General features: G+C 38.4%; 2 protein-coding genes across 2 annotated transcripts; both read left to right on the top strand.

The window, feature by feature from the left end:
• The first annotated feature begins 33314 nt into the window (after positions 1–33314).
• LOC113283996 (tropinone reductase homolog At5g06060-like) lies at positions 33315–34794 on the top strand. The gene is made up of 5 exons (XM_026533384.1): positions 33315–33506; positions 33602–33809; positions 33923–34139; positions 34232–34338; positions 34516–34794. Exons 1-5 carry the CDS (start codon positions 33418–33420, stop codon positions 34702–34704), a joined length of 810 nt encoding a protein of 269 aa, XP_026389169.1. The 5' UTR covers positions 33315–33417; the 3' UTR covers positions 34705–34794.
• Positions 34795–43763: 8969 nt separating this feature from the next.
• Positions 43764–45276, top strand: LOC113284004 (tropinone reductase homolog At5g06060-like). Its single transcript, XM_026533395.1, has 5 exons — positions 43764–44056; positions 44155–44362; positions 44443–44659; positions 44758–44864; positions 44937–45276. The coding sequence occupies exons 1-5, from the start codon at positions 43968–43970 to the stop codon at positions 45123–45125; spliced, it is 810 nt and encodes a 269-aa protein (XP_026389180.1). The 5' UTR covers positions 43764–43967; the 3' UTR covers positions 45126–45276.
• The last annotated feature ends 26813 nt before the right edge of the window (positions 45277–72089 follow it).

Genomic DNA, 72089 nt, shown 5'->3' with positions numbered 1-72089 from the left:
ACTTGAACTTATCCGTCACTCAAAAGTATATCTATTTTATATCTTACTCTTTGAGACAAAAGTCGTATGCTATATATATAGACTAGATTATACACATTTGGTATTTCGAGACGAGTATACATAGCCTATCTATATCTCGAAATATGTGTTGGTAAGCTTTTCGCTTCGACTAAGTTTATCTTTACCTAGTGACGAAAGTCATGAATGTTTCAATCACTTTGAAAATTGCTTTGACGAGAAATGGTGTAACAACTGTATAACGTCCTCCAAGAATGTTTCAATGATTGGAATGAGAGTTTAGATTATATAACCAATGTATTCCTTGAACCGAAGTTCTCGAACTTTGTTGATCAAGAGAACCGGAAGTATGGCAAGTTCTAAGTCCGCGAACTCAGTCCGCGAATTGCCGAAGTTCTCAAACCCGAGAATTTCTGTTGGAGTTGACAAACTACTTGCGTGAGCCAAGTCCGCGAACCCAATCCGTGAACCCAGTCCGCGAACCAGCGAAGTTCTCAAACCCGAGAATTTCTGCTGGAGTTTGTAAACTATGTCCGGTGTCTTAAGTCCGCGAACCTAGTATGCGAAATTGAGAAGGTTATATATCTAAAAATGATCTCTGAACTTAATCTTAAAAGACTAAGGAATGCTTTTGCAAACCGTGGCAAGTTCATGAACCGATTCTTGTGAATCAAATCATCTTTGCTTCAATTGCGTCTTGTGTAGTTACATAAGATTTCCTTGCAATTGAACAACTCTCTTAACTAGTTCATTTGAGTCATTTGAACTAGTTATGGTGAAGAAGAACATGGTTGGTATGAATGCTCTTATGGTTAACCTTTTTGGTTAAACTATTGTTGAAGCGTACAGTCATTTGTGTATGACAAGCTAAGTTTTAGATCTAACGGTTGAGAAATATTAGCTTGAATCTAAATCAGGTTTTCATCTAACGGTGGATATTGATTGCTTTGTAACTAAGGCAAAACCCTGATTTGAAAGAATATATTAGGGGACATCTAGCAACTCTGCAATACTAATCCCCACACCTTACTGTGCTACTAGTTTGCGTGCTAGAGTCGATTCTCCTTTAACCTTTGGATTTCTTCTTCTAAAACCAGGTTAACGACTTGAAGACTTCATTAGGATTGTGAAGCCAGACCGATACTACTTTTATCGTAGTTGTGTGATCTGATCTTGCATCTTCTATCATAATAGTACAATCATATTGATTGGCTAGAGATTGTTTGATTTCTCCGATAGGAAAGATATAAAAAGTAATCACAAATATCTTCGTCTCATTGTTTGTGATTCCACAACATCTTGTTTTGCTACCATACGATTAAGATTGTTGTGAGGTGATTGATTAATCTAGGATGTTCTTCGGGAATATAAGACCGGATTATCAATTGGTTCCTGTTCGCCTTGATTATTATCAAAAGACGAAACAAAAACTTTAGGGTTTTTCTGTGCGAGACAGATTGATCCTTTGATAGACTTGTCTGTGTGAGGCAGATTTTTTTATTATTAAAGCCTGCAATTTTGGATCGTAGCAACTCTTAGTTGTGGGTGAGATCAACTAAGGGAATCAAGTGCGCAGTATCCTGCTGGGATTAGAGGCGTAGGAGTACAACTGTACCTTGGATCAGTGGGAGACTGATTGGGGTTCAACTATAGTCCAGTCCGAAGTTAGCTTGGAGTAGGATAGTGTCTGTAGCGGCTTAATACAGTGTGTATTCAATCTGGACTAGGTCCCGTGGTTTTTCTGCATTTGCGGTTTCCTCGTTAACAAAATTTCTGGTGTCTGTGTTATTTCAGTTTCCGCATTATATTGTTTATCTTTATAATTGAAATAATAAAAGTTGTGCGTGTAGATCATCAATTGGTATAATCCAACCTTTGGTTGTTTGATTTTCATTGATTTATCCTTGGACATTGGTCTTTGGTACCGTCCAAATTATTCCTTGTGTTTGATTAGGACTCGCTGATTTCTATTATCTTGAGTTAATCAAAACAAGAGAGAGATATTAACTCCTTGAGATACTTTTATCTAGATTGAGTCTGACTGTATAGTTGATTCTCTAGAAAGTATTTTTGGAGTTAGTCCATACAGATTGCTAAGCGAAATATTGGGTGGTGTTGTTAGACCCCCGCTTTTTCAATTCCGCTACCCAACTAAAAAACCACAAAAAAATTCTGAGACGGGTACAAGGAATCCCATAAAGAAAACACCATATCTTCTGTAAGCCCTAACACCCATGTGTTTGATTTCGCCCAAAAGAATGCTTATAATTTGATATCTCTAATGAGGTTTACCAAAGTATTCTTTTTGTTATCCAAGATTCTTGCGTTTCGGTCTTTCCATATGCACCACCATATAGAAACCGGGACGTTATTCCATATTCGACTAAACCTTTTATCTCCCCAGTTAAACTTCCAAGACTTCATAGATGTAGTGACACTAGGGTCATATTCCAATAGATGTTGGAACTGCAACCACTTTGCCAGTCTCAATTATAATTTTGAAACCCTTATCATCTATAACACCACAAGAAACAAGAATTTTGCAGATGCCCGAAACATGAATGACTTTATTCAATGTGAGTTCCTTGCAATAAGTGAGCTTCATTCCAACTTTTCCTTTTCCTACAACCTATTCTGCAAATGAGTTACCCAAATAGAGTTTCTCGCCTTCCCCTACCTTCAGATAAGATGTGAACATATCTTTACTTTTGCATACATGTTTGGTAGCTCCGGAGTCTACCCACCAGTCTCTCACATTGGTTACCAAATTAACTTTAGATGTCGTATCAGAAAACTTGTCCTTGTTGTTTTCAACCAAATTAGCATTATTTTTATTTTTTTTATTATTAAGGTCCTTACGGTTTTCATTAATTCTACAAACTAAACAGGGGACCCTTAATTTTATTAATGCTAGATTTAGTTTTCTGAAACGTACATTTCTTGTGAGAAGCATTCTTGGAGTTGTGTTTGTTCTTCTCACCTTTTTCAGCATTGTGGCTTTGTGTTCAATCACATGAGCTTTGTTAGACATGTCCCTTGAAGAAGACACATTCTTGTATTTTGAACACAACAATTCTTCTACTTGAACCGTCTTACCTAAACAACCATAGTGACTTCACCAGTTTCATGTCTCAGTTTTCGTTTATACTCAAATTAGGAAGAAGGCAATTTCTCAATCACAACAGATACTTGAAAAGTCTCATCAGTCACTATACCTTATGCAAGAACTTTATTGATAATTTGTTGAAGTTCAAGGAATTGGTCAACCATATATTTATCATTCAATATTTTATACTATAAGAATCTAGCCACCAAGAATTTCTTGCTTCCAGTGGTTTCAGCTTGGTATTTTGCCTCTAAAGCAGCCCATAAATCAAATGCAGAAAAGTTCTACTTAGCATTGTAAAAATCATACAGAGAATCCTCTAAACAATTCAGAATATGATTTTTTGGCATATAATTTTCCCTATCCCATTCTTTTACTTCAGAATCACGACCGTCTTCATTCAAAGACTCATATCAAAAGTTTTCAGAACATATGAATCCAGGAAACGCTAACTCAGGAAAAACAACATTTTTGACTGCCACCTCTTAAAATATTCCCCACTGAACTTTGCAGGCTTATCAACATCATTCTTTCTCATTGTTACAGAAAAAGAAGTATCGTGTTAAGATTGTTGGAACTGCATTAATAAAATACTAAAAGTAATGATGTTAAAAATAAATTTATGAAAACCGAAATAAACACTCAATTGAAACCAGCAAACAGAGGACAAAGTCACTTGATCATTCTGCAATTGAAATCAACAAACGGAATATCTCCAAATGAAAATTCATTCTATAACTGCTAGTCTCAATTACAATTTTGAAACTCTTATCATCTAAAAGACCACAAGAAACAATATTTTTGCAGATGTCCGGAACATGAAGAACTTCATTCAATGTGAGAGTCTTGCCAGAAGTGAGCTTCAACCAAATTTTTCTTTTCCGACATCCTCTGATGCAAATGAGTTACCCATATAGAGTTTAGCGCCTTCCCATACCTTATGATATGAGGTGAACGTATCTTTGCTTCCGAAAACATGTTTGGTAGCTCCAAAGTCTACCCACCAGTCTCTCACATTGGTTATGAAATTAACTTTAGACACCGTACCAGAAAACTCGTCATTGTTGTTTCAACCAAATTAACATTATTTTTCTTTTTATTATTAAGGTCCTTACGGTTTCCATTAATTCCACAAACATAACGGGGACCCTTAATTTTATTAATGCTAGATTTAGGTTTTTGAAACATATCTTTCTTGAGAGAAGCATTTTTGGAGTTGTGTTTGTTCTTGTCACCTTTTTCAACATTGGAGGCTTTGTGTTAAATCATATGAGCTTTGGTAGACATGTCCCTTGCAGAAGACATATTATTTTCTTAGGAACACAACAATTCTTATATTTAGATCTTCTTACCCAAACAACCATAGTGATTTCACCAGTTTCATGTCTCAGTTTTCGTTTGTACTCAGACCAAGAAGGAGGCAATTTCTCAATCACAACAGATACTTGAAAGTCTCATCAATCAACGTACCTTCCGCAAGAACTTCATTGATAATTTGATGAAGTTCAAGGAATTGATCAACCATAGATTTGTCATTCGACATTCTATATTCCAAGAACCTAGCCAATAAGAATTTCTTGCTTTCAGCGGTTTCAGCTTGGTATTTTGCCTCTAAAGAAGCCCATAAATCAACTGTAGAAAAGTTCTACTTAGCATTGTAAAAATCATACAAAGCATCCTCAAAATAATTTAGAGTACGATTTTTTTCCATATAATTTTGCCTCTTCTATTCTTCTAATTCAGACTCACAACCATCTTCACTCAAAGACTCATCAAAAGTTTCCAGAACATATGAATCCAGCAAATGGTAACTCAGGAAAAACAACATTTTTGACTGCCAACTCTTAAAATATTTTCCGCTGAACTTTGCAGGCTTATCAACATCATTTTTTCACATTGTTACAAAAAAAGAAGTATTGTGTTAAGATTGTTGGAACTTCATTAATAAAATACTAAAAGTAATGATGTTAAAAATAAATTTCTGAAAACCGAAATAAACACTCAATTGAAACCAGCAAACAGAGGACAAAGTCACTTGATCATCAAGCTAGCTGTCCTTAACATGATAGTTCACCGATACGCCTAAAAAAATGAGTGACAATACCATGTGGTGAAGTCGTATCCAAGATAAAACTTCCCGTTGCAAGTACTATAAGTACTACATCACTTGTCCGCTCTTACGAACTCAACAACAAAGCACAAAATGTAAAAACCACATAGAGGGAGAAAGACGAAAACAAGAAGGATAGTAGCTTCTTCTGAACACGAATTGGAATGAAGAATTTGCTTGGTTTATATAGGGAAGAGGAGAGAAGGTCGAAATAATGTGCAGTTAATGCGTATTAATGAGAGAATAAAATCCGAATTAATGACAAAAATAAATTCGAATTAATAAAAGATTTTCAAAGCAGCCAAAACATAACTGCACATTATGTCGTCATAAGGAGCCGGGTCAGACTACCCCCACACCCGCAACAGACACACATTAAAGACAAAATTTATTTGATTTTAAATTTGTAAAGGAAATAATTCAAAAGAATTTTTTCCAAAAATATAAGTCTTGGTTGACCCACACTCACACCTGAGGCCGACCGGCCCGTTCGTCTGGATGACAGCATGCTTCAGAGCTAAACACCGCGCCTGTGTAAAATTTTTGGTTGCACTAACTGGCCCATTTCTCCTAAAAAAACCCAACTGGACCATTACCTAAGTCCTCTCCCTCACACAAAAGTGTGCATGACCCAAAAAATTCTATACTTATGGAAATGTTCATTCACAAAATTGTGAAAATCAGTTATTGTCCTTAGTGACCAATTGGTCCTAAGTTCCATTCCCACCAAGACCATAAAACAAATTTTAATTAAACTCATTTTCTCTAATAATCCCCCACATGAATGAAATACCGATACAGAAATCAGGAAACAAAAAAATGAGAAATATCATTATCTGCAAGAGGTGTCTATGAGGTATTGAACCTCTGCTTAGTGAGAAATTGTCGGAACTACTTGATGGAAAGTGAACGCGATGTCTTGAAATTCCATCGTTTGGTGTGATTCGCAATAATAGCCACGCGTGATATCTCTCTAGATGCTGTCAAGTTTGTGCCGCTGTGTCCATTTTGGCCCTGAACATATCCCGTTTCTCAGAATGCTCTAGAAAACGGCCAACTTCCTCATTCGGATAGGTGAATTCCATCAAGAGTGTTTACTGCAATACCCCACTTCAATCTTAAATTGAAACTATAGAACTCATTAACACTTATTTAAAATTCATCCTCCATATGCAGTCACACTATCACATCTACACCATATGGAAGGTGAAAAAGCGGGGGTCTAACAACCACACCCTATATTTCGATTAACAATCTGTATGGACTAACTCGAATATACTTTTAAGATAATCAACTAGACAGTCAGACTCAATCTTAATAAAAAGTATACCAAGGAGTTAATAAATTTATCTCTCAATTTGATCTATACTCAAGCAAATAGAAATCTGCGGGTCTTTATCAAATACAAGAGAGATATAAACTTTAATAGATTTGATGGAAAGTGAACGCGATGTCTTGAAATTCCATTGTTTGGTGTGATTCGCAATAATATCCACGCGTGATATCTCTCTAGATGCTGTCAAGTTTGTGCCGCTGTGTCCATTTTGGCACTGAACATATCCCGTTTCTCAGAATGCTCTAGAAAACGGCCCACTTCCTCATTCGGATAGGTGAATTCCATCAAGAGTGTTTACTGCAATACCCTACTTCAATCTTAAATTGAAACTATAGAACTCATTAACACTTATTTAAAATTCATCCTCCATATGCAGTCACACTATCACATCTACACCATATGGAAGGTGAAAAAGCGGGGGTCTAACAACCACACCCTATATTTCGATTAGCAATCTGTATGGACTAACTCGAATATACTTTTAAGATAATCAACTAGACAGTCAGACTCAATCTTAATAAAAAGTATACCAAGGAGTTAATATCTCTATCCCTCGATTTGATCTATACTCAAGCAAATAGAAATCTGCGGGTCTTTATCAAATACAAGAGAGATATAAACTTTAATAGATTTGATGGAAAGTGAACGCGATGTCTTGAAATGCCATTGTTTGGTGTGATTCGCAATAATAGCCACGCGTGATATCTCTCTAGATGTTGTCAAGTTTGTGCCGCTGTGTCCATTTTGGCCCTGAACATATCCCGTTTCTCAGAATGCTCTAGAAAACGTCCCACTTCCTCATTCGGATAGGTGAATTCCATCAAGAGTGTTTACTGCAATACCCCACTTCAATCTTAAATTGAAACTATAGAACTCATTAACACTTATTTAAAATTCATCCTCCAAATGCAGTCACACTATCACATCTACACCATATGGAAGCTGAAAAAGCGGGGGTCTAACAACCACACCCTATATTTCGATTAGAAATCTGTATGGACTAACTCGAATATACTTTTAAGATAATCAACTAGACAGTCAGACTCAATCTTAATAAAAACTATACCAAGGAGTTAATATCTCTATCTCTCGATTTGATCTATACTCAAGCAAATAGAAATCTGCGGGTCTTTATCAAATACAAGAGAGATATAAACTTTAATCTGCGGGTCTGCAAATAGATTTGATGGTACCAAAGATCAATATCCAAGGATCAATCAATTTCCAATCAACAACCAAAGGTTGGATTTCACAATTGATCAATGCAACGCACAACCTGTGATATTTAAATTATATAACAAAATATAATATGGAATATAAATAACACAGACACCAGAAGTTTTGTTAACGAGGAAACCGAAAATGCAGAAAAACCCCGGGACCTCGTCCAGATTGAACACCATACTGTATTAAGCCGCTACAGACACTAGCCTACTACAAACTAACTTCGGTCTGGACTGTAGTTGAACCCTAATCAATATCACACTGATTCAAGGTACAGTTGCGCTCCTTATGTCTCTGATCCCAGCAGGATACTACACACTTGATTCCCTTAGCTGATCTTACCCACAACCAAAAGTTGCTACGACCCAAAGTCGAAGACTTTAATAAACAAATCTGTATCACACAGAAAAGTCTACGATAATAGATAAATCTGTCTCCCACAGATAAACCTACAAGTTTGTTCCGTCTTTTGATAGAAATCAAGGTGAACAGGAACCAATTGATAAACCAGACTTATATTCTCGAAGAACAGTCTAGTATTATCAATCACCTCACAATAATATAAATCGTATGGTAACGAAATTAAATATTGCGGAATCACAAACGATGAGATGAAGATGTTTGTGATTTCTTTTTATCTTGCCCTATCAGAGATATAATCTCAAGTCAATTATTCAATTGAACTTGTACAATAGAAAATGGCAAGATCAGATCGCTCAACTATAAGAGAAGTAGTTTCGTATGGCTTCACAATCCCAATGAAGTCTTTAAGTCGTTAACCGACAGGGTCTCGAGAAGAAACCTATGATTAAAGGAGAATCGACTCTAGAAAAACCAACTAGTATCACACAGGAGGTGTGGGGATTAGTTTTTCCAGTTGCTAGACGCCTCCCTTATATAGTTTTCAAATCAGGGTTTGCAATCTAAGTTACCTTGGTAACAAAGCATTCAATATTCACCGTTAAAAACCTGACTTATCCAAGCTAATATCTTACAACCGTTAGATCGAAACTTAGCTTGTCTCACACACAAATGAAATGTATTCATTTAGTTTTGAGTAACTGTAGCTAAACGTGTACATTGGTTTGGTTCACAAATAGTTAACCAATGGTTATCCATATGAGCACTTTCATATTAACCGTATTCATCTTTCTCATAACTAGTTCAAATGACTCATAAGAACTAGTTCAAGAGTTGTTCAACTACTTAGATCTTTATACATAGACACAATTGAAACAAAATCGGTGTGATTCACTTGAATCAATTCATGAACAATATAGCCACGGTTTGCAAAGATTGCATTCCTTATTGATTTATTGTTTAAGTTCATGAAACTACTGATTTGAGAAATATAACCAGCTTAGGTACGCGTATGGGTACGTGTTCCATAGCTACCGAATTGAGTTTGGAAACTCAGCAGAAATTTTTGGTTTCAAAACTTCCGTGGGTACGCATACCTAGGTGACTGGTTTTCAGTTTGCAAACTTCACAAACTACAACAGTATTTTTCGGTATGAAAACTTCCGCCAGTACGCGTACCTAACCTGTCTCCTTCACCAATACCTCATGCACACATATACACGCATTTGGTGTTAGATCATAGCTCGGTCGACCTCGCATGCGTTGCTATCTCAAGCATGTTTGTCAATGTTAGTGATCAAAACTATAAGTCATGATTTCTAGCCTACATAGCTAAGTCTCGGACTAGGATAGAAAAGTGTAGTTGAGCTCAAGGACTTCATGGAGATTCATCATACAACGACGAAGATCTACTAAAAGAACCATGGAACTTCATCATCAAAAAGGTATGTGGAGACTTGAACTTATCTATCACTCAAAAGTCTATCTCTTCTATCTCTTACTTCTTATGAGACAAAAGTCGTATGCTATATAGACTGGATCATACACATTTGATATTTCGAGTCGAGTATATCTCGCCTATCTATATCTCTAAATCATGTGTTGGTAAAGCGTTTCGCTTTGATCAAGTTTATCTTCACCTAGTGACGAAAGTCACAAAAAGTTTCAATTACTTTGAGAATTGATATGACGTGAAATGGTATGTGAATAAGGGCTATATAACGTCCTCTGAGAATGTCTCAATGATTGGAATGAGAGGTTATATTACATAACCATGTATTCATTAATCCGAAGTTTTCGAACTTTGTTGATTGAGAGAAACCGGAGGAATTGGCTTTTCCAAGTCCGAGAACCCGGTCCGCGAACCCAGTCCGCGAACCCAGTCCGCGAACCCAGTCCGCGAGCTCAGTCTGCGAACTGATGGAAGTTCTTGTACCGAGAATTTCTGTTGGATTTTCCAAAAAAAACTCGTTTGCGTGTAAATCGGTGAACTCAGTTCGGGAACCTAGTCCGCGAACTGGCGAAAGTCTCTTTGCCGAGATTTTCTGCTGAGTTTGGAAAACTCCACCAGTTGTCTTAAGTCCGCGAACTTGTTTGTGAGATTAAGTGGTTATGATCTAAAGATGTGCTCTGAACATGAAACTTAAATTATTAAGAAGTGCTTTATGCAAACCTTGGCTATAAATTTCATGAGCCGGTTCAATCGAATCGAATCATCTTTGTTTCAATTGTATCTTGTGTAGTTACGTAAGATCTCATAGCAATTGAACAACTCTTTAACTAGTTCATTTGAGTCAATTTAACTAGTTATGGTGAAGAAGAACAAGCTTAATATGAAATGCTCATATGGTTAACCTTTTGAGTTACTACGTTGAACCAACATACACGTACACGTTTGGGCATGATTTTTACAAACCCAGTAAACATCTACCCAAGTGTGTGTGACAAGCTAATTTTTCGATCTAACGGCTGATAAATATTAACTTGAATCTAAATTAGGATTTCATCTAACGGTGAATATGGATTGCTTTGTAACTAATGCAAAACCCTGATTTGAAGGCTATATAAAGGAGATATCTAGAATTGTGCAAAACTAATCCCCACACGTCTGTGTGATATTAGTGCGCTCGCTAGAGTCGATTCTACTTTAACCTTTGGTTTTCTTCTCTAACACCAGGTTAACGACTTAAAGACTTCACTGGGATTGTTAAGCCAGACCGATACTACTTTTATCGTAGTTGTGTGATCTGATCTTGCATCTTCTATCGTACGAGTACAATCTTTGATTGGCTTGAGATCGTGAGAGTTCTCTGATAGGCAAGATAAAGAAGTCACAAACATCTTCGTTTCACTGTTTGTGATTCCTCGACAAACCGCCTGTGTAGTCAGGAAGGATTGTAGAGAGGTGATTGATTAATCTAGGTTGTTCTTCGGGAATATAAGATCGCTTACCGTATTATCAATTGGTTCATGTTCACCTTGATTTCATATCTTAAGACGGAACAAAACCTAGGATTTATCTGTGGGAGACAGATTTATCCTTTGATAGACTTTTCTGTGTGAGATAGATTTGTTTATTATCAACTCTGCAATTTTTGGGTTGCAGCAACTCTTGGTTGTAGGTGAGATCAGCTAACGGAATCAAGTGCGCAGTATCCTGCTAGGATCAAAGGCGTAGGAGTATAACTGTACCTTGTATCGATGGGAGACTGATTGGGGTTCAACTATAGTCCAGTTTGAAGTTAGCTTGGAGTAGGCTAGTGTCTGTAGCGTCTTAATACATTGTGTATTCAATCTGGACTAGGTCCCGGGGGTTTTCTGCATTTGCGTTTTCCTCGTTAACAAAAATTCTGGTGTCTGTGTTATTTCTTTTCCGCATTATATTTTATATAATTGAAATAATACAGGTTGTGTGTCCGTGATCATCAATTGGAAATTCAACCTTTGGTTGTTGATTGATATTGATTGATCCTTGGACATTGGTGTTTGGTACCATCCAAGTTATTCCTGGTATTCGATAAAGACTCGCTACTGATTTTATCTTGAGTAAAAATCAAATCAAGAGAGAGATATTAACTCCTTGAGATACTTTTATCTAGATTGAGTCTGACTGTCTAGTTGATTCTCTATCATAGTATTTCGGAGTTAGTCCATACAAATTGCTAAGCGAAATATTGGGTGGTGTTGTTAGACCCCCGCTTTTTCACTTGGTTTCCGGCACATGGATTTATACACTAATGTGAGAACACACTATATATGCTTATATCCATAGTTGGTTACTAATCTCAACTCCACATTTCAATCATTGAAACATTCTTCTATAATGTTATAATAGTCGTTAGACAAAAAAAATCGACTATCGTCATCAAAGCTATTTTCAAGATTGAAACGCCATCATGAATTTCGTCACGGGTAAAGATGAAATGGTTAAAGCAAAATCTTACCAACACATATTTCGAGAAAAAGATAGGCGAGTAAACTCGGCTCGAAATAGCAAATGTGTATGTATGAAAACTATCATACTTATACGACTTTTGTCTCAAGAGTATGAGATAAAGTAGATAGACTTTTGAATGATAGATGAGTTCAAGTCTCCACATACCTTTTGGTCGGATGAAGTTTCACTGGTTCCTTGAGTAGTTCTTCGTCTTTGTAAGATAATCGTCATGGAGTCTAGAGCTCAACTATACCTAACAATCCTAGACCGAGACTTAGTCATAAGTAAACTATAAATCAAGACATATAGTGTTGATCACTAACATTGACAAACATGCTTGAGATAGCAACGCATGCGAGTTCGACCGAGCAACGCTCTAACAATCTCCCCCTTTGGCAATTTTAGTCACAAAACTATCAATATATATGGATTACAAAATAAATAAAACTTTGTAGATTCTCGTCCACATGCTTGATCTCCTTGGTGCTTCAACATTACTTGAAAACTTCGTCTTTTCCAAGTACTCCCATGATTCCATAGATGTTCAATTCAGCATCATAGTTGTTGAAGTTCCGTAGCGATAACAATGAGAAAACAAAATCTGTCGATCATTGTTATACAGTGTCATAGTATTATTACACAGCATTCTTATATCACAACTGCGACAACAATACTATGATGATACATATCACTTTCCCTTCGTCAATACTTTCATCTCAACATGAAAACCACTCCCCCTTACATAATGACCCGTAAAACACGTAAATCATATGTATGTGTAGTGTGAACTACATATTAATTCTCCCCCTTTTGTCAATAAAATATGCAAAGGTACAAAAGTAGGATCCTAATGAAATTTCCACGAAGACGCTTCAAGACCAAAGAAAAGTACATATCAACTTATTTAGGTGCAATCATAAAGCCGAAGCTAAATGCATTCATCAAGGAGTTTATAAAGATACAAGATAACCCCTAAATAATTCCACAGCCGCACTCCCCACAAAGATATGGAAATTAAGCGCAAGTTCAAAATAACTCTCCCCCATTTGATGTCATTCCCGAAAGAACAACAAGAGCGACCTTACTTTTACAAGAAAAGAAGGATTTTATTGGACACCAAAAACCATAATGAAATGATTTTTTATATCTAAAATTCTCAATTAAACTAACCACAAGTAAACCTATGATTAATTTAATCGGAATACACAATCAAATTAAACACAAAAGTGATCAATTTAATTGAACATGCTCAACATAAGAGAACTTACGGAGCTACGACTATGTTAACCATAAAGGAATGATAAACTCAATCGTTTTATGATCAACACAAGAAAACCTTATGGAGCATTGCAGTATACACATAAAATATGGGTTAGGGAAAGATCAATACTGTAACAAATACAAAGATTCATTCTATTTTCATCACTATTTATTAATAGACATAATCTTTGCTAACAAAAGATTTTAACCTATCTTCCATCAAAAATTGACATAATAGGCTTAAATTTTGTTTGTCAAAAGTTCATCGATGTTGTATCAATACTTGCATATCGACATATAAAAGAGATAACTTTTGACATCGTATGGGACGATAATAGTTCACCGAGGCAAACACACATATCCCATAATATATTGCAATATATAAAATCATAAAGATTAATACTGCAAAAATCATCTTCCAAACCAAACTTTAGAATTTAAATAAATAAATCTAAAAAACAAGAAGATGAAAATGTTGGACATAACTATGTGTAATCACAATAATGGCTATTCCAAACTCTAGTTATTCTTCTACACAAAACACGAAAATAGAAGATTTACTAGACATTAAGATCTTTGAAAAATTCCTTGTCATCCCCGAACTCCTTGTCGTCAACAGCCATTGGAACATATGGTTTATGGATGAAGGAGTCAATGGATGATGATGTCGAACCTGTGCCTTCTAAACTTCCAATGATCTTAAAATACAAGCCTTTATTTGCTGAATCTCTTTTCTTGCCAGCTTCAACTCTTCAAGAACATCAGAAAACTTTTGAGAGTTTGAAGGAACAACTCTTGGCTTCCTCACATTCCTTTTTTTTTTTTTTAAAGTTGGAGGCAATTGAGATTTCTCTTTTTCCTTAGTGATTGATGGCTTAACAATCATATTGACATCTTTTCCATCAGAAGACATGATGCTTGGAGTTTCCATGAAAGAACGGTTTTGTGAGAGGAATTCGCAATCAGAACTCAACAAGCAGTCTTAAGATATAAAGAGTATCAGAGAAGGAAAAAGGAATGTAGGGTTTCGAAACCTTTAAATAGGTTCGTACACGTTCAACTCACAACCCTATAAAGAGTAGAATTGTCGATAATAACCCTCTTCTTTTGGCAAACAGGTCCTTTCCAATATCAACAGTGATATGAAGGAATTCCCAAAACCAAGCAACACAAAGCTAGAAAACAAAATAAAAACTATCTAATAATAATTTTTTATTTTATTTTAAAGCCTGAGGTGTGCAAGATCTTGTCTCTTTTAAACATGCGCATGAGACAAGATGCACATTATAAAACAATCAAGTTGTGATGTGGTGAAAAACAATGTGTCAAACATGACCCTTTTGGTTGGAATTCATGGAACCCTGCCTTTCCGTATGTATAGACCATGTTTTCTTCTCTAATGTCCTAGTTCTATCTTTGGAAACTAATCTCTTCGAGGAAGATAAGATCTTACATACCTCAGATGTTTTCTCCGCGAGTTTAAGCTTGGTGGCTAGTCGATCTGCTCTTCGTTGAAGCTTGTTGACATATCTCATCTTGTGTTTGTACTTGAAACACTTTGAAAACTCATGTCCCTTGAGAGAACAATAGGATCATGTCAACGCAAAAGATGATTCAGGCGCATTTGAAACGCAAGCTTCTAGGCACAAGGTAGATCCTGAAACATTAAACGAAGGGTTTCCAACAGAGGGTTCAATTGATTCTTCCATCTTGATTGGGATCTCTTCTAAAAGATTATCAAGATTGATGTATGTATTGCTACAATTATCAAAATCAATATTTTCATATAGAAGAGCAACACTTGATTTTTTTGTCTTCATCAGAATCATAAATTTCAGACATCTCATCAAGTGTTGCAGCAAGACCTTTGTTACTAGTGTATTTTCTGCGATGTGGGCACTCGTTTGCAAAATGACCAAATCCTTTACACTTAAAGCACTGAGGCATATCCTCGTCATCTGTTTCATCTGCGTCCCTGCTTTTAGGAGGAATACGGTTATGAGGTTTGACTGATGCTTTAGGATTATCTCTGGAGAACTGTTTACTTCTCTTCAACAGAAGACCTCTAAACTGTCTTGTGATCATCGAGACTGATTTGTCAAGATCTTCATCTGATGAATCCATCTCAGAGTGATTATCTTCAGAGATATACACATTTTTACTTTTATCAAGTAATTTTGTGTCTTTCAGTGCTTTGAACGCAATATCCTTTGATTTGGAGGAATGTTCGTGATCAAAGATCTTAAGCTTCCCAACCAGCGTATTTCTGGAGAAGTTATCAAGGTTATTTCCCTCAACGATGGCATGCTTCTTAGAATCGTATCTAGATGGCACCGATCTGATAATTTTCATCATAATGTCCTTTTCAGGAATAGTCTTACCCAATGCAAAAGAAGCATTAACAATTTCAGACACTTTCTGATTAAACTCATCAAATGAATCTTCATCTGCCATACGAAGGTTTTCCCAATCGGAATTAAGGTTTTGAATCCTAGCTTCCTTTTCACTGATATTTCCTTCGAATACAGTTTCTAAGATATCCCACGCGTCTTTACACCTAGTGCAATTTGACACATGGTGTTGAAGATTTGGGGTAATGGCATGTATGATGGCATTCAAACCGTCGGAGTTTTGCTTTGCAACAAGTATCTCAGCAACATCGTATTCGCCAATATTTTTTGGAACATTAACATTACCTACAACAACAACAAGAGTATCATAGCCATTAACAACATATACCCATCATTGAAAATCACTCGCTCGAAGAAAAGCTCGCATATCAATTTTCCACCATAAGTAATTAGAGCCATCGAAGACTGGTGGTACGTTAATAGAGATAACACCTCTGTCTATAGAGTCAGATCGCTAAAAACACAGACTTTTGAGGTCTTAAACGTGTTTGCCTGCTCTGATACCAATTGAAAAAGCGGGGGTCTAATGACCACACCCAATATTCCGATTAGCAATTTGTATGGACTAACTCGAATATACTTTTAAGAGAATCAACTAGACAGTCAGACTCAATCTTAATAAAAAGTATATCAAGGAGTTAATATCTCTATCTCTCGATTGGATCTATACTCAAGCAAATAGAAATCTACGAGTCTTTATCAAATACAAGAGAGATATAAACTTGGATGGTACCAAAGACCAATATCCAAGGATCAATCAATTTCCAATCAACAACCAAAGGTTTGGATTTCACAATTGATCGATACAACGCATAACTTGTGATATTTCAATTATATAACAAAATATAATGCGGAATAGAAATAACACAAATACTAAAAGTTTTGTTAACGAGGAAACCGCAAATGCAGAAAAACCCAGGGACCTAGTCAAGATTGAACACCATACTGTATTAAGCCGCTACAGATGTTTGTGATTTCTTTTTATCTTGCCCTATCGGAGATATAATCTCAAGTCAATTATTCAGTTGAACTCGTACGATAGAAAATGGAAAGATCAAATCGCTCAACTACAAGATAAGTAGTTTCGTCTGGCTTCACAATCCCAATGAAGTCTTTAAGTCGTTAACCGACAGGGTCTCGAGAAGAAACCTACGGTTAAAGGAGAATCAACTCTAGAAAAACCAACTAGTATCACACAAGAGGTGTGGGGATTAGTTTTTCCAGTTGCTAGACGTCTCCCTTATATAGTTTTCAAATCAGGGTTTGCAATCTAAGTTACCTTGGTAACAAAGCATCCAATACTCACCGTTAGATGAAAAACCTGACTTATCCAAGCTAATATCTTTCAACCGTTAGATCGAAACTTAGCTTGTCTCACACACAAATGAAATGTTTTCAGTTAGGTTTGAGTAACCGTACCTAAACGTGTACATTGGGTTGGTTCAAAAATAGTTAACCAATGGTTAGACATATGAGCACTTTCATATTAACCGTATTCATCTTTCTCATAACTAGTTCAAATGACTCATAGGAACTAGTTCAAGAGTTGTTCAATTGCTTAGATCTTTACACATATACACAATTGAAACAAAATCGATTTAATTCACTTGAATCAAACCGTGAACAATATAGCCACGGTTTGTAAAGATTACATTCCTTATTGATTTATTGTTTAAGTTCATGAAACTACCGATTTGAGAAATATAACCAGCTTAGATACGCGCATGGGTACGTGTACCATAGCTACCGGACTTGAGTTTGGAAACTCAGCATAATTTTTCGGTTTGAAAGCTTCTGTGGTACGTGTACGGGTACGCATACCTAGGTGACTGGTTTTCAGTTTGCAAACTTCATAAACTACAGCAGAAAATTTCGGTATGAAAACTTCCGCCTGTACGCGTACCTAACCTGTCTCCTTCACCAATACCGCATGCACACATATGCACGCACTTGGTTTCCGGCACATGGATTCATACGCTAATGTGCGAACACACCATATATGCTTATATCCGTAGTTGGTTACGTAATCTCAACTCCACATTTCAATCATTTAAACATTCTTCTATAATGTTATAGTAGTCGTTAGACAAAAAGAATCGACTATCGTCATCAAAGCTCTTTTCAAGATTGAAACGTCTTCATGACTTTCGTCACGAGTAAAGATGAAAATGGTTAAATCAAAATCTTACCAACACATATTTCGAGAAAAAGATAGGCGAGTAAACTCGGATCGAAATAGCAAATGTGTATGTATGAAAACTATCATACTTATACGAATTTTGGTTCAAGAGTAGGAGATAAAGTAGATAGACTTTTGAGTGACAGGTGAGTTCAAGTGTCCACATACCTTTTGGTCAAATGAAGTTACACTGGTTCCTTGAGTAGTTCACCGTCTTTGCAAGATAATCGCCAGGGAGTCTGGAGCTCAACTATACCTAATTATCCTAGACCGAGACTTAGTCATAAGTAAACTAGAAATCAAGACATATAGTTTTGATCATTAACATTGACAAACATGCTTGAGATATTAACACATGCGAGTTCGACCGAGAAATGCTCTAACAGAAGGGACAAAGACTAATTTGTGGTGGCTACCTTAAGTTAAACCAACACAAATTAGTTGTCTCATTCAAAACCTTGATCTTGGGATCTCCAGTCAGCAAGGTTGAGTATCCTTCATGGCAAGTTTATTTAATGAGCTTATGAACCATCCCCTTTGATGCACTTTTAACTATCTCCTTGGACAAACCTTTCTTCAAATGGTCCGCGATACTCTCCTTATACCTCACAAGTTCAAGGAAAATAACGCCAATTGAGATTAGTTTTTTAAGGGTATTATGTCTTTTACGAAAGTGTATAAACTTCCCATCATAGTTTTTATTTTTCGCATTAGCTATTGCATCTTGACTATCACAATGTATAAATATAGCTGGCACATGCTTATGACAGACATGAATGTCCTCTAAAAAACATCTTAGTCATGCGGCTTTCTCTCCTGTTTTATCTAACGCAATAAACTTTGATTCCATAGTGGGTCGAGCTATACACGTCTGTTTGGAAATTTTTCAAGAAAAAGACTAATCTGCTAGAGTGAAAACATATACACTCATAGACTTGGACTCCTCTGAGTATGATATACAGTCTCTCAAGGACGACATGATACCTTTCATAATTCAAACAAAAAGTCAAAGTGTACTTCAAGCACCTTAACTGTAACGCCCTGTGTTTTTAGCATGTCGCATGCTCAAAGATGATCCATGGCCTGAGATGAAGCTTCATCTAAATCTTCTGTTGTGTGGTAAGAGGAATATTGGCCAAAAGATAATATCGCACAAAAGTGTCATATTATGTTCGGCTTATTGGCCTTTGGCCAATATCATGATGTAATACCCCGTGTTTTTAGCATGGAGCATGCTCAAAGATGCGCCATGGCCTAATATGAAGCTTCATCCAAAGCTTATGTTGTGTGGTAAGAGGCATATTGGCCCAATGCCACTATCGCACAAAAATGACGCATTATATTTGGCTTATTGACCAAGGGCCAATATCATGTTGCTAGATATATTGGCCAAAGTCCAATCTCGCATCAAATGATGCATTAGACCAGTTGGGAGGATGACCTTGAGAAAAGTAACAATAACATAACACATTTCGCAGGTTATTGGCATGTGGACAATATCGCATCACAATGATGGATTAGGCCGGAGCAGGCTGGCCGAGATAAAGTGGACCCATCATTGTTGTATATATAGATATTGGCCTAAGGCCAATGTCACATAATAATTGTGCAATATGCCAGAACGAGATGGCCGAGTGAATATTGCACAATCATTACGCAATATTGGAATTCGCCTATGGGCCAACAATCATTGCCGGTTATTCAAGTGTACATGAAAGCAACCATGAATAATAAAGCAATCACCTCAAATTCTGACTTGATGAATGTAAATGTGGTCGCCAGTTTAAGTTGTAGAAATTTCCTTAAGACATATACATGGATGGATAGTTGGTTGAAGGTGCATATGCGTACTATGCACCAAGTAAGCTTCATAGCTTAGCCGGAAGAGCATAAATGACGCTTATAGCTACGCAGCCTTGGCAATAGAGGACATAATGTGAAGGCATCATTATGCCATGTCGCGGACTGAGTCATGTGCAAACTTTGTGCATTTTGACGGAACGACCTATACAAACTAGGCCATTATTATTATTTCTTGTCCACGACCTTGCAACACGAGTTGGCTTAAGTATTGTCTCTTCGAGGATTAAATACGGTCTATGCTTGATCCCTTTAGAGTAGGGTACGTAGGTAGCCTCAATGAGTTGCAAAATTTCCGGTCCAGCACATTATCACTCATATCATCTAATTGCGAGATGATTGCGGCATATTGACCTCTCATATCATTTGGCTCGGTACTTCCTATCAAGGCGTTCGACGTAGGCATGGACAGGAAAGTAAGCTACACCAATATGCAAGTTAGTAAAGCTTGCATAAACCTAAGAAAAGTACGGTATGAGCCTGATTGATGCACCTTTGGCACGAGCAAGACCAGTGCGTGCTTTCAGCAGTGCCTAAGTTAAGTGAAGAAGCTAGAAATAGGCCGTAATGGCATATGCGTAAGTTCAAGGCACGTTCTATGCCTAGATAGACTCGGAAGACGGTGATGCATGAAATAATGCATCGACATTAGCCTCATGGCTTGAAACCCTTCGCAAAACAAGGGTAAGTTCGAACAGTGTGGAAGCTAAGTTAGCTTTATCATGCTTGTCGAGCATGCTTGCATGGAAAATGAACGTGTATTTTCCTAGTTTTAAGGCCCGATTAGTAGCATCAGAATGGCACATAAAGAAAGTTATGGCCTGCGCGCCCTGGCGCGTTAGGGGCAATTTTCCGTTCCGTCACATTAACAGTCCAAAAAGGTTTTTTCCCTGGATTACATGTATATATACATACTTAACCTACTCACAACATAAGCAATATCTGGTATCGTATAGTTCATCAAATACATCAGACTTCCTATAACTCGTGAGTATTCAAGTGTGAAACTCCATTACCCTTGTTCTTTTTGGGTATACATCAAGGATCATACGGAGTATAAACATGTTTACAATCAAAGTGATTAAATTTTCTAAGCACAAATTCAATATAATGAGATTGAATATCACTATATCTGTTAGAATTTCTTCTAATTTTCATCCAAAAGATTACATATGCGGGACCTGAGTCTTTCATGTCAAAGTTCTCATTTGGCATGCTCTTCGTGGAATTAGTTACATCCATGTTTGTACCAAGTATAAGCATATCATCAACATACAAGCAAACAATCACACATGCATCATTCACAAGTTTGGTGTAAAGACACTTGTCAGATTCATTAATTTTAAAACCATTAGAAACTATTAAATGATCAAATTTTTCATGCCATTGTTTAGGTGCTTGTTTCAATCCGTACAAAGATTTTTCCAACCTTTCACTACAAATACCTTAGGTTGTTCCATACAAATTTCTTCATCTAATTCACCATTTAGAAAAGATGTCTTTACATCCACTTGATGTAGCTCTAGGTTATGAACTGCAGATATAACAATTAACATCGCAATGGAAGTAATTCTCGTAACAAGTGAGTAAGTATCAAAGAAATCTACACCTTCCTTTTTTTTATAGCATTTAGCTACTAACCTAGCCTTGTATTTTTTAACAAATCTATCTACGTTACGTTTCCTCTTTAAGACCCATTTATATCCTATGCTTTTACACCCTAGAGGTAAATCTACAATCTCCCTGTTTGATGAAATTCATTTCACTAATAGTAGACTCTTTCCAACATGCACCTTCAGAAGAAGTCATGGCTTCTCTCTAAGTCCGAGATCAGTCTCAACTAGGCATGTTACGAAGTCAGATCCAAAGGAGGTTTTGGTTCTAGCCTATTTACTTCTCGTAGGCTCAATCTCCACTTCATCTTCCTCTAAAGGTAAAGTATGACTGGTTGAAGGGACATCTAGGGGATCAATACCTCTCTCACGAGATTCAGATTTTAATGGATTTTTTTTTAAAGAACACATCATCCCTAAACTTCATAATTGTATTCACACCAATTTCAGAAATTTCAGAACTCACAACCATAAATCTATATGCAATAGTATGCTCAGGATACCCTATGAAGATACAATCAACAGTTTCAGGTCCTATCTTGGTTTTCTTAGGACGAGGGATGGCAACCTTAGCCAAACACCCCACACTTTGAAGTATGCATAAGAATGTTGTCTACCTTTCCATAATTCATATAAAGTTTTATCTGATCCTTGGTACTCTATTCAGCATATAACAAGCTGAGAGGACGGCCTCCCCTCACAATTTTGAAGGTAATCCTGAACTAATCAACATGTCATTCATCATCTCCTTGAGAGTACAAGTTCTAATGTTTAACTACACCATTAGACTGAGGTGAATAAGGAGGTGTAACCTCGCGAATCATGCCATGTTCTAAACAAAAATCTCATATATGAATTTTATACTCACCACCACGGTCAGATCACCTAACTGTTTTAGTAATAGCATTTAATTGGTTTTGAACTTCTAGTTTATACATTTTAAAGGCTTCTAAAGCATCATCCTTACCTCTAACCAAATATATATGAAAATACCTCGTATAGTCATCTATAAAAGTGATAAACCATTTCTTACCATCTCTAGTTTGAACCGATTGCACGTCAACTAGGTTTGAATGAATTAATTCTACTTAAGGGTTTAGAATTTCTATGAAAATTTTTGCTAAAATTCGAAGAAAGAGTAGAATCACAATATGTTAGAAAATTTTCTAACATACACACACATATTGTGATTCTACTCAAGTTTCACATTTGGGTATGCAGCCTACGTTAGCTAGTTTATGCATTGACTTGTAATTTATATGTTCAAGTCTACCATGACAAACATTTAAAGATACACAAACATAAATGGAAAAACAATCTTATTCATTACAGCAGAGTTTGCATTAAATTTATACAGATCTAAAAAAAAAAACCCGACCTTTTGAGAATAAGAACCGATTATAAATTGTATCTTGCGGACCGATTATAAATTGTATCACGTGGCAAGATACATTCTTCTGCCTTCTGTCATTCCAAAATTTTGGACTGAACTATTGTACATCAAACAAAATGATCTCTTATGAGGAAATGTTTGTAAAAGTCATCCAATACTAAGATAAGATAACATAATGTTCTCCGATGAGGAAAATGTTTGTGAAAGTCATGTTGTCTAAATTAAAGTAGGAGTCCGAACAGGTAAAGTAAAGCCTAATGTCAATGTAATCATATCTGAGGTAGCACTTTGGCATTATATAAGCTGGAGTTTGGCAATTGGTTTCTACTTAAATAAATCAAATTTGATCCAACATTTTGTCTTAGCTGGAATTAACTCATTTCTACTACATACGCTCAAACAAATTTCTAGCTAAAAATGTTGCCCAAATTTCAGAATGTGAGATTTGATTAGATGATGGTTTAAAATTGTTATTAATTAAATTCAAGAACAATCAATGTAGTATACGCATAGATTATTGACGAATGAGAATTATATGCAAATATTTTACACAACCATATCATATCCAATTCCAAATCATATTGCTTGTAAGAAAGAATATGATATCCAAGCCACAAAACAAGATCAAGAAAATCTTAATTAGGTTGGCTAGAAGCATTAAGGACATCACATCATATAACTTACCAATACCGTTGATATAGTTGTAGATTTGGTTAAGTAGGGACTAATTGTAGTTGATTATTTAATCGTGTTTAGAAAACGAAAGCATATGGTCCATATACAGACCCTGTTTCCAACAAGGCAAGAACTAGTCCGGACTTAGAAAAATTTCCATTGACTAACCAAATATAGGTTGAGCATGCGATTCTGTGCACCGAAGCAACCACCATGTTAATTTCACAAGTAGAAATGACTAATGAGGTGTACGTCTATTTCCGTGCCGTGCGTGCTCATAAATATCTGGACTTGCCGAGGGAAATCTATCAAGTTGAATGTATGCCTTTTTCGGTGCATGCTAACGAGTAATTGACTGTTAGGGTGTCGTGTTTTCTATTATTTTTACAACTTAATTTAAAATGATGGTGACTATACCGAGTGCCTTTGTCTAAATGAAATTTTCATCCAGGGCCTATAATTTAGAAGATCATTCATTTTGATGATGCCGATTTTGTACTTAACTAATCTTTTTCAGGGTCCCCCAAGTAGGGGTGAGCATTTGGCCCGTAATCCGTGAATTTAATCGGGGCCAACCGTTCATTTGCGGATGAATGGTCTGACCGTTCGTTAATGGGTTGGATGTAGATGGAATTTTTGAAATCCAACGGACAACGAATCGGGCCCGGATACAACCTTGAAAATCCGTTGGACATCTATATCCGTTAAATTAACGGAATTTATATTGTTCTAGAATATACTATGGATCATTTAGGAATTTTTAAGATGTTTGCTTAGGGTATTGTACATGACATATTTATATTTGTATACATATATAGTATATGTAGGTTTTATAAGGAGTTATTTGTGTCAGCTTATTTTCTTTACTATAAATTTTAACTAAAAGAAATCCACTGGATTATCCGCATCCAATCCGTCCATCCGTACATTTATTAGATGCAAATCCGTTAGATATGGATTGGATGCGGATGCCAAATTTGAAACCCGTAGTATAATGGATTGGATGCGGATGAGACGAAAACCGGTGCATACCGTCCCATGCTCACCTCTACCTCTAAGTCACCCCCACTGGAAGTCCAGTGTGCCAAAAAAAAAAAAATGCATGGCTTCTGGATGGGTTTCACGGTTTCGGTTCGTTAAATGGCTTGTAAAAAGAAAAGGTCACCTGTATAAAGCCACTTTCCTAATAAACATGTAGACCCACTTGGAATATAGCGCTTGATTTGTATTTTGAGGTCCCCTGCCAACTTGAGATTTTATTATCTTTAGCACTTGGTTTCTTAGCACCAAGGTTTTGTAGTTCTTTTCCTTTAAACCACATGCCATCGGAGGATTCTTGGTATCAAAATTTGCATGCTTCTACTGGGGTCTAATGGGGTACCGTTTTACAGTGAAGTCTACCGGGTCTTATATAAAGCAATTATAAAAAATGGTTAGTCTTGCATGCGATCTGATACTTTTTATGCTAAAATGGTGCCCTAATAGCAATGTTGAAAATTAGTTTTCTGATGGTGCCATGAAGGTGAATTTTTCATGAATCGCTAGCTTTAAGTAAAAGCTCTCAGAAATTTGTACTCTCTGTTTCTAAAAGACCGTCCTCTATTTTATTTTAGTATGTTTCAAAAATGTGTCCGGCTTCTGTTTATAGTCATATTTTTTCAATGAACTCTCTACCATACCCTTAAGTTTTTTTATGTATTCATATTTTCTATTTTAATGAGACCCAATCTAGAATATTAACGAAATCTGTATAATTAAGGAAAAAAATATATCCTTTTGAAGACAATATATGTATGGTTCCAAATTAAATTTTTTATTAAGGTTATACTCCATAAGTATACAATCTTTATTGATACTGTTTCTATAAACCGATATGTTTTAGTTTCTTTTTTTTTATTTTCTATTTACAATCCCAATACAATTTTTGGTAGTTTTTACTATTAATATATTTATTGAAATAAATTAAGCAAGTAATTAAGGGTGGGAATGTAAACTACCATAGTCTTCTTAATATCTTGACAAAATCAAATCGGACTGTCTTTTGGAAACGGAGGGAGTAATAAATTTACGGATTTAAATAGTATTTATTTCAAAAAAATCTGTTGAAGCATGGGAAGTTTTATAGTGTTGTGACAGTTTTCCAAAGCATGCAAATGAAAATATCATGGACAAAAAAATGACATTCATAACCTAAAATCGAAACCATCCTAATAATCCTTGTTTTTTTGTAGGATCTATAATAAATGTTATAGTTTTAGCTTTAGTTATTCCAACCATTCTGAAAAATATCATGGTGGTGTGATAGCTTTCTAGAGGTTGGAATTGGATATCAAAGATCCACCTTTTAATGAAACGATTTTGATTTAAGGCTGTCTTTAAAAACAAATAACGCAACCATTAAAATGTAATTTTTTTCTCGGGAAATGTAGCATAACTCTTTAAGACATATCAGATTAATTTTGATCACTTGATGTCTTTGATGTGCATAATAATATTATAAATTTATTTCATTCTCAATAGTAAGAGCAACTTCAATGGGCACCATCTAATTTGTTAATATGCCTAACCAGGTGGATGGACAAACTGAGTTTTGGACAGTAGGGAAAGGGTTTATCGCAACAAAATAATCCGGCTATCGTAGTTGGAAACGACCGACCTACATTGAGTCGAGTCTCGGCTCTAACTGCGCCGACAACCGTCGGATTTTCAACGTCTATTTTCCCCCATATAAGTACTCAACCGATTCAAACATTCAACTCACACCAAAAATCAATACTCTCTTGAATTTTTTTCCAATAATATTTCTCTTGAAATGTCTCATAAGGAAATTTCTCTTTTCTGTGAAGCAAAACTTGAGGCTGCTGTAAAAAAATCGAAAAATGGTAAAAAGAAAAGAGCGGTGCAAGTTTTAGAAGTTAAACCAAGAAAATATTCAGTTAAAAACCAAAGAAAAGATCTAGTATTGAAAGTTAACAACCGAAGTTTCAAAAACAAAGGAGAAACAGTTCACGAGCTTGTTGAATGAAAGTTACGTCAAAGGAAGCAAACCAGGAGGCCAAAGATTGTACTAGATTAATATTGATGTAATTATTTAAGTACTTATTATTGTCTAAGTTTATATCTTGTAAAGAAGTGGCAGTAATATTAATTAATGAAAATATTTAGACCGGAAAACTTGACTTTCATTTTATATTAAGTGATACTTATTACATTTAGACTTACATATATAATAACTTGATTTGATAATGACAACAATAATATCAAGCATTCGAAATGCTTAAACGCTCTTCCTTTTTCTTCAATAAACTGGGCTTGAGCCAATGCTTTCTGAAAAACAGATAAACACCAAATTATTTAATATGATTTTAATTAAACTATGATGCGGTTTCTCAATGAGCACAAAGATATTAAAATACTCACCAGTTCTTCGTTGGACAATCCATAATTATTACATTGAACCATCCATAAAACTTCTGTATAACGTTTAACATCCTTACCGATGAATGCAAATGTTAGTTCTAGGCTCTTGCCGTTTCTTAAATAACCTTTACAACACTCTTTCCAAGAAATAGTCACTGGTCATATTTCTCGATACAATATGTATCTAACATTGAATAGAGTAACATCTTCTTCCATAGTAAAGACATGGAGAGCCCTTCGGGTGTAGTAAAGATGTGATTGAGATGGACCAAATCTAAGGATGTTGAAACAAGCTTCGTAAGGAAAATGTTTCCCATTAGTTTCCTGCTATTAATCCAGAGTTTTTTGGATCACTCTATCTTCAGTTACTCCGTTAAATTTTTCTCGACCAATTTCCCTTAGCCGTTCAAGGAATCATGGGACCTTGCGATTAATTGATTGAAAACGACCATACAAACCACCAGCAACTCGGTTTCCTGGGTTTTCCGTTTCTGAAACGAACATTGCGAAAATGTTCTGCCAAAAAGACGTGTCTGACATGTCTTGATCACGCAGAACATTCTGTATCCTATGAAAAATGCAGGCTCTACATATAGCTGAATCCCATTCTTCAGTAAATTTAGGACCACAAATTCTAGCAGACATTTTTTTAAAATTTTTTGGTACAAAAGTTGGATAATGAAAGATTAAGATAGAGAAGGTGTGGTTTTGCAGTTTAAATCGTCTGGATTTCATAGGGAGTGGAATAAGAGTCGTTGGATGAGACTAGTCGTTTCCAGATCAACCAAGGCTGATAGGCTCAATGTGAGACGAGATCACGGCTTAATTACAATGGTAATATATTCCCATATATAAATCATACATTGTAACCAATATTTTCCAAACACAACCACAAACATTCTCAATCGAAAACATTCTCAACCAACACTATGGTTCTAAAAGCAAAGGAAAATAAATGGTATGTATGGAAGCAAAAGAGGTTTTTCCATTGTGTTTCATGGATGACCATTGTTTGATGCGATGCCCTTGTATGTATTCAAAATATCCACAAGTTGGTTGTTCATCTAACATAATGGTCATTGAATCACAACCAGAAAAGCTCAGGTATTTGCAATGTCAAGATCCTAACAATCGTGAAGAACCACGAATGTTAGCTGATGTTATGAATGAGAAAAAAGATGAAAAGATAGCAGAATCGTGGAAGAACATAAAACTTAATGCCAGGTTGAAGAAGCCACAACACGACCATTGCGGAGATGCAACGTTGTGGAAAAACTTGAAGTTTAAATTCAGGTTGAAGAAGCCACAGTACGACCACTGCAGAGAAGTATAGTTTTACAAAATAAATGATTAGTGAATGCTCAAGCCTCGGTTGTAATTTTTTTATGCATTTACACACTTCTACAGAAGAAGACACATACGAAAAACACTTCTGGAAAGCCCTTCGTGTTTTAAGTTGGGTGGATTGATTAAGTGTATGAACTGATTCCACCACCGTTATGTTGTCATCAACTTAATTAATGTTTTGTATTTACACTACTCTTATATTTATATCAAACAATATTAGATTCCAATGTACGTTAGTTAGTCTCACATTAGCTTTCATTAAACGTTACACTAGACTTAATTACAAAAATAAAACAAGATAATAGAGCATCCTACTTCATGGAGCGGCTGGTGGAGCGACTTGTGGAGCGGCTGGTTGAGCATCTAGAAGGCATAAGGGGTCGAACCTGTGAAGACCTCTATGGATATTGAAACAACCAACAAATTGAAAAGGTCTCCCGTTGATTTCCTGCCACATCGTTGCAGCTTTTTGGATGAATTCATCTTCAGTTTCATCGTTAATACTATTTCGGTTAACTAGCATTACCATACCAAGAAATTGGTTGACATCATCACTAATTGATTGAAAACGAGCAGACATTTCAGTAACATCATGGTTTCTCAGGTTTCATGTTTCTGCAGCGAACATTGCAAAAACTTGTTGCCAGAAAGTCATTTGCGTAAAATTCGTACCATGCATATTATTTCTTATTTCAAAAACATAAGCTGTGCAAATTGCTGAATCTTCTTCCAGAGAAAATTTAGGACCACCAACTCTGATATCCACTTTTTGAGATTGAATGATGAAGATTAAAATGAAAATATGAAGAATTTGTAGGTGTAGAATGTGTGATTTTGGAGTTGAAACCAATTCAAATTATAGGGAGTGGATTCATAGCCGTTGGATGGACTAGCCGTTGACGACTCAATCTGAACCAGTCATCTCTGCCTGAGACGATGCTCGTCTCTGCCAGAAACGAGTCTCGGCTCAATATAAGCGGATCGGTACTGTTAAAAACGATTATCTCAGATTGAGTCGATCGACTCTGTCTGAAACGCTATGAACAAACCCTCTGATCTAGAGGTTTGTTCATCCGTTTAATAGTTTGACATTCCCATTGTAGGTGTATAATGGGTACTGCAGGAATTATAATCTGAAAACTTAACGGTGAGAATTATTTCCTTTTATATAAATTTGACAACCTTGATAGACTTTGGTAGACCTGTGTGGAGGAGGTGAGAAGGGAGAAGACAATTAAGAGAGTTTAAAACAGAGACGAAAAGCAAAAAGAAAACCAGATGATGCATCTCATAAGAGCGGTCGGGGGGAGATATGCTGTCCATTGAGAGAGTTTCTAGTGGAATAAGCTTTTTCATGAGAATATACACCAGTCAAGCTGATATCTGAAGTTCCTACGAAACGCATTTAAATGTGACAAGACCCACCACCACTGTACCATTGGTGGCTCACAATAATTAGGGTCCTGGGCCACTTAAATGTCCACCTTATAAACCTGGCGAAATTGGGGCCTATAGCTACGTGATAAAATATGATCATTAAGGAGTAATTCATAGAAATCCCTTAACCAGCTATTTTCTTAATGGCTAATTTATTCTTAATTAATTAGTATTGTTTCGGGTGATTAGTGATAAAATATCGTGTTAGATGTGAAATTAAAGTGTGATAGCGAATCCCTTGAACTTGAAAAAATTTAAAAATTTAATTTTTTTTTGAAGAACACCAACTCAGAATCGGTTTATGTTCTTAGTGGTATCAACCGATTATCCAGAATCGATTTATATGGGCATGAACATAAACCGATTGTGAGTAAATTTTTTCATTTTTATCTGTGATTGTTAGTTGTTAAACATCAAATAAAATTAAAATTCATTCTATACCCGAGTTAAGAATGCGTATGATTTCATACTCAGTTTCAAATCGCTTAAGAAGTTGTACTCGTTTTCAATTCGAGTATAAAGTTATACTCGTTTTCAATTCGAGTATAAAGTTTTACTCATTTTCAAATTGGGTAAAAGCATATAGTTTTCATCTTCATTTGTAATCGAAATGAAATCGAGTAATGAAATCGAGCATGATTTCATACTTATTTTATGATCGAGTATTAACTGGAAAAAAATTGGTTAGCCAGAATCGATCTACACGATACATATGTAAAAACTGATTCCTGACATTGCATAACAGGAATCGGTTTATAAGAATGCTCATGTATCCGATTCTAACAAAAAGAAGATACAAAAAAATTGAGAACAACAATCGGTTTACTCGACACACATATAAAATCCGATTCTAACATTATACATCAACAATCGGTTTTTATAAGTGCTAATGTAATCTGATTTTGGTTCAAATTTTTCGAACCAGAAAACATATCAAGGACAATCGGTCTTTGTGGGCATGAACATAAACCGTTTCTATTTGCAATCAGATCACATATACATTAACCGATTCTGATAAACCAGGAAAAATTTGATTTCAAAATTTTCAATTTTTGAGCAATTTTATGTTACTAAAACCTAGTTTATATGATTGGGTTGAAAAGAAAAGAAGAAGAATCAGTTGAAGTGGAGATGGAAATGAATTTGATTTTGATTTTAGTTTTTAATTTTATGATTTTGATTTTAGTTTTTAAATTTTATGATTTTAGTTTTATAATTTTGATTTTAGTTTTTGATTTTATGATTAGGATTTAATGGGGACAAATTAGTAGTATTAATATTTGATAGAGGATAATGGTAGTTTCATCAAATTTAGACACCCCTTATCATTCTTTATGGGGTGGATGAAAAAATCCATAGGCCCCAATTAAATGGCATAGGCCCCAATTTAGCGAGGCTTATAAATTTCACATTCAGAGATGTACTACTACTAGAGTTAATTTCTAGGCCACTCCAAGTGCCATTTCTAAGCAATACTTTTTAATAAATGTGGAGAATAAGATATTCCCTCCGTTCTTTTTTAATAGGCCAGTTTTGTTTTTAGCGAAATTTAAGGAAATTAAGAGAACTAATCATTGAAAGTGGTCCTCATGACACTTGTCAATAAAAGAAGTGAAGTGAAATGGTCCCCATGACACTTGTTAGTAAAAGAAGTAAAGTGAAGTGGTCCACATGACACTTGTCATCAAAAGAAGTTAAGAGAAAAGTGGTCCCAAAAAATTAATTGACTTTCCAATTAGGAAACTGGCCTATTTTTTGAAACTTTTATTTATAGAAACTGGCCTATTAAAAAAGAACGGAGAGAGTACTATTTATTTGTTGCCTGCTTGTCTTTTATGCTCATATCCTCAACAAGATATTCACTATTAAAACGGGTTGTTAACTTTTCGTTCACATTTAGGTAAACTAGCTTAGAAGTTTATCGAAATTTATAGAAAGACAACGAAAATGATTCTTGATTAAGAAGACACGATCAAAAGAATCTTTGCAGCTAACAGACAATCAATAATCTGTTAACTAACAGAAAATGCTGACGGGCCGATTGACTGACGGCTGTCCTAACTCACTGACCAGCTGAAAGGTGATATTCTTTTCGTCTTCAAAATAATAGAGAAGTTTGTGTGTAAAATAATAAACAGATTTGTGTGACTATTAGTTTGGAGCTAGGAAAAAACACGAGGTATCAATAGCCGTGCTGTGCTCGTTTAATTAATTTCAGACCTACGACATAAACGAGACGAAGCAGAAAACACAAGCACACGCTACAGAGGCAAACAATCATTGAAGATTTGTTAATTTGGCGTAAAGATTTCGTAATTTCATATAATTTAATACTAGTACTAAACTAATTCCGTTAAATGCAAGGTAAATTAGGTGGATGCAAGAGCTCACAAACTAACAATTAAATTCTTGTCTGTCTTATTAAGTTGGCAACTCTCTCGTAATAATGCGCACCTAAACTAACAGACCACTTTACTGGTCAAACAAAACAAAACAAAACACTTAACAGGCAACTTAATGGCCTTTCAAGTTTCAAGATATTGGAAACCAAAGAAAGACATTCTTTTAGAAAGTTCATAGAGTAAGTAGAACCATAGAAACTAGAACCTATAAAAAACAAAACCCACTAGCACTACATATCTGAAACTCTCAAGCCAATCCAAATTTAGTTCGGTCATTGTCGGATAATTTGACTTATTGTCCCAATATCATTTCTCTATGGGATTACGATAAAGCTACCCCAAAAATGCATAAAAGATTTCTAATCTTCCACCTGATATCCACAACATCAGTTTACAGATACTGTATCATCTGATTCGTAAAGAAAGATTACGGAGTTCCTGTAATATACAGAGAGAGACAGAGAGTAGACGTTTTTCTACGGGAGCAAAAGGTGAATAACGTTGACCAAGTTTATGAATGAATTACTTGTCGGCATGCGTCACTATCTAACAAGTCCATGGAGAAATTTGATTTATGCGGACTTCGACTCAAGTTGGACTGGTGAGACAGCGCGGTTGACTGGATTTAGTGTTTGCATCAGTGACTAAAGGGGACCAGGGTTTGGCAGTCTTTAGAGATGGTGAAGGTAGTTGTGCCCCTCCCAAAGCACTGGGAGAGCGGCTACGTAGGCATAAAGTGCAGAATGATAAGATTCCAGATACTGCGTATCCAAGGGTGCACCTGTTGACGGCTTCGGTAATGTGTAATCCAAGAAGGAGGCATGCATCAATTCGAACGACGAGGTCAGTGCAGCGTTGAGCCTCCTCCAAGTAGTGGCACTTCTTCCGGATTTGAATTTCTAAAAGCCACGCCCCTTGTGAAATCTGCCAGGATTACTAATTAGCCTTCAATAACTAACAAAATCCCACTCTAAATCGAGTCAAATTACCAGCAAGTTTACTTCAAAGTTGTGTGGCTCTGAGGAGGCCCATATTAGGCGGCTGCTTAAAATAAAAGACTTCCCAAATTCAATTTTCCCACCATATGAAACCAACTCATTAACAAAATTCACAAAATTACAGGAACAAAGTTAAACACGGCTCTGGTTGTCAGGTCAGTGCATGCATCATTAAGGAGGGGCCCTACTTTTAACTTTAAAATGGCTGAATTATTGTACTAATCTACTGGTAGATCTTTAAATTCCTGGTTGCTTCATCCCCTTGTATCACCTAGGACTAGGAGATTAGTGATAATAAGAGTACTACTTCCAGAGAGGAAATCAAAGAACCATGGCAGAGGGTAGTGCTACTAACCTGAGTCTAAGATGGTCTCTTAAAGGAATGACTGCCCTTGTCACCGGTGCAACTAAAGGGATCGGGTATTTATACTACTACTACTACTAATTATTATTATTTTTTTGCTTAGATTTGAAATTTTGAATTTTCTAATGTTCACTCTTTGTTTAATGAGCAGGCATGCTATTGTAGAGGAACTGGCCGGGCTAGGTGCAACAATTCATTTTTGTGCACGGAACAAAGACGATATTGATAATTGCTTGAAAGACTGGGAGGCAAAAGGTTATCAAGTCAGCGGTTCAGTCTGTGATGTTTCCGTTCCAGCTGAACGCGAGGAATTGATGAAAACGGTTTCAACTTTTTTTTGTGGAAAGCTCAACATCCTTGTAAGTTGATTCACTCAATGGTGCTAATCCATCCCCTAGCTGGTGTGCTTCCTTGAAAACTTGAAATTATAGAGATGATACTTGCGTAATTGGAAGTTCTTTATACGTTACAGGTAAACAGTGCTGCTTTATACATATTCAAAAATACCCTGGACTTCACGGCTGAGGATCACTCAAAAGTCATCACTACAACCTTGGATTCTGCTTATCATTTCTCAACACTTGCACACCCTCTCTTGAAAGCATCTGGTTCAGGAAACATTGTTTTCATTTCCTCGGTTGCTGGAGTCGTTGCTTTACCTATGTTGTCCAATTATTCAGCTTGTAAAGGTAATGGATCATTTTCAATCTGACAAAATTCCATGATTGAAACGTTGAGTTTCTGAAGGATTAACTCAAATATGTATCAATGGTATTTGCAGGAGCAATCAATCAAATTACCAAGAGCTTTGCATGCGAATGGGCCAAAGACAAGATTCGTGTCAATTGCGTTGCACCATGGGTTATCAGAACTCCACCTCTGGAACTGGTATAACTTTTTGTGCCTTAACTTGTTGAGTTCTTTCTACTTGTAGTTTCCTGAGGAACTGTTAACTAAACTGAATTCTCTATCGTATGTGAAATTAGAGGCAACATATTCATACTGATCATGTTTCTTGCTTTACCCTTTAATGCCTCCCTAATTTACTATACCTTGTTATTACAGAGGCTACAAGACAAGGAATATGTAGACAGTATCATTGCAAGAACCCCAATCCGTCGCATAGGAGAACCAAAGGATGTTTCATCTCTTGTTGCTTTCCTATGCCTCCCAGCTGCTTCTTACATAACTGGCCAAGTTATTTGTGTAGATGGCGGATTTTCGGTTAATGGTTTCCATCCACTACATGACTAGTAAAAATAAAATCAGATTTCCAACAATTTTAAGCTATCAAAGAATAATTGTAATGTCCAATGCAAGAAAAAATATTTTGGTTTTGTTTAACTTGGAAGACCCTAGAGCGGTTCCTATAAGATGGCAAATCTGCCCACTTTGACCCACTATGGAATGACCAAAATATAAAAATAGATGGGAAAATGGGTAAGTTTATTGGTTAGCCCATTGTGGTTCAACAAGAGCCGCATGGAACTCTTCCAACCGCAAGCGGCTTCTAATCCACCACGCGTATCAAATGAAACCGCTAGCGGTATAACTCAAGCTGCGCGTCTTTGGTTTGCCGGCCAACAGATATATCTGAACGGCAAAAAATCTAATCATCTAACGGCTCTATTTCTTATCCTATAAATTCAACTCTTCTCAACTCCAAATTCACACCTTTCCACACCTCTAAATGTCACTCAAAAATCTACAAATGCCTTCAAGAATCCGTGGTGTTAAGTTTACCCTAAAAGAGGATTTAGCTAATTGTAGAGCTTCTATTTTTCAATCAAGAGATATAACTAATGCGTATTCGGCTGTGAGTTTTTGGGGGAGAGTTTTTGCAATGTTTGTGGTAGAAACAAAGAACCTGTATAACTGTGATGTTCTAGGATTTTCGAATCGTTTTCAAATAACTAGTCGCGAAGTCACCGAGTTCTGTGCTCAGGTAATGCACAATAACCGCCATAGATTGAACGGCGAAGATGCACATGAAGTGGAACCAAGGACGCTAGCAATATGGGAAGTTTTTCACGACGAACCTTTTTCTTTCCAAGCTTGTTTCAACATTCTAGAGACTCAACAGATTCAACCCCTTCATCCTCGTAGATGCTCCACCACCCAGAAATTGAACGAGGACATTAATCGACGACTATGTAGTAGTTGCTTTAATGTAGTGTATTTGATTTAATTCAATATAGTATGCTTTTATTATAAGAAAGGTTCAAATTATCATGATATTGATGGTGAAAATTCAAAGAAATTTTCATTAGATAAACATAACACACCATAACACCAAATAAAACATGAAATGATAGTGAATCAATTAGTTCCTACATTTTAATCAGTCCATTCCATCAAAAACACCTAGGACATTTTCAGAAGTTCCTTACATATGTGTCATCTTCTGTAGAAGTGCTATATGGTGTTTGAAAACGCGGGGGTATCAAAATATACCACCAACTTTTTCTTAGGAAATCTATATGGACAAACTCAATACAACTCCGAGAGTTAAACTTAATCAAATATCCCTCTCTCTTGCAATTAGAATGTTTACAGAATTAAATCCGTGAACCTAATCACAAAGACATTACTTGGACGGTACCAAAGACCGATGTCCAAGAATCAATCAAGTCGTATCCAACAAACTAGGTCGGATGTATCTGCTATAATTGATCAATATACAACCTGTGATATTTCAATTATAAATATAAACAATATTATGCGGAAAAAGAAATAACACAGACACCAGAAGTTTTGTTAACGAGGAAACCGCAAATGCAGAAAAACCCCGGGACCTAGTCCTGATTGAACACCAAACTGTATTAAGCCGCTACAGACACTAACCTACTACCAGTTAACTTCAGACTGGAATGTAGTTGAGCCCTAAAAGGTATCCCACCGATTAAGGTATAGTCGCGCTCCTTACGCCTCTTGAATCCCAGCAGGACTCCGCGTAATTGATTCCCTTAGCTGACGTCACACCAACTAAGAGTTGCGTCAACTCAATTGAAGACTTTAAACAAACTCTTTCCCCCACAGATTAAACCTATATATGATTTCCTTTTACAATCAAAAAGTTTGATCAAAGGTGATGGAAATAGATAGCAATAGGAAAAGTCTAGCTAACCTCAAAATCCGGACTTATGCAACCCGAAGTGCAGCCTAGATTATTATTCACCTCACAAGTATAAAACTTGTGGAATCAACAAAGTTTGAGACAAAGAGAACTTTGATGATTTCTATCTATCTAGATCGTGTGAGCAACTTAACAATCAATCGAGATGTTCATGGCTTGTCTGCTTGTTTTCAAGCAATGCCCTCACCCGAGTTATTTCTCAGGTAAGGGAAATTGATCGAGTAACATTTAACGGTGTAACTGAAGATGAAGCGACCGAAATAGATCTAGATGTATGAAAACAAACTAACGACAAACCTTTTCTTTACGAAACTTGTTTCAACATACTTTAAGATGGTCGATTTCAATCACATGTACACTACATCCAAACAACCCTTTCTCTCTCTCTCTTTATTACGAAAGAAGATGTTGCTCTTATTCGATGTTGGCTACATATATGGGAAAGTGTGTCAAAGGTTTGTAGCTTTGCGTAATGAAAATTTAAGAACGACTAGAGAGCCTTAAACTAAAATTTTCATTTATCAATAAGGATGTGAGACGTTATACAAAAGTTGTGTAAGTAGTTCATAATAATAGTTCTGGATTGTCCTACGAAGAACTAGTGAGTATCTTAATACCTTTGTCCTCATTTTAAAACCAGCATAGTAAGTCTAATTTAAGGTCTAAATATTTTCATTGATTAATGTTACTGCCACTTGTTTTACAAGATACAAACTTACACAATAATAAGACTTGAATAAAAATCTGTTACAATCTGTGGCTTCCTGGTTATCTTCATTTGATGTATCTTCCATTCAACATGCTCATGAACTGTTTTTCCTTTGTTTTTGTAACTTCGGTTGTTCACTTTCAAAACTTGAGTTTTTCTTTGCCTTTTAGATGAACATTTTATTGGATTAATTTTTAAAACTTGCACCTCCCTTTTACTATTTTCAATCTTTTCGAAATTACAACATATGTTAGAACCAACAACTTTAGTTCTGTATCACAAAAAAGTGTAATAGCTTTTTGAGACATTTCAATTGAGGAAATTAAAACACTAGAATAAAAATTAGAAGAAATTTAATAGAGAAGATTCAAGATTCAAGAGAAGTGAATTTTGGTGTGAGTGGAGTGTTTGAAAGTGGGGATAATTTATAGTGGTAAAAATACATCTGTTTTTTTGCTATTGCAAGTAACCATCGGCAGCTTTACTACAACCCCCGCGGCCCAGAATCAACCACCAGCTTTACGTCCACCGCGCCGGATTTTACTCAACCGCCAACAGCTTTACGTCCACCACACTTCTTTGTAAGCCGCCGCAGACTTTTACCATATTGGAAAATCAACTTTTCTCATCCGCCTGATTGAATGAAAAAATTGATTTGTTAAGTTCCATCGGAAATTCCCCTACTCATATCTTCCTACTCTTGAGAAATCAAAACGCTTACTTTTTTTTGTTTTTTGTTTTGCTTTACTCTTACGAAAATAAAAGCAAAACATCCACATCTAGTTTTTAGGAATAGAGAGCTCCCGGTCACATACGATCCAAAGCCCCAAATAATAAGAGTTCTCAGTTTCATACATGATGAGTATTGAATCCCGGATTTATGTTGTAAAAGGCGCTAGGAGAGGCGCCAAGCCCATCGCCTCGCCTCTCCTAGCGCTTAAGTGCTCCCTAGGCGCTAAAGGCACCAGGAAAAAAAGGTCATGGAGCCTCGCCTTGGCGCCTTTTTTTTGCTAGTCGTTGTGTCATGATACCATGGTGCCTGCAACCACCCTTGGGGTGTATTTAGCTCTCAGTAAAACTAATTAGCCATTTTACTTCAGTTAATTCTGCTTTAAGTTTTAAGTGTCTGTTAAATCTGTACGGGTGTAGTACAAACACGTGTATGGTCAGTGACACATTAGGGTTTCGTTAGGTCTCTTTCTCTTTAATACGCCTGTACCTGGAATTGAAGTTTATCATGAAAATAGAGAAAAGAGGCAGTACAGTGGTACTGAAGTTACTGTGTTTACTAGTTATATCTCCATTACTCTTCTACCCAGATGTATTATGTATCTTGAATACTGTTCAGTACCACTTATCTTCTATATTACCTCATTAGAATATCTCAATACATCACATTTGGTATCACCTAGTCGATCTTTTTCTCTTTCTTCCTTCACACCATGACTGGTCCAACCATCAAAGATGTAGATTCGACCACCCGTGAACTATCTCAGCTCATCAAAAATCTCACAGATCTACATACTCGTGAAGCAGCAGAACGTACGACAGCTGCTCAACGACAAGATACCTTGCTTGCTTATTTGGTGAAAATTTCCGAGGCCAATCAAGCTAAGTTTGACTCTCTTATTCAGGTTCTTTCTAGACCTCAATCAGAACCACAGGGATCTTCTTCTGCTGAGAGCTCCAACAACAACAATCAAAAGGGTACCTTCAGAAACTTCTCTAAAGCTCCAAAACTCGATTTCCCCAGATTTTCTGGTGATAACCCTCGTAGTTGGATCTGTAAGTGTGAGAGGTGCTTTCAGATCCACTCAATTGTTGACGAGCAGAAGACAAAAATTGCTTCTTTATACTTGGAAGGCAAAGCTGATTCTTGGTTTCTAGATTTCCTTGCTGGTAAAACCTTCATCTCTTGGCCTGTTTTTGTAGAAGCTATTTGTAATCGTTTTGAGGATCTAGCAAATGATAACTATGTGGGTTGTTTTAAAAAATTGTCTCAACTTACATCTGTTGAAGAATATTTTGAGCAGTTTGAACAATTAAAGGCCTTAATGTTAAGTAAAAACCCTCATCTTACTGAGGAATACTTTGTATTGAGCTTTATCAGTGGGTTAAAAGAAGTTCTTAAGAGTTCAGTTCAGATACAAAAACCTACAACCATTTCTCAAGCTTTTTATCTGGCTAGATTACAAGAGCTATCCCTCTCATCTCAAACCCAAACCTCAAAACCCATTCCACTTAAACCAACACACACTACTTCCACTTACCAAAAATTTGTCCCACAGAGAACACCTATTGTTCCTTCCACTATGGGTGCATCACCTTCTACAACCACTCCCTAATCTTCTCACCCACCACCCAAATCTCCATATATACCACCCATCAGAAGACTAACTTATGAGCATATGAGTAAGACAAGAGCTCAAGGACTTTGTTTCAACTGTGATGATAAATACCAACTACGCCATAAATGTAAATCACAACAGTTATTTATGATGATAGCTGACCATGAAGCTGATGAAGTAGAGCCTCCACCTCCACAAGCTCCTAATGAAGATCACTTGGTTGAATCAGATATGGAGATCTCTCTCCATGCTCTTACTGGAAATGCCAATCCTGACACCATTAGGATACCATGATTCATTAAGAAGCAAGCCATTATTGTGCTAGTTGACAAAGTAAGTACTCATAGCTTCATTGACTCTGCTCTGGAAACTCAATTGGGATGTGAAGTTCAACCAACTTCTCACATGCTGGTCACTCTGGCTAATGGGGCTAAAACTACAAGCACAGGTAACTGTCCACAATTGCAGTGGACAATGCAACAACACCAATTTTCTGCAAACTTGAGATTACTTCCTCTAAGAGGATGTGATATAGTTTTGGGAGCTGATTAGTTGAGAACTTTATGTGATGTCACTTTTAATTTGGCCAAACTTTCTATTTCATGTATTCAGAATGGTCAAGAAATTACACTACAAGGTACATCTACTAAACCAACTCTCATGTTGCTTAGTAGTAATACAATGAAATTTTTTATCAAAAAGAATACTCCAGCTCTAGTTGGACAATTTATTTTTGTATCACTATGACTCCTATACCAGCTGACCCAAACCAGTTTATGAGTTACTCAACACCTTCTCTGATGTTTTTGAGGAACCAACACTATTACCGCCACCAAGAGTTTTGGACCGCCAAATCCCTCTTAAACCTAATTCACAACTTGTCAATCTGAGACCATATAAATGCCCCTATATCCACAAGTCAGTAGTGGAGTCTTTGGTCCAAGAAATGCTCAAAAATGGGATTATTCAAGACAGTCATAGTCCCTTTGCTTCCCAATACTTTTAGTGAAAAAGAAGGATAATACTTGGAGGTTTTGTGTTGATTATAGGAAGCTCAAATCCATCCCCATTAAAGATAAGTTCCCCATTCCTGTTATTGAAGAGATTTTGGATGAGTTGCATGGAACAAAAATCTTTAATAATCTGGATTTAAGAGGTGGTTATCACCAAATCAGAGTCCATGCCCCTGACATCCACAAGACAGCATTCAGAACCCATCATGGCCATTATGAGTTCAAGGTAATGCCATTTGTTCTAACAAATTCCCATACAACTTTTCAGGCACTTATGAATTCTGTATTTGGTACATACTTGAGAAAATTTGTTCTTGTGTTCTTTGATGACATTCTGGTCTATAGTTCAAACATCCAAGAACATGTGCAACATCTCTCACTGGTTCTTTCCTTGCTTAGAGAATACAAGTTATTTGTCAAATATTCTAAATGTTGTTTTTCTCAAGCTTCTCTAGAGTACTTAGGCCACATTATTACTTCAGATGGAGTGGCTGTTGATCCTGAGAAGATTGCTTGTATGCAGTCTTGGCCCATTCCTACTACTCTTAAACAATTAAGAGGTTTCTTAGGCCTCACAGGCTATTATAGAAAGTTTGTAGAAGGGTATGGCACTATCAGTAAACCTCTTACTGATTTACTGAAGAAGAATTCCTTCTTTTGGTCTCAATTGGATGAAAAAGCTTTCAACACTCTTAAAAATGCTATGTGCACTACTCCTGTGCTTGCACTTCCTGGTTTCACAATACAATTTGTAGTGGAAACTGGTGCATGTTCTAGAGGCATTGGAGATGTTCTCCTGCAGGAAGGGAGGGACATTTCTTTCTACAGCAAGCCTTTAGGGCCAAAGTCTTTGGGACTATCTACTTATGAAAAAGAGCTACTGGCTGTTGTCAATGCAGTTACCAAATGGAGACATTATCTCACTGGGCACTACTTCATCATCAACACTGACCAACAGAGTATTAGGCATTTCATGGATCAGAAAATTACAACTTCATTACAACAAAGTTGGCTCATTAAGATTTTGGGGTTTGATTACACAATTCACTACAAAAAAGGCTTAGAAAACAAAGTTGAAGATGCTCTTTCTAGACTTCCAGATGCTCTCTCTTCCTTCACTTGCAATGATGTAGCATTATCTACTACAGCTTGTACTCAAGATATCATCAACAACTCCACTAATGATATAGTGGCCTCTACACTTATTCCACAACTATTGGTCAACCCCTCTGCAGTCCCTCATTTCACTTAATTGGAGAAGGATATATGTAGGTACTAACTCCAACCTGAGGAACCACATTTTGCATTCCATTCAATCCTCTGCCATTGGTGGCCATTCTGGTATTCATGGCAGTTATGTTAGGTCCAAAACCTACTTCTACTTGAAGGGCTTAAAACAAGACAATTTGCTCCTAGTCAGCCAATGCGACACTTTCCAAAAGAAAAAACTTGATCATCATCACCCTGCTGGTCTTCTACAACCCCTTCCAGTACCTACTCAAGCTTGGCAACACATTAGCATGGATTTTATTGAAGACCTTCCTAAATCCCACAATAAAGATGTTATCTTAGTTGCGGTGGATAGATTCACTAAGTACAATCATTTCATTGGTCTTACTCATCCATATACAGCTATCACAGTAGCTCAAGAATTCTTAAACACTGTCTTTAAGCTCCATGGCCTACCAACTTCCATTGTGTCTGACAGAGACAAAGTTTTCACCAGCAAGTTTTGGCAAGAACTCTTCAGAACCTTGGGCACACATCTCTCTATGATACTGCCTATCATCCTCAGTCAGATGGACAATCTGAAAGAGTTAATGCTTGCTTAGAGAGCTACTTGAGATGCATAACAGGTCACAAGCTAAAACAATGGTTACAACACCAACTATCACACAAGATTGAAGATGTCATCTTTCCAAGCATTATATGGGTATGTACCACCTCACTTGGCTTTTCCTACAACATCCACTACATCTGTAGCATCAGTTGAAGAATATTTACAAAGAAGGGATCTTGTTCTAGACATTCTCAAGGAAAATTTGCATAAGGCCCAAGAGAGAATGAAATGGTTTGCTGACAAGAAAAGAACATATAGGTCATTTGTTGTTGGTGATATGGTATATTTGAAGTTGCAGCCTTATAGACAGACTTCTATGGCCTTGCGCAAGAACTTCAAGTTATCCGGTATTATGGCCCATTTGCAGTAATTTAAAAAGTTGGTCAGGTTGCTTACAAACTACAACTGCCCCAAGCTCCAAGATTCACCCTGTCTTCCATGTATCTCAATTAAAGAAGAAGATTGGAGCTACTGCAAATACTATTCCTTTACTGCCATTAGTTGATTCAGAGAGTGAGATCATACTCAAACCCATTGCCACCTTAGACTCTCGCCAAGTTTTTCGCCAAGGTACTGCAGTGCAACAACTTCTGATTCAATGGTCACATACCACTCCAGCAGATGCTACATGGGAAGACTTATCCAACGTGAGAGCACATTTTCCAAATTACAATCCTTAGGACAAGGACCTTCTGATGGAGGGAGTATTGTCATGATACCATGGTGCCTGCAACCACCGTTGGGGTGTATTTAGCTCTCAGTAAAATTAATTAGCTGTTTTACTTCAGTTAATTCTGCTTTAAGTTTTAAGTGTCTGTTAAATCTGTACGCGTGTAGTACGAACACGTGTATGGTCAGTGACACATTAGGGTTTCGTTAGGTTTCTTTCTCTTTAATACACCTGTACTTGGAATTGAAGTTTATCATGAAAATAGAGAAAAGAGGCGGTACAATGGTACTGAGGTTATTGTGTTTACTAGTTATATCTCCATAACTCTTCTACCCAGATGTACTGTGTGGCTTGAATACTGTTTAGTACCACTTATCTTCTATATTACCTCATTAGAATATCTCAGTACATCACACGCTGGTTCCACACCTAGTGCGCCTTTAAGCGCCAAAGGCGCTCCCGTTTTACAACATAGCCCCGGATCACTGATTCATTATACATGTACTGATGTACCACATGTTTCACGTTTCCACCATATGGTCCCAACAATATGAGCCAAACAAAATTATAGAAAGTACAAAGTAGGTGCGGCTCTCGTTTTGAGGTTAGCACATGGCCAATCAGATTCCCTAGGCCCTAGTTTAACTGTACTATGTACAATTCTCCACAGAAACAATGGCTAAATTTTGTACTTTCTAGATCTTGACTGTTATGATCTATCCCTAATTTCCTGGCTGGTTCTGAATCCCCTTGTATCACCAAGGAGATTAGAGATTGCAATACTACTTCCAGAGAGGAACCATGGCAGAGGGTAGTTCTAGTACTCTGTGTCGAAGATGGTCCCTCAAAGGAATGACTGCTCTTGTCACCGGTGCAACCAAAGGAATTGGGTACTTTTCTTTATACTACTACTCTTTTTCCTTTTGTTTTTCCATTTTTGCTTAGATTTGAAAATTTTCTAATGTTCACTTTTTTTTTTAATGAGCAGGCATGCCATTGTAGAGGAATTGGCTGGGCTAGGTGCAACAATTCATATTTGTGCCCGAACCAAAAGCGACATCGATGAGTGCTTGAAAAACTGGGAGGCAAAAGGTTATCAAGTCACTGGGTCAGTTTGTGATGTTTCTGTCCCAGCTGACCGTGAGGAATTGATGAAAACAGTTTCTACTGTTTTTGGTGGAAAGCTCAACATCCTTGTAAGTTGACTCAACCTGCCGTAGCTAGTGTGCTAGATTGAAAAATTTAAAATTATAGAGATGATAACATATTCTTATAGGTAAACAATGCTGGTTTATACATATTTAAAAACACCTTGGACTTCACTGCTGAGGATCACTCAAAAGTCATGACAACAACCTTCGAATCTGCGTATCATATCTCAACACTTGCGCACCCTCTCTTGAAAGCATCTGGTTCAGGAAATATTGTTTTCATTTCCTCTGTTGCTGGAATCGTTGCTTTACCTATGTTATGCAATTATTCAGCTTGTAAAGGTAACAGATCATTTTCATTCTGACAAATCTAAAAGACTAAAGCAGTTTAGGATCTGTATCATTTTTATTCTTAATCTGTATTAATAAATTTTTTGCAGGAGCAATAAATCAAATTACCAAGAACTTCGCCTGTGAATGGGCCAAAGACAAGATTCGTGTCAATTCCGTCGCACCATGGCTCACCAGAACTCCACCTATCGAACAGGTATAACTTGTTTGCGGTGCCTTGTTGAATTTTTCCTACTTGTACTTATCTAGGAACGGTTATTAATTGCAGTTACTGCAAGACAAGGAGTATGTAGCCAGCGTCATTGCACGAACCCCGATCCGTCGCATAGGAGAACCAGAGGATGTTTCATCTCTGGTTGCATTCCTATGCCTCCCAGCTGCTTCTTACCTCACTGGCCAAGTTATTTGTGTAGATGGCGGATTTTCAGTCAACGGTTTTCATCCATTACATGACTAGTAGCAGTGAGAAATTCGATATTCCTATATTTCAGTATTTGGTACACCGTACACTACAATGTTATTTGTAATTGTCCCGATAAATGAATCTAGTTCCTTCATTGCAGTATATAGGTGTGCCGAGTATGTGTGGTGCAGTGAACTGTTTACCATGTGCATCCATTTGAATTAATATCACTTGATCCGATCCTCTGAAACCAGAAACTAACACATTATGCAAAAAAGAGTGAAAATGATTCTCGATTAAGAAGATGATACGTGACAGACATTATACAAAATCGTACGACCAAAAGAATCTTATGCAGGTAAAATAATATGCATATGCCTTAGATTTCTTCCTTCATCCTGATCGACCCAAAAAGAAAGAAAATGTTTGTGCTCGTGAGATAATCAATCAATCTGAAGATAGTAATCAAAAGTTACTCATTGAGGCTGAACTTTTCGCTTCTTCCTTGACCTGGCTGGCGCTCGGTAGTCCCGGTTTACTCAAAATCATTGAACCCAAAAATATAACACAGAATTGGTTACAAAGACCAAAATCAACAATTCCTGGGTGAAATGGACAGTTAGATTTTGATACTGTTTAAATGGACAAAAATATAAAAATAGGTAGGATGTAACCAGTTTCATCGTGCCCATTTTTTTGTCCATTTCACCCAAATTATTTTTTACTCTTCCATTTGAACCGTAATTTAAAAATATTTGGACAAATGACCCATTTTCCGAAAATATAACATGTTAATTAAATGAAGTAATCAAATGCAAATGAATCAAGAAATATCAAAACGAAAGAGTTTGATTTTGTATGTTAGAGAGATTAACAATTAAGTATGTCTTTTCATTAAATCCCTGCCTGTTTCATTTACGTGACGGAACATATTGAAATAGCGTAAGAAAGAAACAAGCATAAGCAATCAAATTTAAGAGTGCTATTTGGTTTCTTCGCGGTTGAGTTCTTATAAGCCGTGCCATGAGTGAAATCCCAACTCATAACCATCATCCCAAGTTTATTTTTAAATTGCCTGGTTATCAGGGGGAACGGCCGGCCACTCATGCGGCCAACTAGAGCCCATATTCATTGGAAAAAATTGGAGGCCCTGATAACTATACATAAACTAGGTTTTTATGCCCGTGCTATGTTCGGGCAATTTTTTACTTTTAGCCATATTTTTGATTTGGTGTGATATGGCTTCGCCTCGCCCCGTCGTGCATTTTTTATTAGGTGTCGTGGGGTTTCGCCACGCTCCATCACGATACATTTTTGATTAGGTGTGGTCGGCTTCGGCTTCGCCTCACCTCGTCATGTCCTGATGCATTTTTGATTTGGCGTTGCACGGTTTCGTCTAGCCCATCGCGATGCCTTTTTGATTAGGTGTGGCTCGCTCGCCTCGCGCCGTCCCGATGCATTTTTGATCTGGTGTTGCATGGTTTCACCCTGCCGTCTTGTGTATTTTTTTATTAAGTGTTGTGGAGCTTCTCCCCGATCCGTCGCGATACATTTTTGATTAGGTATGGCTCGGCTTCGCCTCGTCCCGTCGCGTTTTTGATTTGGTGTTGCACGGCTTCGCCCCTCCCGTCGAAATACATTTTTGATTAGGTGTGGCTCGGCTTCAGCTTCGCCCCGTTGCTATACCAATACCATTTTGATTTGGTGTGGCTCGGTTATTTGGTGTGACTCGGCTTTGTCTCACCCCGTCGTTTGGGGTTTTTATTTAACGGGGCTCGGCTTCTCTATTTTATAATATTTTGTGAAGGTGTAGGTCTGTCAATGGACCAGTTCCCCAAACAAGAACATGACGTAGGGCGTAAGGCTTTCAAATATGGAAAAAAATTTAGAAAAATAGTTAATAGTGGTATAACTTAGTAAATTTATGGATGGAGGCCCATTGGTCTGGTAATTCAGTCCATTCATCACTATTCGATAAACTCCCATCACACAAAAAATAATGCAGATTCTTATGATGTAGAGCTATTTCAATTTGTATATGAACAACTCAACGGATATGTGTGATCTGGTATTTAATAGGGTAAACTGAAAGGATAATTAGACTACGATAGACGAATGATAGTTGCACTTCATTGTGCAAGCATTAAGAGACATGGCATCCTAACGCACCACGAGATTCCATTTTTCCACCTCATGTCACAACTCATTCGAACACTATCTACAGAAATGGTAATGAAAGTGAATTAAGAGAAAGATTACAAAAACAGATTACAAGTTTAAAGTGATGATAAGTCACTATATAAAGGTGCAGTCCCTACAGACAGGCTGGACAACACGTTTAGCAAAACTGATAGTTATACAGCCTGTCAGTGATAACCACAGAACAAAACGACTAAGAGCACCCATAACACTGCTTATACATTAACATCTCCCCTCAAGCGGAGCTTTGAAGCCGAAAGAACACTCAGCTTGTGACGCATATAATCAAAGCGATGGGTTGCCAGTCCTTTGGTAAAGACATCAACAACTAGATCATTTGTGGAAATATAAATAATGTGAAGAGTCTTAGACTGAATCAGTTCTCTAATGAAGTGAAAGTCTAGAGCTACATGCTTCATTTTATTGTGAAGAACTGGATTGGAGGCGAGAGAGATAGAGATTTTATTATCACAACCCAGAGTAGGAGAAGTAGGCAAGAAAATACATAAATTCCTTAAAAGTTGACAGACCCAGAGCACCTCAACAGCTGTGTGTGCCAAAGAATGATATTCTGCTTCAGTGGAGCTCCTTGCAACAGTTGGTTGTTTCTTGGAAGACCAAGAAATTAAGTTAGAACCAAAGAACATACAATACCCACATGTGGATATTCTATCATCGGCGTTTCCCGCCCAGTCAGAATCAGAGAAAGAAAAGAGGGATGTCATCCCTTCTATAAAATAATACTGAGTTTTATCATAAGTTCCTCTTAGCTGCCACTAAATGAAATAATGTAGGTGTACTCATATGTTCACACACTTGATTAATTGCATAACATATTTGGTCTGATCCAAGTGACATATTGTAATGCACCAACTAAGGACCTTTTAATAAGTACATTCATAGCGTGTACTGTTAGAGTTAATTTTTAGGCCACATTTTCCCATTCCTAATTAAATTCCTTTCAATAAGTGTGGGGAATTAGATACTCTTTATTTGTTGTCTTTTAGATGCATGCATAAATCCTCAACAAGATTTTCACGATTGAAATGTGTTGGTAACGTTACGTTCACATTTAGTTAAACTACCTTAGAAGTTTATCGAGAATTATAGAAAGACAATGAAACTGGTTCTTGATTAAGAGGACATGATCAAAAAAATTATTTGTAGTTAACAGATAACCAAGAAACAGCTAACTAACAGAAATGGCTAACGAACCGATTAATTTTTTTGTTTTTCTTTCTAAACTGGATCTAATTTGTATAAGTCTGATTGAAATCACCAGACTCAATTGGATTTGACTTAATATATTTGTATTTTGGGTAAAACATGTCAAACCTGTCTCATCCACTACATGACTGAAAACAATAAAATCAAATTTCCAACAATTAGTTATCAAAGAAAAACTGTATTGCCCAACATCATAATATTAATATTTTAAGTTTTTATTCTAACTTGTATACATCGTTAATCTTCTGAGAATTCAAAATATTTACATTTTAGCTAAAGTTCCAATTTTAGGAACAAATTTAAAAGTTCATATCAGAAAAATGTAGATCAGTTAAAAGTTCAAACAAACCCATAATTTCAATTGCAACAATTTCATTCCATGATATCTGAATACATCAAGTGGATCAGTACTACGTGCAAGGGTAGAGCCAGCTTGAGGCATGGGTTGGTAGTTGCCCACTCATTCTAGGTGGATCCCAAGACCTGCAGTCCTAGCTCGTCCTTGTTACCTGAATGGATTAACCGAAGAGAACTTGTCGAAAATTGGGTACCAGAGGATGAAAAATATGAGAACGAAAATAATGTTGTATCATTGACTTCAAGGCCTTGTGATTCTTTTCAACAATTATTTCGACCTTTCCCAACAAATTGACGAGTACAATTGGTCAATGAAATATTGCTTTCAAAATACAATTAATCCCTAATAACTTGTTGGATTTAAGAGTTGTACTTCCTTGACCCAACCAAGAACACACGGTATGCGATTCTGATGATGCTTAGAGAGAAAAGAAAACATAAATTTTTGATGTGTGGAATTGAGAAAAACGTTCGTTATTTATAAAGGATTTCATGTCTTTTGGATATGTCTCTTCATCTACAACGGATGCTTTCAAAAGAACTGTTGCGAACAAGGCGTTAATGAATGCACGAATAAAGTTCCCTTCTGATACTCTTTCAGCTAGATCGCTACAGATAGTCCTCCACCTTGGTACCAAACTTTGCAAACTTTCATTAGTCATTCCCTTTAAGTTAAATAATGTCTCGATCCCATGCTTCAATAAATTATTGCTAATTTATGTCTCGAGAAATATGCTCTGTATCTCTTCAAAAGATGAGATTGTTTCTTCCGGCAATCCATCGAACCATGCCAAGGCTTTTCGCAGGAAAGTATTTACATATAATCGCCCCATTGCGTCCCCATTGTAATAACGAGTGTTTGTACTGCTTAAGATGCTGAACTGCACTTTTAGTTCCAGTAAAGATGCTTCCAAATGTAGGTAACGTACATTTCGCAGGAATTTTTGCGTGCAGGAGTTCGTATGTAAATGGAAATATCCCCGCTTCTTCTATTACCCTTTCCAATTGTATCTGTGAACACGTAAATCACGAAGGCATCTATATGTTCACAAATAATATTCGCATTCTATACACATGCTCGCACTGATGAGACAATTCCATTGATTCCTTGGCTCAAAACCTTCGGGTTTATCATAGCCTCATCTGATATCATCACCAGAGGCGTTCACATAGAGGAAAATAAAGAAAAGAAGTATAAAAGTAAAACTCGTGGAGTATGAAATGAACGTAAAGTGCTGAAATGTAAATAAGACTGGTATTTACGTGGTTCAGCACTAAGGCCTACATCCACGGGGTTGTCGTTTTCACTATGCATTTGATGATTACAGAAGTAGTCGAATGACTCTGGAGCTTACATAGGTTTGCGAATTGTAAAAAGTAAACTTACACTCACAATCCTTCTCTCTCGACCTCTCTCTTTATTTTACGATCCCCTTCTCTCTTGGTGGAGAGGGGGTATTTATAGGGTTAGAGTGTGGGACCCGTTTCTGAGGGCCGTTGGAACCTTATCTTCTTGTGCTTTGTGTCCATCATGCAGAGGTCTTCGTTCATTGCTCGATCACGCAGAGTCATCCTCGTTCGTTCCAAGGGTTGATCTACACGTACACTGCTCAGAGTGTTTAATGCGGGTAGTTGAGACGCATGCTCATGTCAGACAAGTGTCTTCTGCCCCTGTCACGTCCATGTCAGTCAACCTTCTCTTCACCGTTGATCTTGGCTTCTTTTGGGGATGAGATAAAGTAACTCTTCGGGAGTTATTTGGTGCTCCGTAGTACACCTGCTTTTGGTACATCTTTTAATCTCTGCCCTTAGATTTGTCCGGTCAAAGATCCGACGTCGACGGGATGGGCTTCTTGGCTGGGGGTGTGTGTCATCATGTTTTGATGACTTGGTCCGCATGCTCTCCACGTGTCTTCCTACATACACGTGTTTGATGATGAAATATGTACACACAATTTTCCCCTTTTCTTCGGGCTTGAGTGTTTAGTGGGAGCATTGAAGAAAACATATGTTACATATTCCTCCTCTCTCCTAATAACTTCTCCTAGATACTCGGGCACGTTTCTTACTCGTGCATTAACTGCTCATTTAATGAGCACGTTTCCCATTCCTCCATTAACTTCCTTCTCTTTCTTTCGAGTATATTAAGGAGAGGAGAAAAATTAATTTCATTCTCCTTGAAAATTAATTTCATTCTCCCTGTCAGGCTTCATCCTTTGTTCTTCAACCATTAACTCTCTCTGCCCTAGTATTAGTTACGCTCGTCTCTTCTTTGTTTCTGGTTTGTTCTCTAATTTGTCTTCTTTTGGGATTTTGTTTGTGGTGGTAAGGTTTCTTTTCTTCGTTTCTGTTGTTTTAAGTTTTTTGTTGATTGTAAATTTCCTGCTGCTGTCGTACTTTGTTTGTGATGAAGAACATCTTTTGATGAATGTATGCTAGTTTGCCCCTGTTCTTCTTCTCAAGTCGACGAGACCATTATTTCAATTGTATTGATTGAACTGTTATGCTTAGGGTTTTAGGGTTTCTGGGCTATGTTGAAATGAACTGTTGATTTTGTGGTTTTTTGATCTTTGGTGATGCCCTCGTGTTTGCTTCTAACTTGTTTTTGTATCTCCTCGCAGCCATGTCTGACCGTCCACGGTTTCCTTATCAAACTCCGGATTCCAGTCTGCCGAGATACCCTCCGCGTAGAGAGTCTAATACATCTCCTCATGGGGAGATCTCTCTAAATTGTCGCAAATGGATCCCCGCGGTAGTAAAGTTTCGTCTTCTTCTGGGGCAAAGGCTTGTCCTCATAGGAAAGGGGATCCATCGAAGGGTCCTTCCGGGTCTTGATACGCTGCCATCCGTGCTCCTTCTCGTCCTTGTGATGACTCCAGGTGTACGCAGACACCTCCTCGTGGTGGCACCTTTGATATTCCCCCTCTTCGTTCTATAGTGCCCGTGCAGAACCCTCTGCCGCCACCTCCAGTATTTTCTTTCAAAGGGAAGAACTCCAAAGCTGGTGTGCCGAGAGCTGAATCATCTAAAAATCATTCTTCTAAAAGAAAATCTTCCAAAGCTTCTGTTGGTTCGTCCGATCCCGCCGAAGAAGAGGAGGCTGCCCCGGTGATACGCAGCGTTCCGGTTAGCAAGAAGAAAGTCACGTTTAAACACATTGACCTTGAAGTTTTCAAGGAAAAGTATGAGCTTAAAGCCTTCAAGGTTCGTTTCTATGCCCCTGAGGATGATATTACTTACGAGCTCATCTCGAAGTATCAGTTTGATGAGTTTCACCTGTTGACTGCGGTTGGAGCCTTCGAAGCGGGTCTTATACTGCCGTTGTATAAGTCTGGTGATTCCTTTTTTTATGACGCGTTGGCTGGTCGCGAAGTCTCTTCCACCAATACTCATAGTCGTTCCGCGTCGCAATTGTCGGGGAACTATCTCCGTGCACTGAGGGAATGTTATCCGCGGAGTAAGGGGGAGACGAAGATGACATGTTACGTTCCAGATCCCGCTGAGAGAGAGTAGTATACTCCTAATACTTCAACAGCTCCTTTGGGGATTATGTCAATAGTAGGAACCGTAAACCGTGGAGCGTTAGTCTTCGTAACCTTGCTGCTCCTCAGGGTGAAATTCGTCTCTTGAGTGAGGTGAGCGACGCCAAACTGAAATACGTTCCCGGCATCGAGGGGTCGGCTCAGCGGAAACTTTTTCCTGCTCGTGAACGGATCAATCGTGACCATGCTTATGAGTGGCATGCCACTGTCATTGAAATTGTTGGTCCTTGGGTGTATGGTTGGATTCCCGGTCCGCGCGGTTGGCGTCCTTCTGAGAGTAGCAGGCCTCGTGATTCTCCTCCTGCTCGTTATGGAGATTTCTGTCCCTGGCATTTAAATTTCGAGGGCATGAACTCTCCTTATGCTCTCGACGTTGTTGATGGAGACGAGGAAGAGGGTTCTGGTGCTATACTTCCACCAAAGAGTGCCGCTGCTACCAAGGTATGGTTATTGCAGATTCTGTCCGCGCCCTTCCTTTTTTGAAAATCAAACTGTGTATGAGGAAATAACTCTTTTTGTGGGACGTGTATTGGTTTGTAGGTGTCGAAAAAGAAAAAGATTTGGCCCAAGCAGTCTTCTACCGTTGTGACGGGTGAGGCTGATGTTCATGAAGAAGTTACCAGTCCGGTGAACGAAGAGTTTGCCGAGGATGAGGAAATGTCTGATGGGGAAGAACGCACTGATACTTCCCCTCATGTTGTCGAGGAAGAGGCTGGTGCGGGTTGTGATGGTGTTGATGGGGGAAATAATGTCGCGGTGGCCTAGGGAGGTGTTACCGCGGAAATGTCTGCTCCTGCTGGTGATAACCCTGGTGATCCGGAATTTATCAGAGGAGGTGAGTCTGCGGAAACTCTTACCACCATTTCTCAAGGGTTCTCCTTTGACAGGATATATTCTGCAAGGGAAATCTTTGATGATGCCTTCGGTTTTCCCGAAGATTTTTCTTTACTTTCCCCAAATGATAATTGGGACTTGCTCGGGGATTTTGGTAAAGAAAATGCTGTTGTTCAGAGTGAGGGCGCGGATGATCTTATTGCGCGTGGTGGTGCTGAGGCTTGTGCTGATGGGGAGATGACAACAAAGGGGAAGTCTGTGGTTGACTCACCTTCCGAGGATTTCCCTCACTCGCTGATGTTTGAGGGCGAGGATGCCATAATGGATTGGCTCAAGAAAAAGAATCTGCTGTTTGTTCCCCATCCTGCCCCGGTGGTTGCTGTCGAGAAAGATTCTGATGCTTATACTCGTCGGATGATGGAGCTATCTTCCGAGACACGTGTAGCCGAGATGTGGGGGAAAAGCTTGAGTGTTCCGGAGGCTACCCTCGTAGCGGACCCTCCATCTTCTGTTGCTGAAATGATGGCCATAGCCGATGGGTACCAATATGGTTTTCCCCAGCAGCGTGTCTTGGAGGTAAGTCCTCGTACATATCTCTTCGTGACACTCGAATCCTTCGGTGTAATAATGTTTGCCGTTTGATGTGTAGAAGATGAGGAGTGAGCATTGTAACCATGTGTTGTATCAATTCTTTAAAGCAAAATCTTTGAAGCTGGAGGCTAAGCTTCGTCACAGGGAAAAGGCATTATCTGCGGCTGAGGTGGAGATAGAAGAACTGAAGAATATCCTTAAATAGAAAGAAAGGCTGGGTGAGGCGGAGGCTGTTCTTCTTTCAGAGCTTGCCACCGTTCGCGCTGAGTTAGAGCAAACTCGCGGCAAAGTTTCAGCTTTCACAGGTTCAGTTCTTCTCCATCTTTTATCCCTCGTAATTCCTTTCTACTACTTTGTTGTTATGTCTGAGTCTTCCCACCCTATCTTCAGTGGGTGGAGTCCCTGAGATGATATTGCTTCGGAATGAAAGGGCACGGCAAAAATCTCGTATCAAAGAGTTAGTCGAAAAAATTAAGAGCGAAGCCAAGAAGTGGGACGCTCGGGCTGAGGGATGGCGCGCAAGGCATGTTCAGATGGTTGATATGCAGAATCTGTATAACCATGACCGTATTTTGTTCAATGGTACGCTGCTGTGGACACATGAGAATCTGCGGGAATCCCGTGAGCGTACTTCGTTGTTAGAGGCTAGAATACATCTTCTGGAAGAGGAATTACAAAAGGCTCGCTCCCTTCCTTTTCCGGGAATTAAGGAGAGTATGTTGTGTCTTACCAGAGAAAGGGACGATGCCAGAGCCAAGGTTGGGGATCTCAGCAAAGCCCTTGCTGCGTCTCGCGCTGAAATAGCCCGCCAGGCTGAGTCTGAGAGAAATCTCGAAGTATGTATGTACAGACTTAGCAAAGAGGTAACAGAGATAAACAACGAAGTCAACCACCTTCGTCACTTGGATTCGATGAAGCAGGTATAATTATATGCAAGTCAATTTACTCTCACCAACCTTCAACTATATTATAATAAATTATCCGAGGAATGTGACTATCTTGATGAAGCGCGAGACGTGGTTGTTAATGAGTATGAAGAGACTTCGGATTGTGTCGAAGGTATAACCTCATTTCGTCGAGTGTGATTGTGTCTTTTCTGTGCTAACTCCCTTGTGTTGTCTTTTTCAGAGCTCGAGGGACAACTCCGCGCTGCAAATGAAAAATTTGAAAAGGCTCAATCTTCCTTAGCGCAGCAGGAAGGACAGACTAATTATTTTAAGAGTCTGGCGGCATCCCGCGAGGAGGCCGTTGGTGCTGCTTCTAAAGAAGTGAATCGTCTATCCTCGTTGTTATCTCAAGCCCACCAGCGAACGACAGTTATTATGCATAAGGCTCGGTGTCAATTGGCGGAGGAGACAAACAAGATGCTGGAGAAGATTGAGCTTGGCCTTAAGACCGAGCATGGCCTCGTCAAGAGCTATCCACGTCGTCCTGTACCTGCCTCCTTGCCTGGCTCCTCGGGACCCTCTTCTGGTGGGAGCGTCCCTTCAACTCTTCGGAACAACTCTGCTGATGGGGCGGCATCTTCCAAGTGAAACCACCACATTAACCTTCAGTTAGATTTTTCTAGTATTTTGTAAAGAGAATGTTTTTGATGTGTTATTGGCCTTGCCGCTCCTTGTAACCAACCCTTATGAAATGGATCATTCTTTTGGTATACCTGCAGTATCAATTTGTTTTTTATTTTAAGCATTGTGAGGAAGGACATAAAAAACATACGAATAATGTTTTAAGTGTTTGGGTGCGATACCGAAGGGAGGTACCTTCGTGATCGTCTTGAGACCTGTCACCCCGCTGGCGAACCTTGGGCCAGAGGATTCCCAGATGGTGGGGGCCGAGGCTACGTTCTAGGATATGGGGTTAAAATATTTATATACACCCATTCCATCGACCCGTTGCCTTAAGATTGGTTGGGTATCTCTTTCTGCTAGGTGCCTTCGCCCTGGTCTTACGCTTATAGACACTGACGGGGGAGCCCTGAGAGATTGTAGATTAACTACTTTCCTCAATATTGATAGTTTATTACTCGATGTGCAGTATGTAAAGGTGCTCGTCCCTCGGATCCGTTTGTTCATCCCGCAGAATTTCTTCGGAATTTGGAAAGAGTTCGTTTGATTGATAGATTGAGGTCTGCTAACCCTCGTCCAGAGATAGAAACAAGTAAAGCGGTTACGCTGCTTTCTTCTCCTGGTATTCTTCACGCAGATGCAAAGCTGCGTTGTTCCTATGGGTAGTACGGTTTGAGCCACTTAGCATTCCAAGGATGTCGGAGGACCTCGCCTTTCAGTATGTGAAGATAGTAGGAACCGTCTCCCGCAATGTCGTGTATGATAAAAGGTCCTCCCCACGTAGGTGCTAACTTTCCCCATTTCTTATCTCGTTGGTACTGTGGGATTGTTCTTAGCACATACTGCCCTTCTACAAAATTTCGAAGCTTTACCTTTTTGTTGTACTCCCTTGCTAGTCTTCGTTGATAATTTTCCATCTTCTGCAATGTTGCTTCCCTCCTTTCTTCCAGGTCGTCCAATCTCTCTAACATCATGTCTGTTGTGAGATTTTTCTCCCATGCTTTGGTCTTTGTGGTTGGAATGAGGATCTCTGTTGGGATGAATGCTTCAGCTCCATAAACGGGGATTCCCCAGTGGCAGATCTTCGTGTTGTCCTGTATGCCCATAACACATTGTGCAGCTGTTCACACCATCGCCCCTTATGTTCGTCTAATTGCTTTTTGAGGATAAGGGCAAGGGTCTTGTTAGTGGCTTCCGCTTGTCCGTTGCTTTGAGGGTATATGGGGGTGGATTTGTTCTTCCTTATTTTGAAAGTATCGAAGAGCATGTCTATATTTTTCTCCTGCAATTGCTTACCATTATCGGACACGATTCCGCTGGTATGCCAAACCTGCAAATGATGTTTTGGAATATGAAAGTAAACACATCCACGTCTCTGATCCTGGCTAAGGCTCTAGCTTTCGCCCATTTACTGAAGTAGTCTGTGGCTACTATCAAAAATCGTCTTTTCCCTGATCCTTCGATGAACGGCCCGACGATATCTATGCTCCATTTTGCAAATGGCCACGGCTATCTACAGAATTTGACGTTGTTGCTAGCGCGTGTATCTTTTTGGCGAAACACTTACATTCTTCACATCGTCGGGACATTCTTGCGGCATCCTGTATCATTGTTGGCCAGTGATGAGTGCCAAATATTGTATATATTTATCCCTTTTTGTTGGCATTTAACTCATCTTTTATGCATTAAGTCTACATTTTATCCCATATTCTGTATTTTCATTGTTTTCAAGAATAAATATTTTTATTAATTAATTTTGCATTTTTAGGTAATAAATAAAGTCTGGATGACTTGCGGAGCAAAAAGAGCAGAAAAGTAGTGAAAAGCCGGGAGAAATCACGCAAGGAAGCCGCGAAGAATGGTGCGCACAACCTCATTTTCTACACACAAAAACGCCTCCGTTCTCAGCCATCAGATCAGTTCTCAGAAGCATCCGATGGTCGCTCCTTCATAGATCATCAAAATCTGAATTCTCTGCCAAGCACCACAGCGCTGAAATTCCAAGCCTTCAGATTAGATGGTAGTTGAATCCAACGGTTGCTCCCTTGCTGTTCATCAAAGTTTGATATCTCCGCCTTACACTACAGCACCTAACCTAATCTAGCACCGTTCGTTTCGTTGTATCCCTTCATCCGACGGTCGCTCCTCGCTTGCCTCCGCATCACCGTCCGATCTACCTACCAGCTCCACATCTCACGGCTTAGTCTCGCTGAACATCAAAAATCGATGAACCCGCCACACACTGGAGCACCAAACCCTATACCAGCTACCCCAAAACAAACGATCCCTAACCCAAATCGTTTTCTCCTCCTTCTTTCTTCTTCTTTCGCCCTCACCCTCTGCAACCACCATCACCCTGCCAGTTCCATCAACAACTCCACCTTCTCTACCACCAACTCCTCTGTCTCAATCATCATCATCCCCCTACTCTCTAGCCATCTATTACATCAGCCCATCACCCCTCTTTCTCGCTGGAACCCTAGGCGTGAAGAGTTGAAGAAATAGATGAGGCTATAGATTGAAATTGAGGGCAGAGAAGGATCGAGAGAGAATAGAAGAGGCATGGGTCACCACCAATTCAGCGGATTTGGTGAGCAATTTCGGAATTGAAAATACATAATTTTAATTTTAGGGACGTGTGAGGGGTGTTCTTGGACTAGCCAAGTAACCACCCAATTTGGGTTAGGTTCACTTCTAATTTCTGTTTTTAATTTCAAAATCAATTTAGGGTTTCTGTTTCAATTTAATTTTCAATTTCAATTCCTGCTTCAATTTCAGTTTATTGCATGTTAGTTTCTTTCCCTGTTTTAATTTCCTGTTGATGTTCATGTTTGTTATGTTCCTGTTGATGTGCATGTTTTAATTTCCTGTTTTAATTTCCTGTTAATGTACCTGTTTTGTGATACATGTGAAGTGATAGAAGCTAGGCTAGAAACCTTTGAAGCACTGAATTGATTGAGTAATGGAAGAAATCAGTGCTCATAGCAAGCTGATTATCTTGCCATTCCATTTTTGTATGCTTAGGTTGCACTGATTTGATTGAGCATTGGGAGAAATTAGTGCTCATAGAAAGCTAATTCTCTTCCCTTTCTTTATGAATGCCTTAGCTTTGCTTTGTTACTTCTTCTCCACATCCCTGCCCTTGGCCTTAGGCCTTGGTTCATTTATCTTGTTCACACTGTTTTCTTCATTGTCATCTTTCTTTTGCTGTTTAGTTTTTAGTCTGTTTAATCTTTGCTGTTTTTGCCATTCTTTTGTTCTCTGGTTTGCTTCCATCTTTGTCCTAGAGCCACTGTTTACACTCCTCTTTTGCTACTAAGCCAGAAGCCCTTGTGCTGTTGCTTTTGCCCTGTTGTTGCTTCCCTACCCTGCTACTCAGTGCTTGTGCAGCTGCTTTCCTTGCACTGCTGCTGCTGTTGCTGCTGTTTTCTCCAGCTTTGCTGCTGCAGTACTGCTGCTTTCCTTCTTCTTTGCCTTGTGCTGCTGCTGCTGCAACCCTGTTGCTGCTGCTGCTCCCCTTCCCCTGCTGCTGCTGCTGCAACTGAGCTTGGCTCACAACAATCCCAAAAGCCCAAGCTCAGTTCTAAGCCCACTGTCCATTGTTTGTACAAACTGAAGCCCAGGTTTGAACCAAAAGTTGAAGCCCATTTCATCATTGGGTGAAGTTAAGCCCAGTCTACTGTGTACATAACTGAGGCCCAATTCAATCAACTGTGGGCTTAACCCAAAAGCCTAACTCAAAGCCCAAGGCTCAGTTCAATTCAAAGGCCCAAGGCCTAAAGCACTTCATCATTACAAACAAACCCACTAAGCCCAAAGCAAATTTAGAGCCCAATAGCAATTTAGAGCCCAAATAGCTAAACACACAAAACACTCCCAATCTCTGTGGATCGACCCGTACTTGCACGAGCTACAACTGACGACCGTGCACTTGCGGTATTACTGTAGGCCCGCGTTTTCATTACGCTTACTTTTATACACATCTCCGGGCCCACCAGCCAGTAGTATCCTTGCATTTTTGCTTTGTCGGCTAGTGATCTCATGTCGTTATGATTCCCTGCGTCACCATAATGGATGTCGTTTAGAATTTGATGCCCCTCTTTTCTGGACAAGGAACGTAGTAACGGTCCGAGGAAGGATTTTTTGTGTAGGACCCCATCCCGAAGATCATATCTTCCTACTTTGGAGAGTGTTTTCCTGGCTTGTTTATGATCCGCGGGTAAGGTTCCATCTTCTAGAAACACATGGATCACCATTCTCCAATCATCTTCGTTGCTGAAATCTTCGTCTTGATTTGCTCTTGAAAGGATATCTTCTTCGTCAAAATCGTTATGGATGTCTTCTCCTACCTGATCTTCGATATTTTCTTCCATTGTATCTTGATTGGTAGCAAAGGAGAATTGCGATGCAATTGAAGGCTCGTATACCCTTGTTATTTTAATAGCTTCGATGCTTTTTTCCTTCAGCATGGATGATATATATGCTAGGGCATCCGCGTGCCTGAGATCCCTTCTGCATAAGTGCCGGAACTTGATGTTCAGAATTTGTGATGCCAATGTTTGGACCAAGGCCATGTAAGCTGAGAGGGTGTCGTCGTACACATTGTACTCGAGCCCTATTTGCCGTATGACAAGATGCGAATCACTTGTCAGTCTTACATCGGTTACCCCCATCTCTATTATTAAGCGGAGGGCATGTACGACTGCCTCGTATTCGACGATGTTGTTAGTATGCTCTTTGAATTCTAACCTGAGTGCCTGTACGATCCTTTCTCCAGTTGGGGTGGTGATGACAATGCCTATTCCGGCCCCTTCCTTATTTTTGGAAACATCGACGAAGACTTCCCATTGTCTTTGACTCGCGGGTTCGAGGACATCAATTGGATCCTTGCTTTCTTCGTCGGCTTCTGGTATTCCCTTAATCTCTTCGTCGTTGTCCAGGGGGAGGTCTGCTAAGAAATCCGCCAAAACTTGAGATTTTTGGGAATGTTGAATTTCATGAATGATGTTGAATTGGTCCAGGTGGGTGTTCCACTTGGCTATTCTGCCTACTTTTCCCGTGCTTTTGAGGACTGCTTCCAGTGGTGCTTTGCATGAGACGCGGATGAAGTGAGTTAGGAAATAGGTTCTCAGCTTTTGAGTATCCCACACCAATGCCAGGATAAGTTGTTCGATCTTTGTGTAGTTCCTTTCCGCAGAATTGAGGGTCTTACTGACATAATAGATGGGTTGTTCTATCTTCGTATTGGTTTTGACCAACACTGCGCTAACTGCGTCTTCTGTCGCTTCTATGTATAATGCCAAAACCTCATCAGGATCAGGATTCTGCAGGATTGGAATTGAAGCCAGGTGTTCTTTGATTTTTTGGAAGGCTTCTTCGCATTCTGCGGTCCATTCAAACTTGCTCCCTTTTTTGAGAATATTGAAAAAATGTTTGCATTTGTCCGAGGATCGGGCAATAAACATGCCCAAGGCTGCTATGGACCCATTGAGCTTCTGCACTTCTTTTAAATTTTTCGGGGATGGCATTTCTACTATGGCCTGAATCTTCGCTGGGTCTACCTCAATGCCCATTTTTGTTACCAGATATCCGAGGAATTTTCCTGAGGTGACACCGAAAGTGCATTTCTTTGGATTTACTTTCATGTGATGTTTCCTCATTGCTTTGAAGATATCTATCAGATCCTGGTGGTGATCTTTGCGCAGCTTACTTTTGACGAGCATATCATCAACGTAGACTTCTAAGGTTCTACCAATCCATGGCCTGAAGATAGCATCGACCATTCTTTGGTATGTTGCCCCTGCGTTTCGAAGTCCAAAGGGCATTCTAGTGTAGCAATAAAGGCCATGTGGGGTGTAGCATGCTGTGTGTAGTTGATCTTCTTCTGTCAGGGATACTTGGTTGTAGCCAGAATATCCAACCATGAATGACAGCTCTTCTTTTACGGGCTCTACTGGTGTGAACACCGGCTTCGGATCCCCGAGGACTGGGACGTTCTTTGATTGTTATTTGGTATGTTTCTGTCCTTCGTTGGCTGCTGAAGTACCTGTTTCTATGTCTAAGACATTATCATCCTTTGTCCTCCCTGTGGTTTCTTTGAGGAACAGATCTATGGCCTTTTCTTTCGTGGCTTCTTTATTTTTAATTCTTCGGGTTTTTTGTTGCTCTTCTTGCTCGTTGTTGATACGATCCTGAGTGGTTTGTCACTCTGTTGCAGAGACCCGATCTCCCTTGATTTCCATCACTCCCTCAGGCGTAGGGAATCTGAGATATTGGTAGTAAGTTGCCCCCACTCCCTTGAGTTTATGTAACCACTTTCGTCCAATAATGGCATTGTAGGGGGATGGGGCGTCAACCACGCTGAATCGTGTTTCTACTTTCATGGGTCCGGCATTAACCTGTAACACGATGTCTCCCAATGGCTTCGTGGGTGCTCCATTGAATCCGTAGATGGTGTAATAAGAGGTCATTAGTTTTTCTTCATGGATCTTCATTCGTTTGAATGCGTCGTAGAATAGAACGTTTGCTGAGCTTCCCCGTCTATGAGGATCTTTTTGAGGTTACATCCCGCCACTGGTAGTGTTAGGACCAAGGGATCGTTATGATCTTCCATATCTTCTTCGATATCTTCATCATCGAAGATAATAGGTGAGTCCATCCACTCTTCATGCTCGTCCACCTCTACACCATCAATCTTATATAATTCGCAGTGGTCCTCGAACTGCTTCCGTAGCCTCTTTCATATCTGTGCTGTAACTGAGGGTCCCGCGGCTTCAGAACACGAGATGGTGTTGATTGTGCGGTTCCCCTCTGGAAGTTGGACTGGCTTGGTTCGTTTGGATCTATCCTCGGAGGCCTCCTTTCGTATGTAATGTTGGAGTTCGCCAGCATCAATCAGTTTTTGGATCATTATTCTGAGGTTTTTACATTTCTCGGTCTGGTGTCCATTAAAGCAGTGATATTCACAGTAATATTTAGACTTCTCGGTTCTTGGGGTCTGTTTTCCCTTAGACCACGGCCACTCAAAATTTTCCCTTCCTTTGATCTCTCGCAAGATCCGAGCATAGCTAGCATTAGGATTTGTTTAAACTTGATCTTCGAATTTTCTATCGTCTTTTCGTCGTTCATCCCTTCGTTCCTTCCTATCTTCGTGAGGCCGTTCCACTGAGTTATTCCTTTTGGCTCCATTGTTTTGTTCTGCGGAATTGGTACGGTGAGACCTCTGCGGGTATGCCCTCGGGTTTTCACGCTGGATTTCTTCAAGATGAGCGTGCTTTTCAATAATTATTCGAAGATCTCATTCTGTCTTAGGCACGCTTCCATGAATTTCAACAAATAGTGGACTCATTCGGTCTAATCCCCACTTGTAGCAGTTGATACTTACCACTGGGTCCACACTTCCTATGGCTTGGCAGATCTTGTGCCATATGTTGGTGTATTCCCTCGTGTTTTCCTTGTAGCCAATTTCCAGCGAAAAGAGCTTATCCATTCCGGTGTTAACAACCTTGTTGTACATGTAAGTTCTTAAGAACTTTTCTGCGAGTTGATCGTATGAGTGGATGGAGTCAGGAGGTAAATTATCAAACCAAGACAATGCTGATCCCTTCAGGCTTGATGGGAAGTATCTACAGAGTACTGCATCGTTCTGACTCCATCTGGCTAAGATACGGTTATAATACCGAATATGTGCAGCGGGATCACTGGATCCGTCATATCATTCGAAGGTCGGGACAGGGCACTTCAGCGGAATGGGGGTGTTGGCCAGGCGATGAGTTAGGGGCGTGGAGTTAGCCTCTTTCATGACCTCTTCTAACCTTCCCCCGCCTTGTCTAGTTTTTAACTGCCTGATCTCAGCCATCATTTCATCACGCAGCTCTTCCATCGCGCGGTGGTGTCCTACGCTCTTCTGCTCGTGATAGTCTGACTCTCCATCATTATAATCCGGGTCGGATGCGCTACTTCCCCTAGCCGCGTCTTCATTAGCTGCTACGATGACTCTTCTGTCTCGATTAGGTTCTGGTGCCTTTGAATTTGCTTCATCAAGTTGTTGGATGGTTTTCGTGCTTAGGGAAATCCGGTCTTTTAAATCTTGATTTTCTCTGGCCAGCAAAGCTACGACATCTGCGTAAACCTGCTGGTTCTTCTTAAATTCTTCAAGCTCAGCCATCAATCGATGTGATTGGTTTGACCCCTGATTAGGAGTCCCAGCTCGTGCTACTACGGCCATGGTGACGCCTTCTTATACGGTTTGCACTAAAGGTGGTAGAGGTTCAGCTTCGATTGTTGGCATTTCCAAATAAGGCTGATTGCCCATCTGCGGTGTTAGAGCCGCCGACACAGTTTAATTCTGATCGTTCGTTGATGGCATTCCGAAGGTTGGCGGGTGCGCGGGTTGATGTGTTCTGGATTCATCCACCCTTTCTTTTGGTTGATGAAATTGATTCGTAGCAAAAGTTCTGCTGGTTTCTGCATCCTTCGGGGCTGCCGCAGCCGTACTGTACTTTGTCGCCGCTGCTCTGAGAGTCGCGGCTGCAACGGAGTTAGCGTTCATAGGCGAAGTGATTTCCGCAGGGTCCTGCCTCTGACTAGTTATTTTGGCTTTGTCTCCTTTCTGCTTGCTTCGGGTGATGACCGGGGTTGTCCTTGGTGCTTCCTTTGACGAGGCTTTGGATTTTCCTGCTTCCTGTGTCTTTTCCATCGTGGGTCCTTTTTTGCTTTCTTTCTGCACAAGGGAATTTCAAACAGCGAGAAACAGAAAAGTCCGTGCGGATCGGGTTAGTTTGAGAAATACCTTACTCCAAGATGGGGAAAAACTGCCCGAGGGTCACAGAGAACTTTTAGGGAGGCTCATTTGATTAAAACATATGAGTTAAAATACATGGGTGGAGGTCTTATAAAAAGTGCGGATTCATTGAAAATACGTGAAAACGCGTGAATGTCCCTTGGAAGATGCATTTAGATCCTTTGAAAATGTACGAAAACCCACCGAATAGACAGGTCCATACGAGATCTAAAAAAAATAATGTAAATCCATGGATCTAAGCAATAAATCTTTTAACCAGTTTAAACTGCTTCGATAGATACTGCCGGAGCTATCGAAGATAATGGGTGTGTTTTTGAATATAGTAAGGTTAACAAAAGATAAATACTGCTAGAGCTAATGAAGCGGAGCAATCATATGCTAGTTTAAGATGAAATCACAGGATAAGATAAATCTTTTACCGGGACGACTTCCCTGTTTCTAACGCCAAATTGTGAACACGTAAATCACGAAGGCATCTATATGTTCACAAACAATATTCGCATTCTATACACATGCTCGCACTGATGAGACAATTGCGTTAATTCCTTGGCTCAAAACCTTCGGGTTTATCATAGCCTCATCTGATATCATCACCAGAGGCGTTCACATAGAGGAAAATAAAGAAAACGAAGTATAAAAGTAAAACTCGTGGAATATGAAATGAACGTAAAGTGCTGAAATGTAAATAAGACTGGGATTTACGTGGTTCAGCACTAAGGCCTACATCCACGGGCTTGTCGTTTTCACTATGCATTTGATGATTACAGAAGTAGTCGAATGACTCTGGAGCTTACACAGGTTTGCGAATTGTAAAAAGTAAACTTACACTCAAAATTCTTCTCTCTCGACCTATCTCTTTCTTTTCCGATCCCCTTCTCTCTTGGTGGAGAGGGGGTATTTATAGGGTTAGAGTGTGGGACCCGTTTCTGAGGGTCGTTGGAACCTTATCTTCTTGTGCTTTGTGTCCATCACGCAGAGGTCTTCGTTCATTGCTCGATCACGCAGAGTCATCCTCGTTCATTCCACGGGTTGATCGACACGTACACTGCTCAGAGTGTTTAATGCGGGTAGTTGAGACGCATGCTCGTGTCAGACAAGTGTCTTCTTCCCCTGTCACTTCCATGTCAGTCAACCTTCTTTTCACCATTGATCTTGGCTTCTTTTGGGGATGAGATAAAGTAACTCTTCGGGAGTTATTTGGTGCTCCGCAGTACACCGTGCTTTTGGTACATCTTTTAATCTCTGCCCTTGGATTTGTCCGGGCAAAGATCCGACATCGACGGGATGGGCTTCTTGGCTGGGGGTGTGTGTCATCATGTTTTGATGACTTGGTCCGCATGCTATCCACGTGTCTTCCTACATACACGTGTTTGATGATGAAATATGTACACACACTATCCTTCCTACTCCTCGTGAGTTGTTCATTAGTGCTCCCATATCTTTGAGATCATATAACACTGCGCGATTTAAATTTCCATTATCATTTTGCTGTGCGTTTCTTTCTGCCTCTCTTCTACTTGCCTCTATTGCTCTTCGGAGATCTTGTTCTTCGCTGTCTTCGCTGTACCTACGCCTCCTTCTCCGCTCCCCATCTTCGTCATCTTCTATTGGGCACGAATGCCTTTTTCTCGATGAAATACTGCTTGTTCTTGATTCAGAATCCTCAGCTCTTGTTCGTGAGTCGGTGTTAGATCTTTCTCCATTAAGCCGATTGTTCTCTTACGTCAAGGCTGTATTTTGACTTGCGAGCCTTATTCGCTGCTCTACCAAATGTATTTCCCTCTCCCTTTATAGACGAAGTCTCTCCCTCAACTGTTCTATGGCCATGTTTTCCTCATGCTCCTCGTGAGTGGTCTCAACCTCTTCTTCATCATCAGATCATCTCTATGTTCTTTACGCTAAACGGGACTGTGGTTTCTCCAACCTCCATTTCCTTTTCTGCCTATCTTCAACACGCTTGCTCTTTCGTGTTTCTATCACATGGTGAGCCCTTGTTGCCACTTGAGCCATCGATATCTCCAAATATTGCTTCTGGTTAAGTCACGAACAATGATTTCTCACTGTTTTTTGCTTACTAAGTGATTACAAACTTTTGAAAAGACTCAAATATAAATGAAAGCCACTTATGATGATCAAACCACCCCTCTCAGGACTTAACACGATTCGAGAAAAAAATCAAGTTCCTCTTAAGACAATACGCTCAAAACCTAATTATATCCTTAATATATTATAAATATTATGAGTGAGAGATGAAGAAAGCTCTAAAAGTTTATGAAAAATAGAAAGATGGAGAGAACCAACCTTTGTGAAAATAAGTCAATAGATATCGGAAAACGAGTAAATTACCAGGAAAATCGTAAAACTCGAACGCAAATCCTATTTCTTTGAAGATCTTCAGGTGAGGGTAAACCCTCTTGCTCCTCCAAGCTATTTCTATGCGCCAAAATGTAATTACAGGAGACCCTACAGTACACCCAAATGATATAGACTATAGTGTATTCAAGACATGATAAAGATAACTTATGATTTTATTGAAATGATGATACCAAAATACTAAATTTACAACCCAAAACCGAACTTAGAATTCACAAGATCACCTCTGAAAATATATCTCTCAGAATACAAAATTACTCAACCCCTTTTACATTATCCTGTTTCTCCTTATATAGACTTTTACTAAATTGGAGTACAACTCACTATCTACTTCGCAAACACTCACACTTTTCATGTGATCTTACTTTTACTTCGTTTCTTCAAAATTCAGTTAATAAAATTACCTTCGTCGGCGATAACCCCGGCGATTCACTAGGATAGTTGTCTTCTTTTCTTGCATGACAATTTATCTTCGCCGAATACCCAACCTCTTCGCTATATTTCTTGGACTTTAACCAATCTTCGCTTGACATAATTCCAACTTCGTCACTGCTACTTCGCAACTCCTCGTTTCACTAATAGTTCCGTTAGGTTTACTAACCGACGATTTGACCTCTGTGCCGCCCTATTAAATGCATTGTCTCTTAATATGTATTAATATCTTTACTAGCACTGTTCATTGATTCTCCTATCTTCGTAGCCGCACACATGGCGAGGATGTTTTCTGTATCTACAATGAGAATGATGAGATTTAATGTTAACTGATATCTTAAGGTGTTTTGGGTTTAAAAAGAGTGAAGAAGAGGATTAAGAGGTTGATTATAGGTCTTCCACTGCACAAATAAAGCAAAAAACTTGAATTTTTAAGAAAAATAAAACATGTTATCTCCATTTTTAAAAGAGATACTAATTTATTTATTTTTTATTCTAAAAATGTGCCAAAATTAAAAAGTGATGGTATCTTTTTTAAACGGAGAGAATATAATGTAGATTATATGCCGATATCGCTGTAATATCTTAGTAAAGTTATTGGATGACGTCATTGATAACCCGAGTTAAGTTCGGAACTCTTAAACGCCAGATTCTCTTTTGATCAAGAAAACAAAAACGAAAGAAATATCTACATATCTACCGTTTATTGTAAATTTTCTTACACTTGTCCATATGCAAACTTATCAATACCAATTTATTGATTTTCATATAGAAATCTGATGTATTATAAACACATTTCATGATGTGATTAGTGATTAGCCGGCACAAAGGAACAGGAACTTTTGGTGGACTCCTCGATCACATACTATTAGAAGCTGGCCACTTTCAACCCCAAATAAATAAAGAGTGTTATGGAATTGAGCTCTATGGAATTCATACTGGAAAAATGATATTTTCATTTTTTTTTAATTTGGCCTTTTTTTCTTTGGTGCATTGAGTTTATGCCCGAAGGACTCACTATACATTACCGCATGTTTACTCACTATAAATATTTTCATGGGGTTCTTGATAAAGTAATCTACTTTTCACTTTATACTAAAAAAATGTTCCCGTTTTTTTTTACAAACTTTCTAAAATATCCTTGCCTTGACCGTTTTATCCAAAAAACGGTAAACGGCAGTTAACAGTCGTTATTGCTTAGGTGACAGTGCAAAAAAGTTTAAAAAGCCCTTTGAACTAAATAGAGTTGAATCTACTTGAATCGCCGAGTTGAAACGCCGATTCAACTCGAGTCAATAAGAAACATGTGGCACCTGTCTAACCATCAATGTAAAAGAAAAATCAACGGCCCACAATAAGATCTAATCTCCCAACGGTCTTATTCTCAATTCCATCTTCTTCAACCTGTATATATACAGATGATCTTCCATATGTTTCTGCAACTCAAAAAAAAATCACTATAAGCTTAGAAAACTCAGAAACAATGATGGGTGGAGTTGCAAAAGACTCTCCGGGTAGTAGTAGTAGCAGCAGCAACAACAACAAGAACAACAACAACAATAAGGTGAGAATGAAAAAAACATCACTCATTGTGCTATATGTGAACAAGGTAATCATGACACAAAAGTGTGTCCTTTGGTATATTCCAGGTGCAAGCAAGTTCCATGTAATGGTGTAAGAGCATTGCTTCAATCTACAACAAATGAAAACTATGAGAAAATGTTCTTAAAGTGCACAATACCTACCTGCAATTATTTTGAATGGTTTGAAGATGCTTCTAACCATTGTAAATCCAAGTTGGTGTTGTTACCTTCAGATAAAAGCTGCCAAGCTTGTGGAGAAGATGATCACTGCATTGAAAGTTGTCCACTGCACCATCAACTTTGCTTCTCTTCAACCTGCAATTCCAGTATGTACCTGAAGATATGCAACAATCAACACAACAAGGGAATAGCTTACCTTACATGCCAAAAATGTGATGCTTTTAGATGGGATACATATGTTATCTTCCTTGCTGCAAAGGATAAAGTTAGAGATTCACAACAAATGATTGATTTAGTTACAAAATTAGGAAAAGGTCTTTACATGTAAACATGCTTCATTTCATATGTAATACATGATTTAAAAGGTACTATTTCATACATAAAGATGTTCCAAAATAACATTGTTGTCCAAAATAAGAAAGATGAAACTTTGATACTAAAAAGTCATAACTCTAACTACTGCAAAGCACATAGTGCCATTCACTTCTTTGTCTGACTCATGTTCTGCTTCTTTGAAGTTGTAGAAGCTTTAGCAGGAGCTTTCTTAGCTTTAGAAGAAGATGCAGCTGCTGTTTTTCTAATGCCAGATGGTTGAGATGATTGCTTCTTCTTAGGAGCAGGTCTGTCAAAAAATGTGAAGGTAGCACCATCTACTTGGGTTCTTTGCCACTTAGCTTTTGGATTCTTGCCAACATCACCACCTTGACATGCACTTTTGTTATGACCAGTTGATTTACATCTTGAACATGAATATGAATTTGTACGTGCTTTAGGCTCATCCCATGCTCTCCTCCTCTTAACTCTAGGCCTTCCTGATTTCCTGATCTTGGTAGCAGATTCCAATTCAACCTTTTCATGTTCTTCCAACTACAAAAATAACAATGAGTTACAAAATGGAAATACATTTAACAAGGTCTAAATAAAATGTATTTGAGTACAAAATGGAACTACAAAATGACTGCAAATACCTCAGGCCAATCTTCTTGAGGAGGAAATGGAAAGACAACTTGAGCATACGTGGCTCTGTATGCAGCAACTGTGTAATAAGAAGAGAAATACCTGCAAAAAAAAAAACAACAAGGAAGTTAAAGTTGACATCATACAAACTTAGTAAAGTTGAGATGCAAAAAACAAATTCTGATAAAGTATATACTTACTTTGTCCAATCAGGTCTGAATGCCAAAAATTGATGTGTTTTCAATGATGTTGTAGTAAGATGATTCGTTCACTCAGATTTGTTGAGAATTTGTTTTAAGACTTAATAAAGAAAATAAGGAAAAATATATATACACAATTTGTCAGAAGATGAAGAGACGCTGAGACGCGGGATTCCACTACTTTTCATATTGTTATGGTTCAGTCATTAACTCTAGAAAATATAGCTCAAACAAAAGAAGTTGTGACTCTAGTTCTTTGCCAAAAATAGATTTCGTAAAATATTATTTGTAAGTTAAAAGCATGACGCATCTAAAGTATTTAGAACTAAGCATGCGACATCTAACAAAATAACAAATAATTAATAGAAATCATAAAGCAATTAAATCTATGCAAAAAGTCAATAAAAGAATTAATTCATTTACCACAATCATGAAAAGTTGCTTCCTTCGTTGTCCCAGTGATGGGGTAGTGAGAGGACTCTTAGTACCCGCCGAGGTGATGGTTAAATAATTTTCTTTTGTTTCTTCCTCTGCCTTAGCAGCGGGAAAGGAGTCTATCTATCTTCCTAGCTCTAGCTCCGCATGGTGAAAACTCACTCAAAGGAATTTTTCATTGCTCAAAAAGATGTTTACAAGGACCAAATGTAGAAATAATTCAGAATCGGGTTTGTAACAATTATATTTGTTACAAAATAGAGAACTACTGTTGCTCTAAGACTGTCTCCTGAACTACGACCCTCGGCTGTGGGTCGTTACCACTGTAGCATAAACGACTTTCCTTAGGCGTCCAATGAGTGTGGGTCGATGTTCTTCGTTTTCTTCACAACAACAGAAATGGTGGTTTCCTTCCACTTGATTATCTCGACTTTCTGATGCTCTGCAACTCTCCTAAACTCCTCACCCCCCTTGCTGACTTCTCAACTCCTCATTCATATACGCCAGAACCAAATATCTTCCCCTTAATTCCCAAATCTTCTCGCCATTAAAAACAATATCCGCGGAATATCTTTACGAATTTGCAGCTCATATAGTTTCCCATTTTATCTCCATCACGCGTCCTCTGGCAGCTAAGAACATGTAAACATGTTTAGAGAGAGTCAAACACCCTAACTGCACACGCCAGCTCATAAAAATCCCGTGGATGTACTCCTGCAAAACTCGTGCTTCTCTGTTTTCTTCTCTCGAAATATCCATCCAAATTGGATCGAACCAAAGGACCATACCAAGACTTTTAGGCTATATCACGTCCACCCATGAAGTTTCAACGATTTAGTCTACCTCTAACCCATCCAAAATCCAATCGAGAAAACTGCCAGGAGTGAACTCTTCTTCCCGCAAAAAAATAAATTTGAAATGAAGAAGAAGGGTTGCCCCCTATCCGGTCCTGGGGTGCGATTAGCAGCTGCCTAGAAATGGGGTGTCCCTTAGTAATTAGGTTACCCCTTATCCAAAGTGAGGGTCCGTATAGCAAATGTCCTCTGTGGGTGCCCTGAGTAACTTTTCGAGCCGATTTTTCCAAGAATGTTTATTTCCCCTACAAACACATAAAACACCATAATAAGTACGAAATCGAGTACTAACAATACGGAACATTGAGGACACATTAGACACATAAATGCGTCTATCAAATGGCTTCAAACAACAAACAGCATGTTGACAAACAAACCCTCTAAGTTGCCATTGTAGACAACTACACTGCTTTTCTTCCAAGTTCACAATAAAAACTGCCTTGCTACCCTCATTTGTAACTTCATACAATTTACCACACAATGGTCTACTTTAAATGCACCAACCAACTTACACAATTTACCAATCAGTTTCATAGCAGTAGGAACAGATCCATTTTTCACTTTCTATTCTCCTTTTGTGAAACAAACTCATAAACAATCCATAACAAAACAAAAACAATAATGGGAGCCCAACAATAATATGCTACAACCATAAAAGCAAGAACATTAAAGTCCCATTTCAATCTTCTACCTTGGTCATTTACTTCTGCACCATCATTACTTGCATCATCATTATCTGCATAACAATAACTTGAATCAGTTAGTACAACAATAACTAATGCATCAGTACATATTAAATGCACAAAAGTACAAAACAGTAACTCAAGTGTTTAAGGTATAAGTGTTAGAGCATTGCTCAGTCGAACTCGCATGCGTTACTATC

Source organism: Papaver somniferum, chromosome 1 (genome assembly GCF_003573695.1).
Source record: "Papaver somniferum cultivar HN1 chromosome 1, ASM357369v1, whole genome shotgun sequence".
In the NCBI taxonomy this organism is placed as follows: domain Eukaryota; kingdom Viridiplantae; phylum Streptophyta; class Magnoliopsida; order Ranunculales; family Papaveraceae; genus Papaver; species Papaver somniferum.
The sequence above is the reverse complement of the archived record's forward strand: the minus strand, read 5'-3'. Positions and strand labels throughout refer to the sequence as shown.

Coding starts and splice junctions, on each gene's coding strand:
- LOC113283996 (XM_026533384.1), top strand. CDS start 33,418: ATGGCAGAGGGTAGTGCTACTAACCTGAGTCTAAGATGGTCTCTTAAA. Junction 33,507..33,601: donor GGTGCAACTAAAGGGATCGG/GTATTTATACTA, acceptor TTTAATGAGCAG/GCATGCTATTGTAGAGGAAC. Junction 33,810..33,922: donor GTGGAAAGCTCAACATCCTT/GTAAGTTGATTC, acceptor TATACGTTACAG/GTAAACAGTGCTGCTTTATA.
- LOC113284004 (XM_026533395.1), top strand. CDS start 43,968: ATGGCAGAGGGTAGTTCTAGTACTCTGTGTCGAAGATGGTCCCTCAAA. Junction 44,057..44,154: donor GGTGCAACCAAAGGAATTGG/GTACTTTTCTTT, acceptor TTTAATGAGCAG/GCATGCCATTGTAGAGGAAT. Junction 44,865..44,936: donor GAACTCCACCTATCGAACAG/GTATAACTTGTT, acceptor TATTAATTGCAG/TTACTGCAAGACAAGGAGTA.